The sequence below is a fragment of the Quercus lobata genome, chromosome 8 (genome assembly GCF_001633185.2).
Source record: "Quercus lobata isolate SW786 chromosome 8, ValleyOak3.0 Primary Assembly, whole genome shotgun sequence".
NCBI classification, from domain to species: Eukaryota; Viridiplantae; Streptophyta; class Magnoliopsida; order Fagales; family Fagaceae; genus Quercus; species Quercus lobata.
In genome coordinates this window covers 64,739,614-64,809,774 of record NC_044911.1, presented here as the reverse complement: position 1 = coordinate 64,809,774, position 70,161 = coordinate 64,739,614, and the positions used below count along the sequence as shown (strand labels likewise).

The window sequence follows — 70,161 nt, the reverse complement described above, 5'->3', positions numbered from 1 at the left end:
ACTCCAAAACTCGTGAAAAAAAAGAAGAAGAAGGAAAACACAGCTTGAAAACGCAAACTTGGAATCCAAACACACACTAAATTTACCTGAGCGTCACACCTTAGAACTTCAAGAGCAATGTTTTTTCAATTCATCATAAACCTATTATTATTCAATCGAAATTCTTAATTTCATTCATATTTATAGGTGGCTGACCTATATATCTATTAAAATTTGAACTTCTTGAAACCATAATAACACTTTGGATTTTTACTACTTAACAGTTAAATTCTATTAAAACCCAAAATGAGACCCAATGGGCCATTAGTACAGCCTATGTCCGGCAATCATAAAATTACAAAATTGTCCCTAACACTTAAAAATTAATAAAACCAAATAAATCTGACCAGGATTAATTATTAAATTGCATTAGGTCCACTTGCATTAATTAGTGTCTCATCGTCCTCAAAAGTTGAAAGGTACAAGTCATTACAAGCACATATGTGCGTGGTATTAGACTGCTTTTACCAAACAGTTTTAAGAGCTTCTAAATTGATGTTCATTTTGATTTTTCACATTTTTACAAGTTTTAGGCATAATTTCGAATTTAGAATCATTAGAGCTTCTAATTTCATGTTCATTTTGATTTTTCACCTTATTATATTGCCAAACCAAAATGGAATATGTACTCTATTGTGAATGAAGACGGTTGAACTCGAATTTTGATGTATTGTACTGGTCTGAACCCTTAGGATATATGTTGACACAATTTTACACTATTTGTGTATATGTTGACTGTGAAGTGTGAACTGCTTGACTACCATGAAGATGACTCGTTTCTCATATGCTAAAATGATTGCCAAAGTAACTGTCCTGACTCCTGAGCGTTTATGCCTGAAGCAAATAGCCCCTTGCATTTTTTTTGGCAGTAGTCTCCAATAGCTGCTTAAGTAGAAAGCGTTTTTGTTTAATAAACTTTATTTGAAATGGCACCTCCTCACTTTGTTAGAATAAGGTGGAGAGTTAGATTGTGGTTTTAATACATATCATGTTTTTGTATAACTTAGCAATAATAAAAAAAAAGTTGCAGAAACAATTTTGGGTAAGTGGGCAACAGTCATCAGATGTGCATAAGCAGTAGCCCCTCTCTAGAGTCGAAAGACTCGAAACAGATGGGCATGTAAGCTGTGAATGCTTATATTATATTTTAGGGACTTTAAAATAAATTTCAGACTGCATATTTTCGCTGTGTTGATATTCGGAAGAAATGTAAAAGTTGTCATGGTCACTGTAAACATATAATCTGTTCAAGTAATGATGCTGATTATTATCTGAATACACATGCAAAGTGCTTTCAAGTCACTGAGCTCACAAACCCAAGGCTTATGTTGCCTCTTGATATTATCCCTGTTTGTTGTTTAACATAGACTTTTTAGACTTCTTAGTGCTAAACAGTTCCGGTTGTATTGTGTTACTCTTGTGTAATTACTTACTTGGACCCATGAGTCTTTTGGCACTGCACTTTTACTTTGTTTTTACTAACGTACTTAAAAAAAATTTCTGAAACAGGTATTTGGGATCAGAAAGCGGATGGCTTTTCATTTGCTATTATACTTCTAGGGCTCATCTGTAAACAAGCCTTTGATGAGGAGAAGTGTGAAGATAAGAGTAAGCGAATTCCTCATGTATGGGCATTGCGTGAATACGAGTTGAATTTGAATTCTGGCTTCCAACCAATTGACTGTCCACTTTTTCATGAGAGCCTGAAGGGAGAACCTGGTTTTCATGGTCATGATGGAGTAGCAATGACAAAGTTAGCATTACGCTGTGTGGACAATTGCCAAAGAAAACGTCCTACTATATCGCAAATTCATCAGTATGTGCAGAGTTTACAACTTTTCACTGGGAATTTTGGTGTGGAAGGCTTATTAGATAAATGGGACACTGAATTAGAAAATGCAGGAAAGAAAAAAAGGAGGAGATAAATGGAAAGGATGTCTTATCCCTTGTTTGGTTACCAAGAATTAAAGAGATAGAGAAATGTTCGTGGACCCAAGAGGGATTTACTCTTCATCTTTAACGAACCAAAAACTGAAATGTTTTCTTTCTGTAGGTATCAGCCAAATGGTATGCTACTCTGGGCGATCGAGTATAAACATAACTGATGGTGATAGATATGTTTTCTAATATTCCTTCCATTTTGCCAATGGTCGTTGTGGTAATTTTAAGTTTAACTAGTAGATATTTTAAGTGTAAAGGTTTTATGCTAGCTCTTAATTAGGGAAAGATTTCAACTATGTGTCCTTAATATGATTGAAGATTGTAGGCTAGATTTATTACATTTTGGTTGCCCTTCTGGATGGCTCTTTAAGAGCATCTAGCTATGTAATGATTTGGGCAATTTGAAATCAATATCATTTGGTTCTGCGAGGTAAATCATCTTTAATGTTTTTCTTTCCTTTTTATTTTGGTTTTTCCTGGTATTTGTGTATATACGTGTTGGATTTCTTGTTTTAGCCTTGTGCTTTTCTAACGTTGAGGACTTATGGGTAATTTTTTTTCTTCTTCCTGAATTCTTGCCTTGATTTATTTATTTATTTTGATATAAATGCGATAAATTTTATAGTTTCCCTGAGTAATTGCTATTGTACTGCCGCACCAACCGAATAATCAACAATACAATTACGTGATGGGTAGTAGGTAAACTGAGCGGTGGATATACCCCCGGAAAGTCTCTTTAAATAAATAATCATACAATTAGGTAATACTACTTTTTCTTTCTCAAAAATAAAAAAATAATACTACTTATTTTCTAAAAAAAGAAAAAGAAAAAGAAAGTATACTTTATGTGAATATGAATATGCACTGAACACATAAATTTAGATAGCAAGTCTAATTAATTAGGAGAGTTCTGGTTTGATATGCAGTCACAATCTATTTATTAAAGTAGAAAAAAGAATAGATCAAGAGAACCCCACTTATTTTTGACATTATTATTGAATGTGGGAATTTACTAGTTGACACTTTTTGTATATTACCTTCCAAACCATCAAATTAGGAACCTGTTTGGATAGGCGGTTATAAAATCCTAAATGTGCGTTTTTATCAAAATCGTCAATATGGATGTATTTTATAAACTCCAATGTGTCATTTTTTTTATATTTGAAGGTGATTTCAAAGGTGTTATTGACGCCCCGTCACAGATCCATTACCTCCTTCATGGTTCTTGGCTCCTCTATTTTTAGATACGAAAACTGCCTTGCACTTTCTTTTTTGTTTAGGACTTCATTTTTGTTTAGTAGTAATTTTTTTTTAACTCGTTGGACTACTTTTTTTGTAATTGGGATGAGTTCATCTATAGCTTTTCTCTTCTTTCTTGGGTGCTTGTTCATGAAGTACTTGGGGATGGAATGGGGTCCTCTTTTTTCTTTTTCTTTTTTTAATATTTATCAATATTCATTAAACTACTCACATAAGAATATTTGAAAAAAAAAAATTAAGATGTGATTTTTTTTTTAAAGCTAAATATTTCTTCAACAACAAAAAGTCAAAAAAATAAAATAAAATAACAAGTTTGGGCATGGAAAGTGAGGTGCTAAAAATCAGAACATCAACATATATTTTGAGGTGGTGACAATCAAATTAAAGTTGATAAGAAGCGTGACAAGGACCGGGGGCAGGTATAAAGATTGTGAATTCTATATAACATTCGTAAACAATAAATTTTGTTTTTTTGTTTTTTTTTTTTGAGAGGAATAAATTTTGTTTTTGTTTTATTTGTTTTCAGAAGTGGAATTATAATAAGAAAATAAGATGAATCACAAGCTTATCAACTTGCATTACCTACCAACCACGGTCCTTAATTAGCCAGCAAGACTGGAAGACAAAGACGACTACGTGTGTGTGTGTGTGTTGTGTGTTCAGTTGGCACATGTCAACCAACCAACCAACCCTTCCTTAAATATCAGCTTTAAATTTATCAAAGCTTACACAACTCAATAATCTCTCTCTCGATCGTCTCTCCATTCTTTCTCAGTACTGCATTTTCTTTGAATCCATACTCTTACTCCTACACTCCTACTATCTATCAGTAAGAGCTCTTTCCTCCTTTGTTTTTTTTTTTTTTTTATTTCATTGCTTTCATATGGGATTATTTCTTCTGGAAATTCATTCCAAGCAACCATGTATTTTTAGTCTTTTCTTTCTCAGGGTACATAATTGTAATTCTAATAAGCCAGAAAGTAGTTTTAAATTGCCAAATTTAACATTAGTAATATCCTCTCTATATCCTATTAGGTGAAAGGGTTGGAATAACGATACCAATCCAATACTTTTCACAACATGATTAGGCATAAGTTTTATTTTATTTTATTTTTTTAATAATCATAAGTTGTTATTGATTTTTACATTGACATCACTTTAGTGTTGTTTATTACTGTCAACTTGCTCATCTCAATATTCAAGAAATATGTTGTGCTCTATATATATATATATATATATATTACTTACTTTAGTGAAAAATTCTACTTTATCTTCTTCTGTATCTCACCCAAACTTGGTTGTTTATGGTACACAGTGGGTAATGACGTGGTCATGGTGGATGAAATCCCATTTCCTCAGCAGATCACCACCGCAAAGCCCTTATCTCTGCTGGGTTACGGTACACAATATCCTCCACTTTCTTTTTTTTCTTTCTTTTTATTAAATGAATTGTCCATTTCTTTTTCATCAATTATTTTTTGAAGTAAGATTAGGTCCAATTTTTTTTTTTTACTGCTAATCAGTAATTGTCAACTTTAAGACTGTTAGGTTTAGTTATTTACTATAAGAAGTGGGAGCGGAGGATTGGAATTGGACTATGTCACTTACCCACAAATGCTTGTTTTGTTTTAGAGAAAGTGTATGTCGTCGTTGATATATCATTTCACCTAATTTTAATTTTATGTTCAGTGGCACAACTCTACAGGTTTTGTAAACTAGTCTGATATATTCTAATTAGATCATGTTAGTGTGAGTTGTGTGAAAAATATGAATAATGTTAGGGACACATAAAGTTTCACAACTTTTACCACAGCTCGTCACGTGATGAGTTGTGACTGATAGAGGTGTGGACCCACCATTTGACTTCACTTTTTGTGTTCTTAGCATTTTCCGAAAAATATAGGAGTGAACCAAAGTTATGGTTTAGGCCTTTAGGGGTGAATCTACTTCAAGAGTTGGATATATGCCTAGTTGTATCTTCTGGACAAATTTGAAGTAAACTTCTAGCAACTCATGTGTGGGGACAAATATAATCTAAGGATAGTGATTTCATACTTCTAAACCATTAAAGTTTGTTCATTAATATTTACTTGTTTCTTTCGTTGTTTACTCCTTTTATTCCCAACTGATTTTTGACTCCACAAAATTACCGTTAGTTAAGCACTCACTGTTATTAATATAACTTATTAATATGATGATGTTCTACTTTGTTTAGCTCAACAGTAGCTTAACCTGCCTGAATTCTTGGAAAATCACACCTTTTCCTCTCCTGGTGTAACAGGAATTACGGACATTGAGATACACTTTCTCCAAATTAAGTTCACAGCAATTGGAGTTTACTTGGAACCTGAAATTGTGGGGCATCTGCAGCAGTGGAAGGGCAAACCTGGCAATGTCGTAGCTGAAGATGATGACTTCTTTGAGGCCCTTATTTCAGGTACAATAATTTTTGCTATCCAAAACTATGGTTTGCTGCTACAAATGAAATTAGGACTGTGTCTAGTCCTCCTTGCCCAAAAGGTTAATTTTCCTAGTACTAGTGAGTCGTGGGAATGAACATATCATATTAGTCACTTGGTTATTGCTAAGAACAACTTCTTCAATCTATATATACAGCTCCAGTGGAGAAATTTCTGAGAATTGTGGTGATTAAGGAGATCAAGGGTTCCCAATACGGAGTGCAGCTAGAGAGTTCGGTGAGGGATCGATTGGCTGCTGATGACAAGTATGAAGATGAGGAGGAGGCAGCATTGGAGAAAGTTGTTGAATTCTTCCAGTCTAAATATTTAAAGAAAGATTCTGTCATCACATTTCATTTTCCAGCAACTTCTGGTACCGCTGAGGTAAAATTAATTAGTATCATTAGCTCATTTAGGTATATGTTAATGTTGATGCCCATGGCCTTATCTGTCTTCAATTTTCTTTTTCCTGATATGGGTGCCCAAATCTCTTAGAGCACCAGACTAATCCGCCATTGCATTTGTGTGTATGTGTCAGATTGCTTTTTCGACTGAAGGGAAGGAGGACTCAAAAATCAAAGTGGAGAATGCAAATGTGGTTGAGACAATCAAGAAATGGTACTTGGGAGGGACTAGGGGGGTGTCTCCTTCAACCATAACCTCATTGGCTAACACCCTTTCAGCCGAGTTATCTAAATGAACATCTGTTGTCTTAATATGAACTTTGTGGTGCTTGTTTGCTAGTCTAATTTGAGCTTTGTCAATGAAAAATCATGCTTGCTATGTTTCTCTACCAATAATATTGCATATAATATGAGTCTCCTTTTTAAGTTTTTAAGAATATTATGAACTTAAAAGTTGCTTACTTTTTGTTCTCGATCTGTTCTCCTCTTGCAACAATTTATAAACATCATAGCGAATGAATTTCAATGCTTCTTTGATGCATACCCCATTCTGTTACATCTATCGATATTTGGGATAATTACATTAAAAAAAAAAAAAAAAAAAAATCCCTGAAATTTGACCTTTAGTTTCAAAACAAATCCCAAAATTTCAATGGTATGAATCTCAGCCTTTATTGAGAGGCTGTTGCATTGCCTGCACTAGGATTGGTAACTTGGAATGGCTAAATGAACATTTACCAGTAACTAATTTCTAACAGCTATTTCTAAGTTCTAACTGACCAATGACTCATTACTGCCTCTGCACTTTCTGCAGCTAATGCCTCTATAGTAGCACTTGTGAGCTTGGTGTTCCTCGAAGCTAGCTTAAGATGAGGCACATGACAGATGTGTTTTTCTCTTAGGGCATATTCGGATTTAAAACTTCATGTGAATCACAGATGGTTTTTTGACATTAAAAAAACTTATGAAATGGCTTACAAAACCCCTAATAAACAAGCACAGTTTAGTGAAGTTGCCATCACTGTATGATTCCCCCCCCCCCCCCCCCCCAAAACAAAAATACCCCTTAATGAGTTGATGTTCATATGATAGTTCTTTAAATATCTAGAAATGTTCTAAGTTTAGCATTAAGTATCAAATTAAGAATCTTATGTGCAAAAATACATTGTATGATATGTAGCACTTATGTTGAGTCACTTGGCACAAGCATAAAATATAATACCCTACCTTTAATGGTATATAACATACTATTTATGTAAGGTTTTTTTTTTTTTTTTTTTTTTTTAATCTTGGGTTCATATGGCTCACTGATTGAAAAAATTTAGAATTTTGATTAAAAACTAGTAAAGTCCAAGTTAATTTGGAGGTCTTCTCAAATTACAGGGGAATTATGTAATATTTAAGTTTTTTTTGCTAAAAAAGAGAGAAAAATAAGCAATTTATCTTTTTCAATTAGGTCTTGCACTAGACTAGGCTAAAAGTAGAACCTCATTTCATCTTACAAATTTTTTGTAAGTCTGTTATGTGATCATTACTAAGGTCCAATTGCTCCATGGCATTGGACCCAAGCCTAATCCTCATAGGTAATGGTTGCATAAAGCATACACCCCCCTCATTTGGGGTGGACCCATTACTTAAAATACTAAATCCTTCATCTACTGCTTTCCTTATTCTTAATTATTTAGTGGGAAAAAAAGTTTTTTGTGGTCTGTGGTGGGGCCATTTGCTTCTCTCAGAGACTCAAAAATAAAATTGTATTGGCCCAGCAATAAAGAAAGTTGTTAGACTGGAAACATAGCCCATTAAAACTATAATTGGTATATGGTCCAAGCTCAACCACGTTGGAGGTTATAGGCTGCTTGACAGGCATGTCATATATGTTTAATTATGGTGGCCCAACCCAGCGTAGCCCCACTTCGCATATCTTTGCTACCTCTAATAACACATTAGCCCACCAAAATCCATGACCAAATCAAAACAGAAATTAAAAAAAAAAAATCAAGAAATATTTTCAGCGGAAATCGAATTATACAAAGAAAGAATTCCAATCATATGATTTAGACCACCGATCTAATGATAACCATAGGCGAGTGTCATGTCCTATTCTTTACCCATTGAAATTTAAACAAGGAAATATGTTCCACTGGCTATGGCCACTGGAAATATTCGATTAAAGCTTAGCTCCCATCTGATGTAACTGTTACAACCTACAATTAGAGTACTTAGTCTGTAGCTGTCCAATGTCAATTGGGCGCAAATCCTTGACAAACTTTGTACCAAAGTGGTATGTGTGTGTCCTTGTACGATGTAGTTGCTATGAGTCTCATAAGATAACAGTACCTAGTGGCACAAAAATGTATAGATATAGTGGACAATACATGTAAAGGTTAAAAGGGATTTGAAACATATTGATGTTAGTCATCATCGTCAGGTTGTTCCATAGGAAACCCCAAGATAAAATTCTTAGCCGCAATCTTACGAATCAAGAAAAAATCTGATATTAGTCGATCAGGGTACAAAAGGAGAAGTGGGGGAGAGGGGTCCAATGATGAATGATGCTTTTAATAAAAATATCCTCAATGCACTACAGGAATCCTCATTGCTCGAGACATCGTCTAGAGGTAGTGCATGAATAAATTAAATTTCTTTGATTGTGATGTGGGCCTAGCACGATAGTAGTCCCACAAAGTAATTTTGAAAAAAACAAGAGTTTAGGATTCCATTCCTCAAGCACAAAAATGATGATTCTTCTGTGTGTGTCTTTACGCTTCTACTCAAATGGCTATCAAATCAAACAGGGTTTAAAAGGAAAGTTAGGAAGAATAAGTTTAACTCCTTCCTGGGCTAATTGAGAAGTGCTTCCTTTTCCATCAGCTTTTCCTTTCTTTAATTTCTTCTATAATTAACAAAGTTTGTATGCTATATTGACACAAAGGATAAAGCAAGATATACTAGGGACTTCTAAGTGGAAATTAGAATAATTTCTCTTTCTGACTTCCTTAATTAACTGATCCAAATCCCACCTCGAACTTGCTCTCTCCAAGATTTAGGCATGCAACATTAGACAAAATCCAGTTTTAAGTGCTCGACTCTTTCTGCATCAACATTAACAGAACTGAAACTCTCACTGGAGAAATTTTGTAACATTTGCCATGTGTGATGATGGAGGATGAAAAATAGTTCACTTCAGAATGATGTCAGCGTGACAACTATCAATTGTCATGCACAAGGTGGCTAAGATGCCCACGGATTCTATACAAGAGAATATAGAAATAGAAGTTCAAAGTTTTGAAAAGCAAAAAGAGAGATTATGTGTGCGTGGAGAACTAATGAAAATTATAAATTATTTTACTATTCAGTTTATTTTTGTTACTATTTATGGCTTCATTACACTTTTTAATATTATTCATAGATACTATTTTAACTAACTTTTACTTTTATCTATAGTACTTTCAACAATAAGTATTCAATTTCAGTAAAATAAGCGCCAGTGGTATCCAAACAACCTTATATGCTTTTCTTTATTCCCAATAACTCTACTTTACCTTTTAACTTACAACAAAAGGGGAATCGAAACCTTTGAACCGTCCTCACTCCTCAGTTGGCACTTGGCAATGCAAACTACTTTGAATAATAATTGACCAGAGGGTTGGCACATGGAGAAGTGTGCTTAAAACTATAATTTGCTTTTAGGGCAACAATTACTACCTGCCCAATTGAAATGAAGTCTACAGCTGCTTTGATTTGTATTGTCAAGATATCCAATTTTGCTCAAGGGTCAATGGTCTTCTTAATATTTTCAGTTTAAAAGATGCAACACTTCCAATTTGTGATAGAAACTTGACATGATTTCATATCTTTGTGGAGTCCAAAAGCTGATTCTTTTGTACTAGAAAACCAAATTTTATCTATTTAACAATTTTCTCATTTCCTATATATATATATATATATATATATATATATAAGTTAAAATTGTTGTGTAGTTGTGTGTAATGATTAAATGATGTGTGGAAGACAAAAAAGAGAACAAATGAAAGTTTACGCGGTTTGGCCTAACGGTTTATGTTCACAATATGAATGCCCTTGAATGACTACATATGGATATTAAGCAGTTGTTTACAATGAACCCAATGTAGAGTTTATTTATTAGATAATAATTGACTAACCCTAGACTAATCCAATATTAAGTTGCTTGTTGTAAAGTGGTGGGCTGTGCTAGTGGTGTTGGGCTGCTTCCTGCGACACTAGGCCCAAGTTTTCTGGATAAGGGAGTTGGGACCGGTCCAGCTGCAACTCAAGTTGGTCCGGCTTGTGTGCAAACTAAGCCAGGTTTGCCAGGAACGTGCTTGCGGCAGGCAGAGCTGTTTCAGACAAGTTGTAGCAGACAGACATAATAATAATAATAAAATAAATAAAATATCTGGTCACTCAGTGGGAAATAACCAAACAACCCTCAAACATAATTATAGCAATAATAATCACTTCTATAGAAGGAAAAGAATAGAACAAAAGTGAACAAATATTAATATGTATGGGTTAATCAGAAGATGAAGAAATCAACTAAAATCTGGTCCGCAGGAGCAAAACAGGAGAGGAAAGAACGTTCCTTCTCAACGCAATTATCTCTTAAGAAAAGTCCTGCTGTGGAGATTAACTGCCCTGAGAGAAACGGACTTGAATGGTTTATGCACAAAGACTCCTTGTGGTTTTCACATAGAACAGGATTTCGTGAGAGAGAGAGAGAATCAATCTACCGGTGCATGTTTGCCGTTCTAATTCTCACTTTATTTTCTTTTGGGTTGTTTTCTTTCTTTCCCTCTCACTTGTTTCTTTTCTATTACTGGGTTTCTCTTTTCAAATTCCTATTTCTTAGTTAAGGTTCCCGTTGTTGCTCTGTTTTTCTGTTCACGGCAAGATCCTCTTTTTATAACGCTTGCCGTGACCGGATTTTACTATTTTAGCCCTTAACCTCCTTTGTCTGGTTTGGGTGTACTGGCCGACCATCACTGTTCTGTCTGTGTGCCACCTCCCCATCACCAAACAAAAAAAGATATTTTGTTTGCTTGTCTGCCGTGACACCCTTTCCTGCTACAGTCTAAGTTCTTTCTCTCTCCCTATCCCTCATGGCATGCACCTAGTGGTTCCAACTTAGTTTACTTCTTTTGGGTAGTAAGTCATCCTAGCAGGACACTTCCCCGAAAAAGCTTGAGCCGGAATCTCAAAAATAGATTTTTCCCCTCTCCCTACCACTAAACCATGTCCTCTGAATCTCTAACTCCGACCTCACCATGCTCTGTATTGGCTAGGTATAGGTTGGTGGTGCCTGGGCTTTGCGCGTGCCTTCCTTCCATATGTGTCCAAAATTTGTCTACTACCCATTCGTCTGCCATGGTCTAGAAGCTTGCCTGTATAGCCTACTGTCCGTTTTCTTTGACCTTTTATGCAGGCTGCTTTTCGATTTCCTGCTCCTCTTAGGATCTGGGCCTTATTTGATGATGGACCTTATATTTCTTTGGCCTACTTCTTGATTTCCCTCATTTCCTGCCATATTGTTCTGTTATTCCTATTGTAATGACTCAATCATGCTGGGCCTCTTTAGGCCAACCGTTTACTCTTGGGCATCCTTGGCCCACTTGCTTTCTTTGGGTTTCCTTGACTCTTTTACTAATTCTGCATTCCCATAGACTTTTACTAACTTCATTGGGCTTCCTTGGCCCAATTACCTTATTCTCATCCTTGGGGTTCATGGGCCTACCATAAACCCCTTACTTTCTTTGTTTGCATTACTTTGAACCTGCGGCGACCTTTTCTCACTTTTCTACATCATATATTACCCATGGGTATGCTATTTCTCTCTTTCCGGGCTTCTTTAAGCCCACTTGCCTCTTCAATGCCTATTTGTTTATTTCATGGGCATGTAATCCATTATTCTTACCACTTGGGCCTTAATGGTTTTGCTATCTGCTTGCCAATTCTTTGCTGCCCTTGTTGTTGGGCTTTTCTTCTTTCTACTTGGATTCTCACAAATGACCCTCAACACTTGTTTTACAAGTATATGAACCTACAATTAATTTGAGTTACTTGAACAATAATATTGCTAATATCTACCCTCAAACTAAAGATGAAAGCTCAAGTTTGAAAGGTCTTAAATATATTGCTTGATGTAGCACCTATACTACTCTGACATGGCAATATCAATATGTCTTAACCAAAAAATATTATAATAAATAAACCACTTGTTTACAAAGAATTACTATGAGAAACTATTTTTTATTTTGTTTGGCGTCAGATATCAACTTACGTTCTGTTTGTTTAGTTGGAAAACCTTTTATAAAAATAGTTTTTCACATTTTCCAGTGTTTAGTAGCATAAAAAAAAATTGGTTAAAGGAAAATTATCTTTAGTCAACGGAAAACTCTTATAAAAATAAGGCTTATTTTCTATAGGCTATTTTCTAAAAAAAAATTTTGGAAAACAATCTCTCTCTCACGTAGTGCATAACTTCTATAAATACTATCTTCTTCTCCTAGGAAAAAAAATATTTTCTTTCACTCATTTAGCATTTCTTACAATAATCTCTCTCACTTTTTCTCCTCCCTTTGTTTTTTTTTTTTTTTTTTTTTTTTTTTTCTCTCTCTCACACCCTCACTATCATCCCCTTTGGCCTCTTCTCTTCTAACAGATTTCTCTCTCTATCTGGCTCTCTTCTCTTTTTTCTTCCTGTTTCTTCTCCCCTCTATAACACCGTTCTTTAATAAAATTTTTTTTTCCTCGCAGATTTGTCAACGGTTCTATAACAATTTTTGGCATATTTATCAAACTATTTGTACTAGATTAGTTTGCCAGTAAAACAATTTGGCCTATGTGGCATTTTGAACTATTTAAAATGGAACTTAAAGTTATAATGGTTATTTTGAATTATGATAAGTATGGCTTATATATATATATATATATATATGATGGTGAACTGAAAATTGAACCAACTCTAATTCGTCCATGAAAGTCGTCCAAATCAAGAAGACAAGGATGGTCATCCCTAGTAGGACGGTCGTCCATGGGCATGAGGGTCGTCCATTAGGAAAGCGCCTGGACGACCTTCGGCACTTGGGGAAGTTCTAGAAAGATTTATCTACAAAAGTTAGTGACTCAAATCACATGTTACTATTTTGAAACATGAGCAAGATCTTAGTTCATAACTATAACTTCCTACTAAGTACTTAATTTCCAACGACAGTTGTAGAAGATAAGATTGAACATTCTAACTCTTATAGTGGTTGTGGAAGTTAACCCTGAACCTTCCGACTTCCTCAAATATTGGAGAAGTTACGAGACAAGTAACTGCTTCAACAGCACACTATATAAGCACTCATCCACATCAAATGGAGGTAGGTTTTTCACAACTCCAAAAAAAGTTGGAACTCTAAAATTTAAGAAAGAAACTAACTTTAAGTATCAGAGAGTCCTTGGCTGGTCCACCCCTATCACCTTTGATCATGTGTTTTTCTTTTCAGGCCTTCTAAGCAATTACTAGTTCATTAAAGCCCGAAGCATTCAGCTTACTGATTTTCTTTGCATAATCAATAAATATATATATATATTATGTACGTTACTGTTTATATATATGAGCAAGATGAGTATTTGAGATCATGAAAATTGGATAGCTAATTTTGATTGTATTCGTTGTCAAAATTTTAGTTTGAAAATCAAATTCATTCTTAGTTATTTATTTATTTAAATTGATTACATTAGGTGAGTTTACAAAATACACATATTATACATGTTTTAAATTATATAAGAAATGTTATAAAAATTGTGGATACCAAACACCAGAAAACATTCTCAAACCCATTTTTAATGTTATTACCAAACACTAGAAAATGAGATAGTTTTTCAGGAAAATATTCTCTGAAAAATAAATTATTTTTCAGAAAACGTTAATGCCAAAACAAATAAAGCGTTAACTTACATACATTACTTTTGAACACATTTTTGTAGTGGACATACATTCTTAAAATGGATTTTTTTTTGGGGAAAATATCATTCATCAAATGATTAACATTTTGACTGCCTAACAAATATAGAAATGGCCCATGACTTTTAGGTCAAATAGTATTTCAACAGAAACACTCGGGTTTTGAATCTCTCTCTCTTATGATTAAATTGTATAAAAAATCATTATGCTGATATTTCTCGCACACACAAACGCTGAGAGAACACAATAGTAATTAATTTCTTCATCCTACTTAGCATGAACATCAACACACACAGGCAGTATTGCCTCATAAACCTTCATATATATAGGTATTCAAATCGTAACAACACATATCTCTATGCATAATTACATGACTAAAACTAAGCTAACAATATGAAAAGAAAATACTCTATTATACTATTTCAAAATAAAGGAAGAAAAAGTACTCCCCACTATTTCTTTAATTTTACAGTTTTACAGTTTATTTAGGAGTTGTGAAAATGAGAAATCTTTGGAATTCAAGATTTAGCTAGCTAGCCTACCTCATCTACAGCTATTGCCACATCCCCTTGTCCTTCTGATGCAATCGAAGGATGTCTAATTTCAACATCAGCAGCATCTTCATCCCCAGCATCATGAGAACTGGTTGGTTGTTCTAGCAAAGACTGGCGACAAGTTGGACATGATGAGTGTGACCCCAACCATGTGTCTATGCACTTTACATGGAACCCATGATTACATCTTGGTAACACTCTCACTTTCTCACCATCCGCAAATTCCCCAAGGCAAATTGGACATTCTGTAGCTGGAATATTAAGCACTGAAGATCCATATACAGCAACTGGGATTTGCCGCAATGCACTCTTTTTAAGCCCTGTGCCAGCTAAACGCGCAGCAGTCTCATCTGGGGTTTCGAAAGCAAATCTACGGCTACACCTTAGAGCACAACGTACAATTGAATTTAGTCCAAGTGCACATATTAACGCACAAAGCAAGGCTGCTAGGATAATCACCATGTTGGTGTCAAAGTTTGCCTCGCTACCATACGCTCTACTTGGCGCCTTATTACCTTCATTTGGTGGTGGCACAATACTTGTTTCTGCATCGAGGAGTAAACGGTGTGGACCATGTGGAAGATGATTTATCACCATTTTTCAAATGATCTAATATGGAATTTCAAGAAAAGAAAAAGTTCTTAACTTGTGGCTTCTAGCTTAAAAAAGGTCGTACGCAGTATACAAAACTTCCCACTTCTGTAAGATTTGAGAAAGGTGATTGGTAGGTAGTCTACGAAACTAATTATTTAAGAAAAGAGGCTTGACATCTCGTTCCTCCACGGTTTTTTAGCGGCAAATCGAACCACAAAGGAGACTGAAAGAAGGGATTTCATGTCACTCATGTATAGAACAAGGCCTTGCCTAATTAGTTTCAGCTTCTTTAGATGCAGGAGGACTAGTACTCTAGAAGCTGGACTCGATGTGTGATGAAGCTTGTGAATAATAAATAATAGATATAAAGCAGGAAAGGAAAAGATTTGAGTAGGGGTATGTGGTTTATTTCCTTTGGTTCTTGTCTAACCTTTGATCTGCTTTCAACTAAAGGGAGATAGATGGGCTTTTTGAGTTAAAACACTGCCTGTTAGGATTCCAACTAGATAAAAAAAAAATTAAGACTTTTCCAAAAAGCATCTTGTTGGTCACTGGGATAAGGAAACGGTGGGTGAAATACTAATAGTCTTTGAGACCTTTAAAGGATAAGAATCAATCATCTTAATTGGCAAGCATGAATGGCAAAAGTTATGGCTTCTTAAATCACAAACAGGCCAACTCTAACCCATTAAAGAAGAAATGATAACCACTAGGAAGATGAGAGAGAGAGAGAGAGAGAGACAATTATTTAGCCTTACCGTGGCGTTGAAGTTCCTAAACTTATCCCACACGGGGGGATGGAAATTTTCTAGTAATTTCAGTGAAGCAAATGGAGAAAGAGAGAGATAGAGAGGGATGGTTTGGTTGGTTCTTTGGTAGACTATGAGGGGGTTGTGTTTTAAAGTGCTTTGTAGTCATAGGATGTAAGATAAGGTTTTGGCTGTCTTTTCACTTCATTATTATGGTAGAGAGAAATGACACATAGAGGGGTGAGCTTCAAAACAAGTTGCATAAAAAGGATTGTTAGATTTTTATTTTCTTATTGATAAAGTTGAAGAAAAAGGTCACCTGGACTGGAATTTTGATTATGGTACCTGATCCCACCAAATCTCAATTAGCTTATTAAATAAAAATGCTTATTCTGGGCACCAAATCCTTCACCCACTCTACTACACTTCCTTTAATTTAAAGGTTAAGTAAAATGTTCGTTGGTTTTTGGCCAATGATCATCGTTGGATCCCTATATGAGATAATGCGAATGTCGCCATGTGTTTGAACAATTTTGCATGATACATTCCATTATTTCTGTAGCAATAATAATAGTAAAACTGTAAAAGTACTCCTCAGAAAAAAAGAAAAAAAAAAAAAAAAAGAAGGTAAAAGTAATAGTGATCAACCACTCTTACTCTTTATTGACTTAATGATCCGATGAGGACAACGAAAAGGAAAGAAGGTAAGCTTAGGCCGCCTTGTCAATTTAGGTACACAAAGAGCTAAATCTATCGCAGCGGTTATGGAGTTCCTGTCAATGAATTGACAGTATCCTATTGAGATATGTCTGTGAGTGTGAGTCGGTTTAGTTTAGCCCTGTGTGGCGTGTGAAGAAAAGATTGGGACATGGAAATCAATCATGTGGCATAGGCAGACACTCCCTCCATGGCCAACCAAGAGGGTGTTGATACTTGATAGGTCCACATTTTGTCTAGTCCTAATTCACTCTGCTAAAACAATGGACCCCTCAAATTCACTGAAATTTCCACCTGCCCATCTAGATTGACTATCTCCATACCAGTTCCATCAGACCCATCACCCACGTTTAATGTTTTCACCTACTATGCTACCTTCACAATAAATCTAATACCTTTGTTAGGTGAAGGATATAACTTAATATGAGGGGAACACTTTAGAAACAAATACAAGAAACAAAACACACCCAAAACACAGACACAGCCGACTCTCAACTCAATAAAGATGGTTCTGAGTTGCGTGCAGCCACTGCCCACATGGTAGAGGTAATTGCGTACAGCGTAGTTGGGCATCAAATATATCAATACCACACTCGTTGTTGTTGGGTTTAATTGTTCAAGCATGTTTTATAACTGTGAAGCCCACGAAGCCCGATTATAACACGGCCTGCAGGTCCCCAGTAGCATAAACATAATTAGGTTAAATTGCAAAACATACTCATGAAGTTTATAGATATTTAAATTTTATATTTTCAAATTTCAAATTTTTGATTTTACCTTTGAAATTATATTCCGTTTACATTAACAACATTTTCGTACAACATAGACTCCACTATTGGATTTAACCGTTCAAGAATGTAAATAAAAAATGTTTTAATGAAAGAAAAATAAAAATATATTTTGAATAAAAATATATTTTTTCAAAATATATAAGAACAAAACTTATACTATCCATTGAGTGTTGTACTTTTAAGTTCTTCAATTGGATTCAATCACATGCTCGTATTGAATAATACAACTAATTAAATTTGACAATATGGTTCATTCGGTCAATGGAATCACATGAATGAATTTAATTGAGCATTGGATAATTTCAAACACACATTATAAACATGGTCCACCTAATAAGTGCATTCTCAAAAAAAATTCTTAATTATTTTATTTCATATAACATCTTACTAGTTTCTCAAAAAAAAAAAAAAAAATAGCGTCATACCAACCGTGGGAGGTATGAACTATGCATGAGGGTATAAGTGGAAGCACACCAAGGGTAGGATCGGCCACAATATAGTACACCTAGCCTCACAACGACACTGTGCATTAAGATCAACCAAGAAAGTCACGGCCAATCTATACTATCTCATTAGGAGGCGTCCCATCATCCAGGGGTAGCCTAATAGGGCAATAATGCCTCCCTTCTATGAAGAATTATACTCTGTATCAAGTATATATATTATCTCTCTCACAGTAGGTAGGCACAACTTGTTGTAAGGGAAATGCTGCATATATCCAATACAGGGTATACTTTCTCCCTTACTACCCCTCACATTATACACATGGTCCACCTAATAAGTGCATTCTCAAAAAAATTCTTAATTATTTTATTTCATATAGCATCTTACCAACTGTGGGAGGTATGAACTATGCATAAGGGTATAAGTGGAAGCATGCCAAAGATAGGGCCGACCACAATATAGTACACCTGGCCACACAACAACATTGTGCATTAAGATCAACCAAGAAAGTCATGGCCAATCTATATTGTCTCATTAGGGGGCGTCCCATCATCCAGGGGTAGCCTCATAGGGCAATGATGCCTCCCTTCTATGAAAAATTATACCCCGTATCAAATATATGTTATCTCTCTCATAGCATGTGGGCACCACCTATTATAAGGGAAAATGCTGCATATACCCGATACAATGTATACTTTCTCCCTTACTAGGCCTCGCGTGTAGGTAAGGGTATAAATACCCCCTCCATTAGTTTGACGAAGGTATGCAAGAACCCTTATCTCTCTCTCTCTCTCTCTCTCTCTAAGATGGCAACTGACTTAAGTTTTGGAGTGGTTATTGTCGCCCAATGTGGCAAAGCTCTCCCTATGTGTGAGACCCATGTGGCGCTAGGTTTCAGTAGAGCTCCATCTCCCACCAATTCTCATTTCATTGACCTCATATGCATTGTCTTCATCCATAAGGGAAGGGAATCTCTAGCAAGCTCTAGTATCGAACAAGCTCCAATACTAGACTCGGCTCGTGCATAGTCAGATTCCCTAGCGTACCAATCATGAATTTCATGATACTATTACCAAATCATCCTTCCTGAAGTCCTAGCACTTAAACCAACTTTCTTGTCTTATGAGATAGGGCAATTATATATATGGATCATGTTAATCAGCGTCCTTAGAGAATTTGTTAATGCACAAGTTTAGAAAAAAATTTGATACTACTTTTATAGAAAATATAAAAAATTTTCATTAAAATCAGTTACTTTTTTTTATTCAATAAAAATTTCTAAAAATATTTCCTGAGGAAATGCTTTAATGCTTTGGCATTTGTTAACTAGTTCCTATATAATATAGCAGGAATTAAGTACATGGATTGGGGCCATTGGGCCATGTACCAATGAGTTAGGCTCAGTCCAGTATTCTTCTGTGTTAATAAGAACTTAAATTGAAGCCCAAGTTATATAATTACACAATTTAAACAGTCAGCAGGTCTTATTACAATGAACCCAAAAACATGGAGACCCAAAATTAGTGGTGTCCCAATCCCAAAACACAAATTTTCCCAATCCTCTGCCAAATGCCAGTTCGGCTGTGACATAATAATAGGCGGATTAGGCGGTTGATAGACAAAAAAGGAAAACGACATCGCTTTATCTGGGGTCCACACTTTTGTAATAAAAACCATGACCGTGTCCAAAAGCATGAAAATGCGACGATGATGAGTGTAGAAGACGAATAAACACTCTAAAATCACCCAACCCCAAAATGGATCATCCCACTCCGAAAAACCCGCCAATCTCTCAGACCCAACAACAACAACCCGATTCCGATATGGGTTTATCAAACCCGTTGCGTGCCGGGCACCACCGCCGGGCCCACTCCGAGGTCCATTTCCGGATCCCAGACGACCTCGATCTGGGCTTCGATGGTGGGCCTTCCTCCGCCGCGGGTTTCGACGAGGATGACCTGTTTTGTACCTACATGGATATTGAGAAGCTTGGATCCAGACCCGACGGACACGGCTCCGTAACCAAACCCGACAATGCGGGTGAAGAAGGAGAAGCAGAGCAAAGCTCGAGGACGAGGCATAGACATAGCAATTCGGTGGATGGGGGTGCCCTCAATTTGATGGATAGCATAGAGGCCAAGAAAGCAATGGCTCCTGATAAGCTCGCTGAATTGTGGACCGTTGATCCCAAACGAGCCAAGAGGTTTCTCTCTCTCTCTCTCTCTCTCTCTCTCACACTTTTTATCCACCTCTTTTAACAACATTGGCTTTCTGGGTCACACTGAATTGCTGTTTTCACTTCTCAAAATTTTGACTTTTTTCATTTCAGAATTGGGTTCTCATTGTTGGGTTGGGATCTTTTCTATTTTGCTGCAATGATAAAGTCTAGGCCTTTAGGCTAAAGGGTTCCTTATGAAAACTAAAAGTTGGGTTTCTTTCTCTTTTTATTTCAATGATACATTCCAGCTAATATTGAAGTCACAAGTTTAATAGGGGTAATCCAAGTTGATCTCAACGTGGAATTTGTAGGTTTTTGTTTGTTATCTCAAAGTCAATGTGGTAATATCTACTTTGGAGATTTGGCCTATTTTGAGTTGCTGACTCGCTTGCATTTATGGTTTACTAATTACTACTTTACTTGCATTTACTGGAATTTGAAACATGTAGCTGTACATGCAATTAAGATGAGCCAATGGGATCGGGTTGACACTTGGAACATAATCATGTGGTTTCTTCATATATTTTGAATGCCGCAGTCTATGACATATGAGTTGGAACTTCTGAAAATGTTCCATGTTTGTAGCCAATAGCATAAGTCTTTCTAAAACTTGAGCAAAATAATGAAGAGCATTGATTACATATACCTTGAAAGTGAAATTTGGTATTTCTGAAAGTCTGTACTGTCCTTCAATAAGTCATTCAAAAGACTGACTGATGTTATTCTGGTCACTGCTTCTGTTGTTCCTTTGTTTGAAGCCCCCATTCTGCCATAAGAGAAAGGGAACAAAAAAAAAAAAAAAAACTAATTTTTATGACCAGGTTTAATGTTGTGCACCAGTTGTTGAACTTTGTTTTGTCCATTCAATATTTGAACAATTGATGAAAGTTATATTCCACAAAAGCTTGCAGAACTATATTTTTAGGCAGAGCTTTAAGGGAAGAAATCCTAACATTTGGTTCTCTAGGAAGATTCAAATACTGTTTTATAAAGTTAATTCACTTGTACACTAAATGAAATTCTCTTTTATAATCTTAGAATTTTTGAGCTGGTGCTTGATGAGAATAAATTAAAATATCTTGTTCTTTAGTAAGGTTAAACATCTCTTTCATAGTGTTGATTGTGATTTTTGTTTGAAACACCAACATCTGTTTTATTTGGGTCTACACTTAAAGCATACAATTTAACAACATTTTTTGTACAGGATATTGGCAAATCGACAGTCTGCTGCTCGCTCAAAAGAGAGGAAAGCTCGTTACATATTAGAACTTGAGAGAAAAGTTCAAACCCTTCAAACGGAAGCAACGACTCTTTCTGCACAACTAACTCTGTTTCAGGTTCTTATTGAAATACTCTGACCTGCTCAATGACAATTTTTTTCCTGTTCACATGGATGCATAGACTCCCTTCGCTATGATGCACGAACCAATTTGTAGTAGTTTTGTACTTTTGCCCTTTTTTTTTCTTCCAGTTGTATGCATATTGTATGCTTTAAATTCATGCATAAAGTAATCGATCAAGGTGCTTTATGTTCATCATCATGAACATAAAGTAATCCTTTTCATTTGCAATAAAATTCTATTACTTTTCAAAAAAGGTTAATGCATAAAGGCTGATCAAGGGGGCTTTAGCTCAAGTGTTAAGTTGGTAACTGCTAAGAGATGGGGTGCGGTTTTTCTGGTCTTAGGTTTATGTCTTACCAAGCAAAAAAAGGAAGAAATAAAAATGGTCATTATTGGTATTATGGCTTGGGTTCCCTCTACTCTAGTTTCATTGCCTAATTTATATATCAACTGATGGGAATCTAAAAGGAAATGTGTTGACAACGTAGTTATAAACCACAAAACGATACTAATGTTCAAGCTGTGTCCTATAAATGTCCCGGAGTATTTCAGAAATATTTGGTACATTGCTAAAAGTTAAAAGCAATATGCTTATCTAGTTTTGGTCCTATTGGATATGCAAATGGAAGTATCTGAAGAAGTATCACATCAACCATGGATATGGAGACAACTTGTTTTTGACTTTGTGCCATACCAGTATGTGTGATTGGCTTTGTTGCTTGGTCCTAGATGCAAGTGCAACTGTGTGACAAACAACAGAGAAAATCAGGGGGTGGGGGGAGGATTTGACCACAACAGAGGCTTTTTCTTTATTAACACATCTAACTTTTAGGGTGGGGGGATTACTACAAAGTCCCTCTCATGAAGGTTATATGCCCCAGTGAGTTATTTATCCTTCTGTAGTATCTTTACATGATCCTACAACAACAACAAAGCCTTATTCCCAACAAACTAGTCAGTTTTGGCCACATGTATTCCTTACATGATTCTAATGATCCAAAAACTTTTGTTTTAGGTTTTGTTGTCTATGTATTTTGTCAAGAGTTCTTTTTCATGGACATTTAACTGTTGGCTTTGTGTCTTTTTTCTTTGTGTTATCTTTTAGAGAGATACAACAGGCCTGAGTACTGAAAATACAGAGCTTAAGCTTCGGTTACAAGCTATGGAACAACAAGCTCAGTTACGTGATGGTACGTATCATTCATGGTAGTTTTGAAAAATAAATGTCTTCCTTTTCTGATAAAAATTATATCCATGCTAGAGGTCAATCTATGTTCTCTTTTTTGTGCACCTTTTCTTGAATATTTAGTATTTCCACTGATCACCTGTATTACAAGCGAGCGGTGCTGCCAGTGCATTATTATCTTTGTTTGATGGTTGATGTTACAGAAGTGCTGAAACTGGCTCTATGTTATTTTCTCTTTTGATGCCTGCTAAAGATGAAGTACCTTCGGTGCTGATCCATGTTATATACCAATGCAATAATTTACTTTCTATGGATATTTAATTGGCCCCTCTTTTTCCTACTATTACCTCACATTGCTAATCTAATAGGTGCAAAGGATCTTACCAATCTACTTCTGACTTCTAGCCATCTATTATTGTCAATGTGTGTTACCTGTTCTATGTAAAATGGCAAGAAAATTTGCTAAGTGGCAATGCACTTTGTATGACTGTTCCCAAACAGCTTTAAATGAAGCATTGAAGAAGGAAGTTGAGAGGCTCAAGATTGCAACCGGAGAAATAATGACACACAATGATACTACTTACAATTTGGGAATGCATCATGTTTCATATCCTTCATCTTCCTTCTTTTCACATCAGCCACAACCTCAGCCAGGTGACTCCCAGAACGTTCAAATGCCATCACCATTTCATCAATTCCAGTCTAATACATCAACAGCCCATCAGCCCCTGCTTGCTGTAGCCCACTCACACGCCTTCACAGATATGTTGCAGCAGGATCCTCTTGGCCGGTTGCAGGGGCTTGATATCAGTGGAAGAGGGTCCCATATGGTTAAACCTGAAGGCACTTCCATTTCTGTAAGTGAAAGCAGCAACTCATTTTGATGCAAATTTTGCCAACCTCCACGTGGCCGTATTTGTTGGATTGTTCATAGACTGACATATTGACAGCCGAAGGTATTATTTATTTGAATTTAATTCTTTTAAATCAACTGGCTTTTAAATTTTAGTAGCTTTTTCAGGTCTTATACACTCATGAGTTCTCTCCCATTCCATTCCAAATCTTGAGTTTTTGGGGCTTTTTCTTTTGGAAATAGAGGGCTTTCCAATGATTAGAAAGATGCAGCATTTCATGCCAGGCACTTCTCAATATTCTGTTCTTTATGTTGTTGTTTAAAATCATATTTCTAAGGGAAAAAAAAAATCCGTTTGTTATGCAACCTGTGATCTCTCTCTCTCTCTCTCTCTCTCACACACACACACACACACACACAATTGCCATCATCATGGCAGAGAAACATTTTGTTTTAGGTTAGAGTTATAACAGTTATATGATGTTGGCCCTGAAAGTAACTGACTCAGTTGTGAACTTCTATGGCTATCTATTGTGGTCATGTTATAATGTTGTGAATTGTGGTGGTTTTCTCACCCTAAAACAAAAGGGAAATATGGTGGACGTGATCCCCCCTCTCCCCACCCCAAAAAAGCAGAGTTAAAACTTAAGAACCAAAGCAAATAGAGATGGATTGAATAGCAAATGCGAGAGGCAATTCTGATGTATCTGAATGCGTAATCAGTGCCAATAACAACTTGAAGAGCAAGGTAGCATGACTGTTATTAAATCCTGATGTATTTATAATCAATTGACTTCGAGCTGAAGCACAATATGGTGTCAGACTTTGAATATAAGCTGTACTTTTTGTTTTCAATTTTTTAATCCTAAATTAATTTGAAGATAGGTAGGAGAGGATGAAAACATGAATTCCGTTAAACATAATCCAAACCCAGTTTCGGAGGGAAAGGTTGTACTCTTATTTTGTCTCTTGTTTGGCAGTGTCAATGACAAAAGTACGGTATTGAATGAAAATTTTGGAACTTTGAATTATGAATATATTATATGTGTGTTAATATATGTTACATATTTGAATAAAAATTATGGATAGAAATATGTATGTAATCACTGCATAATACGCGCCATCAAAAAAATAAAAATAAAAATAACTCACGTAAAATATAGATCGACTAACGACTAAAAGGAATGTTAACCTACCATGTGTGCGATTCCTTTGAAAATCACATCCTTTTTGTTGGCCATGATATACAAATTCAAACCTGATGGTCCACAACTTTACAAACTTTCCAAAACAGTAAATGTTAACTTTCCACAACTTTACAAAATTTCCCAGTCTTCACGTTGGAAAATCAGCATTCCTGAGAGAAATAAAGCAGCTCCCATAGAAAAACAAGGCAGCTGCTTTTCTAGCTATTAAGACTAGTGGAGATCAAACCCAGATCAGGTTTTCAAAGAAAATGACCTTCACAGTTCACATTCATATTCAACAGAAGGAAGAGCTTCAACTGGTGAAAGAAGTCAAAAAGCATACTGTTTATCTTCATAGGAAAGAAGGGTATCCATCAATAGTCCCATAAAGATAAAACTTTTTACTTTATGCAATATATCCTTTCAGCAGGTGCATGTACCTACAATTGTGGGACACCCAAAAAAAAAAAAAAAAATCCACTGCTTAATATGGACTACTACTAGACACTACACACTAGTCACTTTATGATGTAAGTCACTCCGAGTAATTGGTAGTTTGAATTAGGAATGGCAATGTGTCAGTTTCATATGAGAGATGTGATAAATATTAATTTAGAACTTTAACATTTGTGTCATTTCAAAATTGTTGATGATATGTGCACGTCACATCTCACATGATTAATCCATTAATTTTTTACTGGACATACTAACAAAATGTTTGATTTATCAGAAATTAATTGAACATATCATCAACAATTTTGAAATGACATTATTGTCACGTGTACATGTGATCAAGTTTGTTTGGCTTATTTTTTCAAAAAAAAGAAAAAAGTTTGTTTGGCTTTAAGGAAAATGCTAATAAACCTTATAAAAGGTTTGAATCATTGCAAATTTGATCTTCAGTGGTTAATTGTTCAAATCAAAAGTCCACTTATTAAATTAACACTCAAGTCAATTTCTAAACCCTACCCCTCCCTTCTCCCTCTTGGGAAAATTATTTCTAAACCTTAACCCTCTAAATATTTTACATACTAATTATTACCAAACCATAATAAATTCTAGGACTCTATCCCAAACAATACTATTTATATTTGGGAAAAAAAAATAAAAAATCTAAACTTGTCTCAAACCTACACATTAATCTAATCATAAGTGAAATTTAATAAGTGGAATTATATTTGATCTATTCAATAGTAATTAACCCTGGAGCTGTAATATTTGCACTACAAGTAGGGTTATGATTAGTTGCTCTACATGTACATGGATACATAGGCTTACAATGAGTTTGGGCCTCTTGGATGATAATGTCACATACATCCCCTTAAACTCAATGTGGAAGTTTGAATTTGGAATCTAAGATTGTGAACCTAGAATGTTACTAGGTTAGAACACATTAGATAAATGTTGGTGGTATCAAATGACAATAGTCGGTGATGATAGTTGACACCAATTGTTGGAAAATAAGTTAGCAAGTTAAAATGTCATAGGTGGATGAAAAATGCATCGATGCACCAATATCTCGAATGGCAATGCTAACGTTAGTGGTTGTTTAACATGAAAAAGCCAAAATTAACATGGTTCAGCTTGATGACTTACATCCACAGTGGAAAGTCCTTGAGCGGCTACATAAGAATGCATGGGTCTCTTGGGTCATATTATCTCTAACACCAATAATTAATTAATATTAAATAACAAAAGAGAATCAAATACTTAAGATCTTTCTGAACTTCTTGTTGACAATGAAATAAGAAGAGCAATCAAGAGGAGCTTGATTTTCCTCTTCTATTGCTCTTTTTCCTTGGAATTGTTAGAAGGAAAGACCTGCACATTTTATTCAATAAAAGTGCTTCAAAGGTGAAAGAAATCAATGCAGTTTGTTTCTCCCTTCACTTTCGAAAAGGTTATCCATCAATTCTTTCAGAAAAGTAATTTTTTTACCTTGTGCAACAAATTCTTTCATCAGTTGCATAAAAGTAGAGCTAAATGCATGCATCACATATGATACCTAACCAAGATGTCGCCTTACAAGGGTCATGAATGGCCTACACTCTGAGCAGACCATTTAAATGCACATGGAAGGGGTTGGACCCTGCAGTTAGAATTTGCATCATGTTGGAAACTCATGTGGGAACTGTGTGTGGCTATTGTACGTGACCAATATCATTAATTGCCATTTGAAAGTGACCATACGAAGCCCCTCTTGTCGATGGTCCTTCCTATGTCTAGGGGTTCTTAAGTCTCTCACTACTGGGACTACTAGACAATCCCTTGTGAAGGGCACTTTCATTTGTGCCTAACAGACAACATTTTGGATAAAATATCCACATGCCTTTTGTGGATCTCATTTCAAGTTTGATCAACCTTGTCCCCATACAAGTTCTTTTGGAACTATTGGACACAAATTTTGATCCTTTTTATTAGTGTGTGTATATATCATAACAATAAATCTGCTTCATGCGGCTCAAATTGCTGGTTCTTATAAAGCTACCCAACAACAAAACACATAAATGAAAAAAAAAAAAAAATTGTAATATATATAGAACGAGTTTGGCCCAAGCAAAGTAGATAGGAGATTTGTTTCTCAAAAAAAAAAAAAAAAAAAGCAAAAAAAGAAAAGAAAAGAAAAAAAAGATAGGAGATTTAAATAAATAAATAGAACTTTAATCTTTTATAATTCAGTTGTTATAACAAGTAGAGAATCCATAAAGAAAGACCAAATTACCATTAATTGTCATTAAACAACTGCTGTCGGCAAAACTTCATTTCATGAGATGTTATCCTTAATCAATTGCGTGTATTATTTCTTGGATTGAACTCTTTTTCGTCTCAAATCTCTAAAAGGTTAGAGCATTACAGCAGGCTTTATATTCTTTAAAATACCTTAAAATTTAAACCTTATTAACGTAAGGTGTAGCTTATTCTTTCTTCTTTCACACATAATTAATATTTCTCCCATCATCCATCAAAGTAAGAAAAGGTGTGTCATTTTGATTTTATTTGAGACTTTGACATATAATAGTAAAGCCATAGATTTTGACTTGACACCGAAATTTGGTGGAATCAAATCACGTTGGATCTTCTTCATTTTATTGCATATTTAATATTCAAAATAGAGAAAGAAAAAAAAAAATAATAAAAGCCTTGCTCATATTATCTTCTAAAAAAAAAGGGAAAATATGATACTTCATAAATCATACAAATCGTTGATTCTACCCAAAAAAAAATCCCACCTCTATAATATTCCCATACATAAGAGACAAGTTGGAAGATTTGGAGAGGGAGTAAAATGTAATTAAGGGTGAAAGAGAAATGCTTCATTTTTTCTCCACGTCCCATTTTCTTCTGATAATGTGGAGTAAGTCTAGTGTCACAAACTTTTTCACAATTTTGCTATGTTGTAACTCATGATAAAATAGTGGGTCTGTGTAGATCTATGATTTCACCACTCACGAGTTGTCACGTAACAAAATTGTGGCAAAACTGAGGAAAAGTTCGTACCACTAGGCTTACTCGATAACATGATATTAACACAAATTAAGGAGAAAAAATTGTAACCGCAGCCGCCTGATTGTTCATTTTGATTTTATTATCTGCAAGTCATAATCTACTATATATATGTTTTGTTTGTTTATTCCAACTTTTATTTTTTTAAATATTGGGTTAGAAAACGAAAGCATCCCAAAGTTTATTTGAAAATGATGTGCATGGATACAGGGGACCGCGAAGATCGGGACTTGCATGTGCTACTAACATGGTAGGCCCTATAGATATTCAAACCCTCCTTACTTTGTCAAATAAGAACAAAGTATTGATTAGATGAGATATAAAAAAGAATGTTAAATTATTGTGGAAAAATAATTATGACTAAAAAAAAGGTCATATGATATGACATATGCTACTCCCATAATTAATCTCTAAAAATTCTATAATGAATCATTAGAATAACTAACTAACAGTCACTTCTTAATTTATATCAGAAGTAACCATGTGTCCAAGTGACAACCCCATGACACTAGTCAATAGACGTGGCAAAACAGGAGGATCGGGTCGGGTCAATTGGGTTTGTGGGTCAATCGGGTCGTTGGTCAAAACATGTCATTTTTAAACAAGTCAATTGGGTTGCAAGTCAATCGGGTCGCGGGTCGAGTCGAGTCGCGGAACGGGTCGAATTAACTCATAATTTTCAAACAAGTTTTTTTTTTTTTTGAAATAGATGCAATCTGTCAATTGTTTCTGAGTTCCTTAACTGTGATTAGATTCTTACTGGTGATACTGTTAGTATTTGCCAATTACCACTAAACGCTTGATATCCAAATTTGGCGCAACTCTTGTTCCAGCTTCTACAAGCTAATTTTGGTATAATTTTCGATTTGTTTAAAGTAGGAAGAGAAAATGAAGGTGGCAAGTAAAGAATGACAAACTATAATAGAGTACATAACATATAAAGTAAAGAAGAATAAGTAAATATTTTATAAGAATTACACCTCAATCTCAATCTAATCAACGTTGGTAGACATGGCAAAATGGGCGGGTTGGGTCGAATTCGGGTCAGGTCAATCGGGTCGCGAGTCAAAACAGGTCACAGGTCAAAACACGTCATTTTTATATGGGTTAATTGGGTTGCAGGTCAAATGGGTCGAGTCAGAAAATTCTAACCCGTTTTGCCATATCTACTAGTAATCAATATGGTTTTGCATTGACAATTCATTGTCTTGATGCTATTCATGACATATATAATAATAATAATAATAATAATAATAATAATTTACTTACACGATAGTTCATTAGTTTAAGTAACCGACAATCGAATCTAGAAACCCTGATGATGATGAGCTATATGTAACTACTAGATAGATTAATATGGTTGGTAAGTAAGTGAGATTATTATTACATTATTATTTAGGTATGACATAAGATATATGGTTCTTTTTGGAGTTATTCATGGCACATCAACTCTTATCAGATTCCGTATCTCCTTAATTAACACAATCAGATCAATTATCAAACTCGTGGAACTGAAAAATTCGACCTCTTGGTTTAAGATAGCTCGTGTGGTACCTTTTTACCGAATGTTACTTTAATTTGTTGTTTGGTTTTCACTTTTCAGCAATGAGAAAGTAAAACATTTACAAAATGGCTTTAAACACCAGCAATATTTCCAATTTAGTAAACATCTAATGAGCTACTTGTTAATCTGTTAATTGTCATTCTCAAACGGAGTAATTGGTGCAAAACATGTGTAAAATAGCATGCACTATTCCTTTATGTATAAATGACCCTTATTCTTCTGTTCCGTTTGGTATATCAGTAGCCCACCAAGTTGGACTTCTGTGACCTCAAGAGCCCCTCAATCAAAGGCCTTGAATAGCTGAATTGTTGGCTAACTGATTGCATAATCTCAGGCATTGAAGAAGTAAATACCACAAAAACCACACGTAACAAGCATAAAAATATTATAATTATAAGAAGGAAAATATTAAAGGATAAAGAAAACGGTTGAGAAATGCATGTGCATGTGGGGTCATATGGCTAAACAGTTGGTAGTCTAACCAGAACATTTGCATGTGCACTTTGATCCTTGTATTATGTATATGACCAGAAAATATGAATACGCTTTTGTGGTTCTTGGCTCTTTTGTCAAATGTGAGAATGAATAACTTGTCTTGTTCTACAACACGACCCCACTTCTCTAACGCCTCAAAGGTCCAAACTTTACGCCCCCCCACCCCCCCTATATAAGTAAATCCCCATTCCCCTTGGTCTAAACACTAAGCACTTTCCATTCAAACTTCAAACCCTCTCTCTAGTCTCTTCCTCTCAACACAAGCATAGACACAATGGCCATCACAGCATTCTCCACCATTTCTCTTCTAGTCTTTGCCCTATGCCTCCAAAGCACTTATGGAGATGATGGAGGGTGGGTAACTGGTCATGCCACATTCTATGGTGGGGGAGACGCTTCTGGCACAATGGGTAAGTTTCAGTGTTTATTTGACAACAACTTTTACTTTTAACTTTTTAACTTATTTGTTTATGTACAACTTTTTAGAACTTCATCCTTTTTTCAGATACAAAGATACATTAATCAACTTTCAACAAATATACAAATAAGTTACACTTTTTAGAATTTCTCTTCTTAGAAGAAAAAAGTTGGGAGCAAGTAAAAGTTAGTTAAATTATGTTGCTTTAGGGCATTGGTATACAAGTCAACATACTACTTAGTCATAAAGTAACCATCAGCGTAAGTTTCATTTAGAATAGGTTGCTTTGGGGCGTTGGTATACAAGTCAAAACATATTACTTGGTCATAAAGTAACCATAAGCATAAGTTTCATTTAAAATGAGTGTTCTATGGAGAGTGGTTTCTCATGGGGCTATATATCTTGGTATTACTTGCAGGGGGTGCTTGTGGGTATGGCAATCTTTATAGCCAAGGATATGGGACTAACACTGCAGCACTCAGCACTGCTCTATTCAACAATGGCTTGAGCTGTGGAGCTTGTTATGAGATGCGATGCAATGATGATCCCAGATGGTGTCTCCCTGGTACTCTCACCGTCACTGCCACTAACTTCTGCCCTCCTAACTCTGCCTTGTCTAACGACAACGGTGGGTGGTGCAATCCTCCTCTTCAACACTTTGACTTGGCTGAGCCTGCTTTCTTGCAAATTGCTCAATACAAAGCTGGAATTGTTCCCATAGCATTTAGAAGGTAATGAACACAACAAGAATGAATCATTAACCTCTACTTCTATCACAACAATCCATGTCAACAATAGTGAAAAATGTTGTCTAGCATTACTCGTCATGAAAATGCTTGGTATGCTAATCTCAATTACTTGCTTGTGTTGGTAAAAACAGGGTCCCCTGTGTGAAGAAAGGAGGAATAAGGTTTACCATCAATGGTCACTCTTACTTCAACTTGGTGTTGATCACCAACGTTGGAGGCGCAGGAGATGTTCAATCAGTGTCCATCAAGGGGTCTAACACAGGGTGGCAAACTATGTCAAGGAACTGGGGCCAGAACTGGCAGAGCAATAACTACCTCAATGGACAAAGTCTCTCATTCCAAGTCACCACCAGTGATGGAAGGACTGTCACTAGCTCCGCCGTGGTTCCAGGAAATTGGCAATTTGGACAGACATTTGAGGGTGGTCAATTCTAGATTTTTTTTTACCTTTTTTTTTACTGATATATGTATATGTTCAATTGGTATTTATGCCATTGTTTGTGACAGTGAGGGTGTGATACACAGGGTAGCGTAGAGGGGTCTTGGCCTACATGGCCGTTTATAGCTGAGGTGGCCTTACTGGCACCCGCTAGGCCTATTATATATTTAGTGAGAATTTGTGACTTTGTGAGCTATCACTCATAAAGAAAACATTGTTATTCTATCAAATTGCCTTTTATTTAAATCAAGGCCATCAATTTCTCTGTAAGTTTCTATTTTCAAGTTGGTACCAAACTCTGTTGGGGTTGGTTATTGTCACTTTTTGACTATCCTACGTAGATTCCTGTGGAGGAAGTCTTCTCCAGTGTTTCAAAGATCAAAATTACCTGCTTCACTTTTATGTTTTTTGAGCGAGTACTACCTAAAACCAAGCAGATAAGCCAAGGAACAAGGATTAGCGATTTGTGCAGTTTTGTAAGAGCATAACTACTCCCAGGCTCTTATGTCAACTTCTACCCATATATTTACATGCTAGTCTAGTTTACTCCGATTCATAGTGCATAACTTCTCCAAGGCTCGTATGTGAATTGCTAGCTAATAAATTTGCGTACCTCTCAGTCTACCCTACTTGTATCCAAATTAAATAACAGTACTAAAGCCTGTAGGCGGCTGTAGCTTACATTATTAAAAGGGGGAACCAACCACATAAACTCAACAAATATTTGCATAAGGTCAGCATCAAATAATAACTTGTCGAACTATATACAGAGAATATTTATTTTGCCAGCAAGAGCCGTGAACATTTTACATTTATTTTGCCAGCAAGAGACGTGAACATTTTACATTTAGTGGACAAAAACCATAACTCCAAAAGGAACTTAAGAAACCACACAGGAACATAAGCAACAGCATACAATACATTGACTTTTCATCAGAAAATATAACTGTGGGCCACCATTTATGTCTAATAACAAGCTCAGATTTATGGAAGACATCATTAAATAGCATAATGCATAAATGAAATCTGCAATAGTAGCGTTGGGCAGACCAAACACCAAAGGCCAGTACCACTGAATCTGTGGCATCTATAGACACCATAATATTTCACACGGACCCATAATTTTCTTTTCACAAAAGAAATTGTGATCAACAAATTTGGTTGGCTCACGAAAGCCAGCTCAATTCTTTCTAATTAATCATTCTAAATGTCTTTCTTGGTATCTCATGCGCCTAGCACATGAGACTTACCTCTTACAAGTAGGTGGATCCTACACTAGCGCATGAGAGCCTCTTACAAGCAGGTAGGTCCCATACATGTGGGGCCCACCTGCCTGTGAGAGGTAGGTCTCATGCATGGTGTCAAAATTTTTCTAAAATGGATTGTAAACCAATGACCTTAGGACACTCGTTAGTGTGACCTTATAAATATTTTATAAAAATATAATATATAATTTGTAAGTTAAATAGTGCATGTGTTATTTAAAAATATATTCTATCTTTATAAGTTTTAAGTAATGAAATATATATAAACGTAATTTAGGAATAATATTTAAATTACATAATTATCATATTATTTTATAGTGGCTCTGTAAGAACGTAACAACAATAAATATTATAATATCACTAAAAAGTATTTTAATTATATTTTTGATGTGAAACTAACCAATCATGTCACTTTGTAAATTTTTTAATTGGTGAGTGATATTGTTTAAATGTTCTTTTTACCATTTGAATTTTAAATGAAAATATACATAAGATGCATTATTTTAAAAAATCTTATAATTTGATTAATATTAATTAAAAAAAAAAAAGCTTAAATGATTTCTTATACCAATAGATTTGGAAAAAATAGTTAAATTAACTCAATTAGTTATTTACTAATAAATTTTACAATTGAAATGGACCGAGTGAATGAATTAAAGTAGACCGAAATGGTACACTGATGTGGCTTAACAAGTGTGTGCTATATAGATGCTTGGTTAACAGTAACAAGTAATTATAGCATGAATATCCTCTGAAAGAGCAATCTAGAGAGTTGTCGGTAGCCAAGAAGATCCTGCAGTTTTAAAGCAATGTTGATATTGATTAAATAGCAGCATGCTACTACTAAATGGGAAGTTACATTTTCATACATAAACTTTCGACAAACTTAACCTGATCCACAGATCAGAGCTACAATTTACACCAGTTCAAACCATTATCAATAAGTAAGTCATGTGCATTATTTGAGCCTCTCTGTGCGTAGTCTCTCCAGTTCCTTTACCATCTGCCAGTGTTCCAATGACAGGCAGTTTTCACCAAAACTAACAGACATCAGCCGGCCCATTGTCAGCCATCTGTTACACGAGAAAGAATATTACCAATGTGCAACAAATTTGCAAATTTGAAATGAAACAATTTACTAACATCACAGAAGAAGTCAGCCTCTAACCTGTTAAAATCTTGGCTCCCTATGCTCCGATCAGATTGCCTTGCTTCAACCAAGTCATTTTCTACCACCTATAAAGTATCATCCAACAACATTAAGTTTCTAAAGGTATATTTCAGCCATATACAGAAACAAAGACAGAAATGAAACTTCAAATTCCAAAATGCATCTAATACATCACTTTGTGGAAACAGGGAAGCGCAAACAGTGCTGTAACACACTAGCATAGTTAGGCCACATAAAATGACCGAAGAATAATTTAATGGAAGGTGCCTCCAGAAGATATTGTTTAAATCAGATTTGTTACATCAGCATGAATGCTCCAAGATGTTCTAGGACCATAAAATGGAAAGGTCTTTGAATTTTTTTAAAGACTGAATTCTTGAGCCAGAGCCCCTATCAATAAGTTACATTACATTTCCAGTTCTAGAAGAAACTTGTTTATCAAAAATGACATTAAGCAAACTCATACCTTCTGCATTTCTGATTCAATAGAATGTGGCAATGATTTAACAGTAGCCAAATACCATCTCCAAGCTTCTAGTGCTTCTGCAGCCACTACTTCAGAGGAATCCACTGAAGTAGGCTGGAATGGTATAACTATATCAGCTGGCAAGATGTTTGATTTCCCCTCAGAAATAATTAGCAACTGGACATCAGCTGCCATCTCCATTTTATAGTACTTAAAATCATATTCCACCTGAAAATAAATAGAGTTTTAGGGGTCTGTTTGGTATTGTTGTAGTAAGTAGAACTCCATTTAAAGAGCATTAGCTGCAGAATTTTTGTAATAAAGATTTTTGACCTTTAAAGCATTTGGCAAACAACAGTGATAAAGAACTTTTGAGTTGTTACTCCCTTTGGTAAGCGAATTGATAAAATAAAAAGAAGAAGAAGAAGAGCTTTTAGATGTGAGAAATGACAGGAGAATACATAATAAAAGTGTTTTATATTTTCATACTTTAGTCTAACTAATGGTCGATATTAATTTAATTAATAACAATGTCAATAATATTAATATTAGTAGAAGTATCACTCTCTCTCTCTCTCTTAAAATGAGTGGGAATTAATGTTAATTCATGAGTTCTATCAAAAGTTGGAACAGTGCACTAAAGAGGTTTCACAATAAAGCTCGGATTTCAACTTTAGCTTAAAGCTATTTCTCAACTTTTATATGGTTCTTAAAGCTCTTTAGCAAAATTGCCAAGCACATGGTAAATTTTGCTAGAGAGCTTAAAGTTCTTTAAGCCCCTCCTCAATGCAAAGCTAGACAGACAGGTGCTTAAATATATCAAGTTCATATATTGCAAATCATGTCTATGAGCAAAACCCATCCAGTAGCCCCATGAAGCAAAGGCACAGGTAATATTTCTTGCAACAAAATCTGACTTTAGCAGAAAAGGTAATGCAGATTTTTCCTACTATTGTGCACTAAGCAGTCCAGCACATCTCTCTCAAGTCTCAATTCATATAGGCCAATATACAAGGAGTAGGAGATATATATGTAAACATGCATACATATACAAACGATGAAGTACCTTCTGCAGCTCCATCAGATTTTTTAACAACCTTGTATTATCCACTCCAACAGAGTTGAGGGTCCCTGCTTTCAATTGGGTCTCATCAATGATTAAGTGTGAACCCTCAGCTAGCTGCAGAACTCCAGTAATCAGCCTGGAGCATCAAATATGTGAAGTCGAGAAAACTCAATGAGAAAGAATTGATTGTAAATTCAAGTCATTAATCAAAATCAAAATCAATTCCTAGTGACAAAATGAAAAATCCCATTACCTGTTTGTCTCATAATCCTTTATTGGGGCAAGTGAGGCAGAGTTAAGATACTCCACTGAAAGGGGTATGCAATGTGTGACAGGTAGGAGGTCTTTAACAGCAAGGCTAAGTCGATGGCCAAACAGAGACACACTTTCTTTGCTAAAACCAGTGAGATTTAGTGAAAGCTTTCCCACAGCAATATTTTCTACTCTAGTATGCACCTGCTCAAGAAAAACTCATTAATGTCAACTCATAGGTACAAGAGATTTGGAGAAGCGACTTAATTAAGACTACAGAGATGAGATATGGACAACTGAAAAATCATCATTATCATGAAAGAAAACCACTTACCCTGGACAGAAGATGCAACAACATGAAATGAGCAGCAACACTATCATCACCCAGGACAGCTGTAAGATGCCTCAACAGAGCATCCCTTATTTCCTTAACCACATGGGGCTTTAGCTGTGGGAACAAATAATTAATGGCAATTAAACAATGTAAAGGAATTAAAATAGAAGAAGAAGGAGACCTTAAAGATCAGAAATTACTGCAAAGGTCACAAAAATTAATTCATAGGGATAAGATGAAACTAAGGTGTATAAAGTCACCTCCATAATAGGGGAACTATGAAGAAAGTCAGGAACTGTGAGCTTCCTGTGAATAAGACAATGGAGGCGTGGCACCTTCACCAAAAAACACAAAATAAAAAGAAATAATAAGGTGAGGATTTAAGAAAACAATGAATCACAAAACCAATTAGTAACTTGACTAATACATGACAAGTTGTTGACATTCACATTACTAATAATGAATCTAATGAGAACTTAAAGAAGCACAACTCAGCTATTACTTAGAGTATAGTTAGCTGCCATCAACAAATACAATGAAGAACCAAAAATAAATTGGAGCAGCTAGGAGTCAATACCTTGTTAGGGGGTAAATGGACCAAGACATCTTCACTAAAACCATTAGATAACTCATCCTGGTCATCCTTGTCCATTGAAACCTCTGAATCAAATGTGAGGACTCCAATGAACTCAAAAACATCATTCAGTTTCAAGTCAGACTCTGGAGAATCATATATCTGTATCAAAAAAAAAATCATCAACAAAAAATTGTTAATCAAGAAACCAAAATAAGTTCAACACCATTAATATTGGTAAATAGTCTTAAATTAAATTAAGAAAATGACCAACCACTTACCTTAACAAGACAAGGAAGAGAATCACTGTCAATGCTGGGTACCATACTCATATGAGAGCAAATGCCTTCATTTATAGGCTCCGTAGTCTGAGAAGACATGGAAGGGTGTCCATCCTCTTTCTAGCATAGAAAAAGAAATTCTAATAATTAAAAGTATACATATCAATGGCAAACAATTGGTTTGTTATATCAGATGCGCAAAAGTTGAAAGGAATCAAATGACAGAAACTACAGAATTTGTCACATCCCTATATCTGTCCAGGATGAAATGCAATTAACGAAGTGAGCCCATTATGGCCCCTAAGATCAAGGCAGTCCATGACACCTTTCCTTTTAACCAAACAACCCAGAATTTTCATGGTTCCCAACATATTTGAATTAAGGTTAGGCACTGGTGTTAATAACATTAATTAACTATAGGACTCAAAATATCAGCAGATTCTTATCCAACCAATGGAAAGAAAGAAAACCAAAAAAGAAAACAATTGATCATCATCTCTACTTACCATCTTTTTGGTACTAGGGGAACCTTGAAATCCCTCATCTGAGACCTGACATTGAACATGTTATGTCAGTTAGATAAATCAAGGACATACAAAATCACATTTTTAAAGCAAAAGGAAGTCGAGTACTTTAAAACCCAAGAAATCATCCAATATCCAAAGAAAAGCCCAAATAAAAAGTGAGTGTGATTAGTGTATAATTCTATCACATTAACCCCATAGAACATTGCAAACTAAAACATTGATGTAGAACTACTTTGGAGCCAACCTAAACTAGGAAGGTAATACGCCCTCAAAGTAATGAAAGGGGAAGCACATTGCAGTTAGTAGTTACCCTTTCATACTTAAATCAAGTCCTTTTTTCCACAACCGCTGACATTACCTATTGTGATTAGTACATACTAGATTAGTGGTTTCAGTGTCTGTGAAAGTAACCGTGCTCCAATCACAACATGTTGCCTTAGAAAGTTGTGAAAAATTCTGTCTTTAGCATTTGTTCTTGATATTCATTAGCTAATCATTCTTGAGCAGCTACTCAAATGAAAAAAAAAATGCAGGGATGGAACTCACAAGCATATCCATGTGATCAACGGGTTCATCATCCATTCTCCGACGCTTCTCTCTCTGTTGGGATGAGCAATCCACACATCGATTTACCACCAATTCAGACGATGGTTCAGTCCAAGAATTCCGCCCCGGAACCTTAAGACAATAAAAAAAAAAAAACACATCAAACCAAAAGAAAACTTAGTTAAAAACAAAAGAAGCTAGGTGGGCATGTTTTATATATATATATAAGAAGAGAACTCACAGGAACGCAATAAAGTAAACGGCGTTCCCAAACTCGCATATGAGGGGAAGAAGTAGCAGCCATAGGCATAGGGAAGTGAGAAACATCCATAAACTTGTTGGTTCTCCAAACATCACCATCCTTAAAAGCACCAACGTAAAATTCATTACCCAACATGTCTTGTATCATTCCTCGGAAACGAACCAACGTATTGGGCTGAACCCATTTGATAGTTTCACCATTCAGAATCGGAACCTAATCAAATTCATTTACCACACACATTAAAAAAAAAATTAAAAATTAAAAAGACGTTTTGTTTTTGTTAACCTTAAAACCTTAACAACAGAAATGTAAAAATGTACCTGAGAGAGGTGGGTTTGGTCGGAGAGGAATTGGCGGAAAAGATCGAGTGCGCCCCAGTCCTTGCCGTCCAGTGAGGCTGGATCGAAATCCAATCCTGATGAGGCTACTGCTTTCTCGAATGTTGATCGGACGGCTCCCTGAGGATTTGCTAGCAGATCGTACGCTAATCCCACCATTTTTCTGATTCTGATTCTGATTCTGATTCTGACTCTCTCTTTCTTTCACTCTGTCTGTGTCGATTCCGATCGTTCGCGCTAAACCTAAAAGCGGTGGTTAAATAGAGTTAGGGTTTTCCCGCCAAAACTTGGGGATTAGGTGGTGTGTGTTCCCGCCATATCATATACCGTAGTCATGGTCCGGAGTCCTAGCTGGACTCTCAAATCAAATGGGCTTCTTAAGCTACCAGCCCAATTGGATCATAAATCTAATCTCTTACATGCTTTTTTTTTTTTTTTTCTTCATCAACAGTCTTTTGTCAATACAATAGTGTTTTGAATTTTATTTTTTCTTTTTTGTCTATGATTTTATATTGGCTTATATCGAATCAATACAATAGAAAAATTTTATATTCTTATTCTAAAGTGATTACGGATCAATAAGATTGTTTAATGTTAGTCTCCCAAATAAAAATTCTTAATTTCGCCCGTAGTAGTAAAAAATCTCTACCTTACATTGACTTGGTTTGTCTCGTTTCTGTCCCACATGAGTTTACTTTGACCTAAAATGAGTATTGGTCCCAAATGGGACACCCATAATTTGCGCAACTCAATTGCCATCCTTAGCAATTCATTCATGGAATTAAGATTTGAAAATACTTAATCATTTAAGCAACTTGCTAATTATTTTTTAATTGAAATTTAAATCCTAAAGAACATCATTGGAGTAATTATAGTGCCCTTAATCCTTTTAAACAATGTCCACTAGGGGTATTCGACTTGATACTCCATCAACAACTTCGGTTTTTTTATAAGGGGAGAAAAATATTTGTGGCAAAGTGTTGTTGGTAGAATATTGAGTGAACCTCCCATTTTGAGATATGAGATTTTTATTCAAAACCGTTTAATAAAAAAATAAAGCAGAGACCTCCTAATTTAGCTAACTTTGTATTTGAAAATGATAATTAAGTTCTCTTATCATAGTTATGGTGGCAGTAGTACACTCGTTTTCAATGAGATTACCTTACAACAAAACAAGTGTGAAATCCAAACGCATTCTTACATGAAATTAATGGGGTAAGCAGTAAGCTAGTGACTTGTTGCGATAAAACAACCCCCAGTGTCTCTCCACTGCAGCACCACCCTTTAAGTCCTCGTTAAACATATTAAATATGCATGTGTCAATTGGATTTCCAGGCCGTTTTGGAGTTCCACCATTTGACAGCACGTGCTTTATTAGGTTTGTATTGTACACTTGTGCATTATGAATGCTTGCCACTCCTGCATCGCCGTCTGAGGGCCACCCTGACTCCGACACCACCACGGGGACTTGGGGCGCTCCAGCTTTCTCTAGTGAAGCATGCAATGCATCAACTATGGCATCAAACAGGTTAATATAACGTAAATTTCCATCCCTTACAACCACACTTGTGGAAGTGCACAATGCATAAGCTAGTGAAATGTTTATAGGATCTCCAATGTAGCTAAAATAAGGGTACACATTTGCTAAGAGTGGTGCACCAATGCTGCTCAAGTAGCGTGCAATAGGTACCATAAAATTCATGGTGTTCATAGCAAAAATCCCTGCTGAAGGTGGATAAGATACATCCATCACCGATGTTTCAACTGATGTAGAAACCTTGATGTGGTGCCAAAGGCCTCCAATGCTTAATGCGTTGTGCAAGTTCTGTATTGCTGCTGGGAGGACATATTGTGCATAATCTTCTGGGATAACTTCATTTCCAACATCTATATATCGAAAGTGGACATCAGGCCAATAAGACCTGGTGTTCTTTTGGACCCAATCTTGTGCTGCACTATAGGAATTTGCAAGCCTTTGAATATCCTGATCTGCCACTCCAACCAGGACGCGAATGCCAGACCCTCGAAGTTCTTGTAATACTATATGATTTGTACATATGGCAACTACCTCGTTTAGTGTCATTCGTCCAATATTATATGATTTGTACATGGCAACTACGTACTTCCCTTAGTGATGGTAAGTTGTCACCAATCAATCCATTGCATACTCCAATAGAAGAACCACCTATGGACAAAATTTAAAAATCAATTTAGCACTTATTACTTAACACTTAAGGTATCCCATTTAGCTTCGGGTTCAATCTCCTGTTCATTTCATTGGGAAAGTGTGTGGACTCTTCACCCAGTCAATAGAATAATTCTTTTTGAAAAATATTAAAATTATTATCAATTTTACAACATAAAAATTTGTAAATTGAAGTGTGTAAAGTGGTGGGTTGTGCTAGTGGTGTTGGGCTGCTTCCTGCGCCACTAGGCCCAAGTTTTCTGGATAAGGGAGTTAGAACCAGTCCAATTGCAACTCAAGTTGGTCTGGCTTGTGCGCAAACTAGGCCAGGTTTGCCAGGAATGTGCTTGCGACAAGCAGACCTGTTTCAGATAAGTTGTGGCAGACAGACATAATAATAATAAAATAAATAAAATATCTGGTCATTCAGTGGGAAATGACCAAACAACCCTCAAACACAATTACAGTAATAATAATCACTTTTACGGAAGGAAAAGAACAAAACAAAAGTGAACAAGTATTAATATGTATGGATTAATTAGAATGTTAAGAAATCAACTAAAATCTTGTCCGTAGGAGTAAAGCCAGAGACGAAAGAACGTTCCTTCTCAACGCAATTAATCTCTCAGGAAAAGTCTTGTTGTGGAGATTAACTGCCCTAAGAGAAACGGATCTGAATGGTTTATGCATGGAGGCTCCTTGTGGTTTTGACAGAGAGCAGGATTTCGTGAGGGAGAGAGAGAATCAATCTACCGGTGCATTCCTGCCATTCTAATTCTCACTTTACTTTCTTTCTGGTTGTTTTCTTTCTCTATTTCTGGGTTTCTCTTTTCAAATTCCTATTTCTTAGTTAAGGTTCCTGTTGCCCTGTTTTTCTGTTTCCGGCAAGATCCTCTTTTTCTAGCGTCTGCCGTAATCGGATTTTACTGTTTTAGCCTTTAACCTCCTTTGTTTGGTCTGGGTGTACTGGCCGACCATCACTGTTTCGTCTGTGTGCTACCCCCCATCACTAGACAAAGAAGGGTATTTTGTTTGCTTGTCTGCCGTGGCATCCTTTCTTGCCATGATTTGGATTCCTTCTCTCTCCCTATCCCTCATGGCATGCACCTAGTGGTTCCACCTTAAATTATTTCTTTTGGGTAATAAGCCATCCCAGCAGGACACTTCCCCGAAAGAGCCTAAGTCGGAACCTCAAAACAGATTTTTCCCTTCTCCCCACCACCAAACCATGCTCTCTGAATCTCTGACCCCCAACCTCACCATACTCTGTATTAGCTGGGTACAGGTTGGTGGTGATTGGGCCTTGCGCGTGCCTTCCTTCCATATGTGTCCAAAATCTGCCTGCTATCCATTCGTCTACCGTGGTCTGGAGGCTTGCCTGCATAGCCTGCCATCCGTTTTCTTTGACTTTTTATGTGGGCTGCTTTTCGATTTCCCACTCCTCTTAAGAGCTAGGTCTTATTTGATGATGGAACTTATATTCCTTTGGCCCACTTCTTCATTTCCCTCATTTCCTGCCAAATTGTTCTGTTATTTCTGCTGTAATGACTCAATCCTGTTGGGCCTCTTTAAGCTAGCCGTTTACTCTTTCCCCCAGTGGCTTGGTATGACCACTGGTTTTCCTATTTATAAGCTCCTGTGTCCCTTTTGTCTTTCTCTTGGGCATCCTTGGTCCACTTGCTTTCTTTGGGTTTCTTTGACCTTTATACTAACTTTGTATTCCAATGGGCTTTTATTAACTTCATTGGGCTTCCTTGACTCAATTACCTTATTCTCATCCTTGGGGTTCATGGGCCTGCCATAAACCCCTTACTTTCTTTATTTGCATTACTTTGGGCCTACGACGGCCTTTTCTCACTTTTCTACATCATATACTGCCCATAGGTATGCTATTTCTCTCTTTCTGGGTTTCTTTAAGCCCACTTGCCTCTTCAAGGCCCATTTGTTTATTTCATGGGCCTGTGATTCATTATTCCTGCTGCTTGGGTCTAATGGTTTTGCCATCTGCTTGCCAATTCTTTGCTACCCTTGTTGTTGGGCTTTTCTTCTTTCTACTTGGATTCTCACAAATGACCCTCAACAAAGTAATAATGAACCTGACTGGTCCTATATCAATATTATAATAAATAAATTTTCTACCTTCTCGTATTTGAATTATAAAATTAATGTAGTAAAATTTATAATATCCCTAATATTGCTTGTTACATTTATGTCTTTATTGCTTGTTCACTGTCATTTGTCTTTCCAAAAGTGATTTTTGTATTCTTTGGCAATTTTGTCATGGTTTGCCTTTTCTATTGTATCACGCCTGTATAATCCTAACTTTAGTATAAGCTTTCAACATTGAAACTCTCAGATACTAATATAAAAAATGAGCTCTGACAAATCAATACATGAATGAAGCAAAAGAGAATGAGCATTGGTCAAACACAATTTCACATTGGTCACATTTTAGATTATAAATATACTAGTATTTAGAAGGTAGTGAGTATACAGTACAACTAAAATACATACATTGAATAAGAGTTTATAAGAACTCACTGGCTAAGTTTGGTCCGACTGGTAAAAGAATGAAGAAGCCAAGACGTAGCAGTCGAAAGTTGATGGCCATTATTGGAAGGATTGTCATATGACTTTGAAGCATTATACTATTTTTTTTTTTTTTTTTGGTTGAGAAAGTTTAAGCATTATACTTAATCTGCAACAATAGCTTAATTAAACCTAATATATATATATATATATATGGACAAGGATATATAACCGGGCAGGTTAATTTAAAGCTTGTGCAGCTGAAATTATTCACTTCTTGGGAGTAGTTGGCAATGCAATTTGTGTGCTCTTCATCTGGTTCCATCCTTTTCTAAACACCAGTGGTTGACCCGTGCTTTACACGAATTTTTTTATTTGTAAATGTGTGAATATTAGTCTTTAGACAATTATAGTGTTTTTTTTCTTTACATAAATTTTATAAGAAATATTATATTATTATATGGTTGAATTTGTTTGCTTAATAGAAGTTTACATTTGAAAATTAAAATTACATTTGAATTTGTTTGTTCTTTTTTCATTGTTATTTACCCAAATAGCTAGTGGACATTTTTAAAAACATAAATAAATGTATGTTTATGCAATTTATATGTAAACTATCAAACATATTTCATAGAAAAGAGGAAAGAGAATAAAAATTAACAACTCAATTACAAATTTGAATTAAATCTAAAATATGTAGGTGGTAGTAAACTATAGTTTCCATCACAATTAATTAACAACACATATTCTTGTGTAAATGAAATGCAATTGCTTTTATGAGCGTGCTCGATCAATGTTCTCTAGAGTTCAAACATTTGGTTATTGATGAAATTAAGCATCAGATGGAAGGGCCACAACACAAGAACTAAAGAACCAAGGGTGCTCATAAGATGAAAAAAATTCTGATTTGAAATGTCTATATATATAGAGTTTCTAGGGTATACAATGGAAAGGCAATTCCAATTCTCTCCCACCATGCATGTTAAATGAAGTACAATCACTAGAAAAGAAAATTTTTAACCCAACCATCATCTTTATCTTGAGAAAAGTCTGGTAAAGAAGTTTCCTGATTTTGACCTCTCCAAACATGCTACATGAACATATCTTCCAAGCTTGTCCACTTGCCTTGCCTCACCCTTAGTATCTTTCTTGCAAACCTTGCACGTTTTGTCAATCCAACCATCTTCAACATATTGCCCATCCACTAGAATCAAATAGAAAGAATAAAGATTATTGAAGATTATGAAAATTACCTCTGTGTGAAAGATTTATCAGGGTACTAACATATAAGGTAGACCTTAATTAGTTACTGCCAGTAATTTAACTTTAGGTTGGTACTAGAATACTAGTAAGAAACCAATATATGGGCTTATTTTCGGTAATCACAGGACTAAACTCATAAAAACCTCTAAAAGAGAGTCAAACTCAAACTCAAATATAAAGTGGTAAATACTAAATAAATTTTGATTTAAGAATTATGCAAAGTAATAAGAATAGACTTCATTGGAGGCAGATACTAAGCAAAGAATTAGTCACACAAATTGATGAGTCCAAAATTAGTACATTGCTAAAGCAAAATTGTAAAGTTGTGGTTCATACCCTCAACATAGGACTTGAAAAAATCCTTGTATGTCCCCCCAATTTTCCTTCGTAGAGCCCCATACTGCATGAATTGAAAGACCCAGTTAGATCATATTGGTTGCATGCACACATAGCCCTATAAGTAACATGCAAATTAAATCAAAATACACAAGTGCTAATCACACACACACACACACACAATGGCACACAAAATATATCACAAATGACGAGTTTTAATAAGCCAAAATCACCTGTTCCCTATTCATTCTCCCTCCAGACTTGGTGAACTCTCTGGCCTCGTCCAGAAGCTGAGCATCCTCAGCAGATCTAACTTGAGAAAAATCGAGAGCTTCGGTTATATTACCAAACAAAGATTGGTTGCTCTCCTTGGCTTCTTCCTTCTGATCATCCTTCTCTGATTTAGCTGAAACTGTGAACTTAAAGCTCTTGTTGAACTTGACCCTGTGGTTAGACAAGCTTTGTGCGACTCCAAAATTTGAAGGGAGATTGCCATGTGGTGTCAAGGGAAGAGTTCTCAGCCCCATGTTTATGTTTACTTCCCTTAGCAGAAGCTGTTGTACTATGTTCTCTACGCAGCTATGCTACCTGTTCCTTAAATGTTGGTGTAGGGATAATTACGTTTTTGCTTGTTTGGACCATTAAATTACAGCCACGTAGGTTCAATATAGCATGGTCGCCACTCAGCAAATCTGGTGGCTAGTACAAGACTACGTGGTGCTCTACCAGACTATTATAGTTTGAGAGGAGCATTTGGTTTGCCCTTGGGCCAGTCATTGATTGATGACAGAAATATCCTGGACTAAAAGTCATGTGGCGCCTATAATGACCAATACAGAATAAAAAAATAAAAAAATAAAACCCAAATCAGTTTATGAACTTTGGGTTTTATTAGTACAACCAAGTGATTGAATCAAAGTAACTGTGACTCAATTTTGTCCTAAATTTATACTGTATTATTGTATTCCTTTCATTTCTTTTAGTTTGTTATTAAAAAGAATTAAAATGAAGGGGAGAGGACAAAATTCGTTCCTATTCAATTCAGTTTATGAACTTTTTGGTGTTTAGTACGATTAATTGTTGGTTAATCGGGTTGATCACAAAAATAAAGACACTTTTAGCAGAAAATGTTTTACACTTTCATTTGCGGTCCTTTTATTTTTCTTCTGACTATGATTTATGAACAAGGTCATTTTGGAAAGTTTCATTTATTTCCAAAAAACCAAATCCCAAATGGCTTTTTTGCATTTTACCCAATAAAAAAGGTGAAATTCAGTCCCTAAAACAAGTTTATAAATAATAGAAGAGCCAAAGTATCTTTATTTGCAGTGATGAGTGTCTATGAGTATACATCCAAGCAAAACCATTTAAAAAAACGAAACAAAAAAATTCTAGAAACAAACATTCCCTTCTAGGACCTTAGACACCATATTTTCACTAGATCTCTCAAACTCCTAACTCAAAATGCTTCTCAAATTTCTGATCTCATTGAAATCCTTTCCATTACTTGATGTAATCATAAGAAAAGCTTTTTGATGGTCTTTAATGTGTAGCTTACAGTTTTGACAACAATGAATGTTGTTTTGTTGGGCCAGCATTCCACTTTTAATTCGAACAAGACTAACATAAAATTCGGTCCAGTTCTCTAGAAGCTTCAAAGTGTCTAGGGAGTATTTACTTGAGTTTTAAGTTAGTTTATGAGTGGTTACAATGGACTCCACCGCGCTCTCAAGGGAAGAACAAGAAGAGCCGGTACGTAGCAAGAAGAAAGTGAAGGACGTGAGCCATGAGGGCTATCGAGGAAGACAAGAGTCTGTCTTGAAGCCTCCATACCGTGAGCAGGGAGGGTGGAGTGAGGCAAGCTCTTTCAAGGAAAAGCTTATTGGAGATATACCGGGGGCTTACACCCAAGCTTTCAACTTTAGCGACATCATGGAGGATGATGAGGAATCGGATGAGGAGGTTGAAAACCTCCGAGAAGGGTTAGTGGCCGTCAAACTAACCAAGGACTTCAAGAAGAAGATCCGTACGCCATGGACAAGGGCCCTCATTGTCAAGGTCTATGGCAGGGGGGTGGGATTAAGCTTCCTTCATAGCAGATTGTTATCCATGTGGAAGCTCGCTGGAAGATTAGACTGTGTGGACTTGGAGCAGGGATTTTTTCTGACTAGATTTTACTTGAAAGAGGATTATGAAGCTACTCTCCAGAGGGGACCTTGGTTCATTGGAGAGCATTTCCTCTCCATTAGACCATGGGAACCAAACTTTCGACCGGAATCGGCAAATGTCACCTCGGTGGCCGTCTGGATTAGACTTAACGGATTGCCAATCGAGTACTACAACTCGGAAGCTCTTCTACATATTGGAAAGGCCATTGGCAACGTATTAAGGGTCGACACTCACACTGTGAACGAAGCTAGAGGCAGGTTTGCTAGACTCTGTGTACAGATCGATGTGGATAAACCGTTGGTGACAGCAGTGTTAATAGGGAGGTTTGAACAATCGGTCTGCTATGAAGGCATTCAGAAATTATGTTTCTCCTGCGGTAGATTGGGACACAGGAAGGAAACCTGTCCGTACACGGTCCGACCAGCTTCGCCGGCGAAAGAAGGGACGACAGTAAATGACGATGAAGGACGGACATGCGATATGCATGTACCACACGGTCCTGCAGAGGGAATGGAGAATAGCAGGGTTGTGCATGGGAATGTGGCAGAGGCGGTTCAGGAAAGTACGTACGGGCCTTGGACTGTAGTTGCGCGAAGAAGGAACGTGCCAAAAAATCAAAGGAGTGGAGGGGTCCAGGCTGTGATGGATAACGGTCGGTTAAAACAAGAACAGAGGAAGGCAGAGGATGAAGCAAAGTTTAATCTCTCAGTGGGAAGGAAAAATTTGAACGATGGGCTTAGGAGAGATTTTAAAAGGAAGTTGGACTCTCCAAAAGTTTTGGCTCAAGCCCAAACAACAAGCCCGTCAAACGGCCTAAGGCAAAGAGGCTCCAACTTGAGCCAACAATTCGTACCTCACAAATCTGCTGGGTTGAGTGATATGGGACCGGGGATTGCTAAGATGGGCCTAAAAGCCAGTCGTGGTGATGAGTTAGAAGGGGAGGGTTTTAAATCAAAAGCCCAATGCAGTCCTTCAGTAAAGGGCAAGAAAGTCATTGCAAGGAACATAGCCAGGAATAAAAATCTCAACGAAGGCACTGGAAGCAGCAAGAACATTTTCAACTTAAATTATCTAACTCCTAAAATCCTCAGTAGAGATGGAGCTGATAACGATCCAAGCACTCTTTTCTCTTTTTCTACTACCACTAATGCCGGGATGGACAAGCTTCAACGCCATAAGAATTGTGGAATCATTACTAGAGGCGAGTGTGGTAATGAGAGAGAGGACGACGCTGGTGAGGGGGTGGTCCGATCGCCGGTTGCAGGAAGCCGGGATGATGGTGGAGATGCCGGGAATTTGGAGGGGCTGACTACTAGCTTCGGACCCGACGGGGGGATTGAAGTTGCAGTTCTTTCAACCCAGTTGCACCACGGTGAAGGGGCAGTGGCAGTCTCTGATGGTGGTGAGCACAGAGAAGGAAAAATGGAGGTCGAAGAGGAAGGCGGAGCTAATGCTATCCTGTGATGTGTGCCTTTCTTCTCATCTTTCCTTTTTAATGAGTATTATAGTTTGGAATAGCAGGGGCGTCCTGAAGCCTAATTTCCAGGAGCATGTTAGGGAGTTGGTTAGGAGTCACAATCCGGCCATTTTAGTAATAATGGAGACTAGATTGGGTGGAGATAGAGCCAAGGGAATCACGGATAGGCTACCTTTTGACGGCGCCATTCACACTGAAACAATCAGGTATGCTGGAGGATTATGGCTTCTTTGGAACTCAGACCTCGTAGAGGTGGTGTAGCTGGCTGATACGGAGCAGGAAATTCATGTGGAAGTGAAGGTAATTGCTTCTAACCTTTCTTGGATTTTGTCTGCTGTGTATGCTAGTCCTAGGAGTGCAGAAAGGTTTATTTTGTGGGAAAATTTAATTAAGGTTGCTGGGTTACATAATAAGCCGTGGGTGATAGCCGGTGATTTTAATGAACCCCTGTTGGGTGAGGATAAATTTGGAGGAAGACCTGTTAATATTTCAAGATCTCTTCATTTTAAAGACTGTCTGGATAAATGCAATATGGTTGATTTGGGATTTTCCGGTCCCAGGTATACGTGGACAAATAGGAGAGACCTGAGTAGCCTAATTCAAGAGAGAATTGATCGGTTTTTCACAAACCCGAGTTGGTGTCTTATGTACCCAGAGGCTAGGGTAACTCATTTAACTCGTTGCCATTCTGACCATTGTCCGGTTCTCATGGAGACAGCCCCTAGGAGAGTGACTCACCTTAGTAGACCTTTCAAGTTTCAGAGTTTCTGGTTATCTGACCCCTCTTTCCCTGGGGTTGTGATGAGAGCTTGGAATCAGTCTAGAAATCTCTCAGACTCTATAGAGAAGTTTACTAGTGAAGCGACTCAGTGGAACAAACATCAGTTTGGCAACATTTTTGTGAAGAAAAGGAGGTTAATGGCTCGGCTGAATGGAATACAGAGAGCCATATCATATAACCCAACCTCCCCTCTCATCGACTTGGAGAACCAGCAGCACAAGGATCTCGAGATTGTCCTGGATCAAGAAGCGGAGTTGTGGGCCTTAAAATCTAGAGTTAACTGGATGGTGTTGGGAGACCGAAACACCTCTTTTTTCCATGTATCCACTCTTGCTAGAAGAAAGAGAAACATGATCAATGCAGTAAAGAATGAGGTTGGGGACTGGATCACAGAGGAAACGGAGGTTATGAACCATTTCAGAGAGGGGTTTATGAAGCTTTACGCTACTTCCCAAGTGATGACTAATTGGAACACTGTTAAGTGGACCAGCTGGCAGGTTAGGCTCACAGAGGAAGAGAAAAATAGTCTTAATATACCAGTGTCTGATGAAGAGATTACCACTGCTTTATGGTCTTTAAAGGCGTTCAAAGCCCCAGACCCCGATGGGTTACACGCCGATTTCTTCCAGAGATTCTGGCTTACGGTGGGGAATTCTGTTAAGGAGGAGGTTAAACAAATTTTCCTGCAAAGGAGAATTCCGAATTACCTAAACAGCACAAGTATTGTTCTCATTCCAAAAATCCAAAGTCCGGAATCTATTGGTAATTACCGGCCTATAAGTCTTTGCAACTCAGTCTACAAAGTCATCACCAAAATTATAGTTGGTAGGCTGCGGCCTTATCTAGATAAGCTTATAGCTCCTTGTCAAGCGGCTTTTGTTCCTAGTAGAAGAGGAGTAGACAATGCTATAATTGTCCAAGAGATTATCCATTCTATGGAGAAGACCAAAGGGAGAGGAGGCTACATGGCTTTGAAGATTGACCTGGAAAAAGCTTATGATAAGCTTGAGTGGAGCTTCATTAGAGACACCTTGATTAGATTCAATTTGCCGAAGAACTTAGTTGAGCTAATCATGAGTTGTGTCTCCTCTGTTTTGACTTCTATTCTTTTCAATGGAGGGACTTTAGAATCGTTCAAGCCCACTAGAGGTATTAGACAAGGAGACCCTATATCTCCTTATATTTTCATTATGTGCATTGATTATTTAGGGCAATTAATTCAAGAAAAGTGTGCTGAAAACTCCTGGAATCCTGTTAAGGCCTCTAGAAGTGGGCCGGCTTTTTCGCACCTGTTCTTTGCAGACGACCTGGTTATGTTTGCAAGAGCTAATCCTGAAAATTGTGCTTCGATTAGAGGAGTTCTGGATGATTTTTGCAGCCAATCAGGGCAAACCATCAGTGAGGCCAAATCTAGGGTCTTTTTCTCCCCCAATTTGGATAAAAATCAAAGGGATGCCTTAGGTGACATTCTCGGGTTTCAGTCTACCCCCAATTTGGGTAGATACCTTGGGTTTCCTTTGAAGCATCGTGGGGCTTCCAGCCAAGATTTTAATTTTGTGCTTGATAAGGTAAAGAAGAAGCTGGCTGGTTGGAAAGCAAACCTCCTATCTATGCCTGGTCGAGCTGTATTAATTCAAGCCTCTACCTCGGCTATTCCAGCGTATGTGATGCAAAATAACTTACTGCCTGGGAAGATTTTGGATGGCATCGATCGGGTGAATAGAAATTTCCTTTGGAATTCCTCTAGTACTAAGCAGAGTATGCATTGGGTAGGGTGGAGAAAGGTCACTACCCCTAAGGAGGTAGGAGGATTGGGCTTGCAAACCGCAAAGGGAAGAAACACGGCGCTTCTTGCTAAGCTCAATTGGAGGTTCCATACGGAGGGTGAGTCTCAATGGGCCAAGGTTCTTCGGTTTAAATACTACACACACCAGAGGTTAAATTCCAGAAATGAAGCCAAACTTCCTGGTTCTCGTACTTGGAAGAGCATGAAGAAAGAAGAAGAAATTTTCAGAAAAGGCATCAAATGGAATCCTGGGTATGAAAGTAACCTTAGCTTTTGGAATGCTAGTTGGTCTAACATGGGCATTCTTAGAAACATCATCCAAGGCCCTCTCACTATTGAATCCTCTAAGCTTAGAGTTAAGGATGTTGCTGATATGGGAGGATGGAAATGGGACCGGCTTCATATAGTTCTTCCTGAGGAAGTTCTAAGAGATATTCAAGCTACCGCTATTCCGTTTGTGAGGAGGAATGAAGATAGATTGGCATGGAAGCACTCTCCGAGAGGATCCTTCGAGCTAAATAGTGCCTACTTACTTGCCATTGATCCTTTGCCTGACCCAGCTTTCCAAGGTAAGTGGATATGGAAGCTAGACACCTTACCTAGGATTCAAATGTTTTTATGGAAGTGTATGCATCAGAGCATAGGGGTAAAGGAGTGTTTGCAAACTAGGGGGATGTTAATAGACACGGCTTGTCCTCACTGTCTCAGCAATTCTGAATCCATTTTGCATGCCTTGCGGGACTGCCATGTGGTTAAAAAAATATGGCATCAATTGGGTGTGCAACTTTTGGACAACATCTTTTTCTCTTCCAACCTTCAGGAGTGGTTAGTGAGTAATTGCTCCTCAAAGAGTATCCGTGTGGCAGGTCAAGCGCCTTGGAACCAGGTTTTCATGTTTGCTGTTTGGCTGATTTGGCAAGGTAGAAATAAACTAGTTTTTGAAAACAAAAGGTTGAATCCGAAAATTGATGGTGATATTGTCTATAGGGCAGTAGATTACATCCACTATGCTGGTAAGCCGTTGATGTCAAAGCACAAGATCATGAAGCAAATAAAGTGGGAAAAACCTGTTAATGGTTGGAGAAAACTTAATGTAGATGGAGCTTCTTTGGTGAACACAGGCAAGGCTGGAGGTGGTTGTTTGTTAAGAGATGAGGAAGGTAATTGGCTTGGGGGTTTTGCTAGAAGAATAGGCAGTACTAATAGTTTTACCGCTGAATTATGGGCTCTCCGTGATGGCCTTATATTGTGTAATCAGCTGAAGGTGCAGGCGGTCAACATAGAGCTGGATGCAAAAGCTATAGTTGATGCCATTAACCTCCAAGGTAAGTCGAATTCTGCGCTGTCCTCTATTTTAGAGGATTGTAGACACTTGATTGCTATGATTCCCCAAACAACAGTAAGACATGTTTTCAGGGAAGCCAATCGGAGTGCTGATAGGTTAGCAAAATTAGGCATTAATTTAGATGTTGATTTCACTTTGTATTCTAGTCCTCCTGTGGACTTATTTTCTTGCCTGGAAGCTGATAGCCAAGGCGTGTACAGCAGCAGGCTCTGTTTTGATCCTGGGCTCTCTTTTTAGTTGTGAATGAAGTCTCCTTTTTTTACCCCAAAAAAAAAAAAAAGTTAGTCTATGAGTTTTATTATTTTATGTCCAAATTAGGACTCCAAAGGGTCCAAAACTTAGAAGAATGATTAAAATTTAAAAGTATAAAATCTATATAATATGATCCATCACATTCAAAGGAAAGATTTTGACTAGTGGAAAATCGAGTGTTTTGGTGTATCTAAGTCATAAATGCCTAGAGTTCTTCTAAATACGTAATTATTCTATAACTTTTAAATAATGCAAACGTCTGCACATGACAAGAACATGATAGAGCACTAGGTTCTTAAGCAAAAGGGACAACACGTAATAATCCTATAACTCTCACATGATGCTTCCCCCAGGAAATTCATGGTTTCCCCACCAGTCCAATATGAGTTTCATCACCTTGTAAATAAAAAGCAACAAAACTAGTGTAACTCTCTTATCTATATATATATATATATATATATATATATATATATAACCGAAGCCTTTGCTGGCACCACAATTTTCCACGTCAGCACAATATTTAAAAAATAAAAAATAAAAATAAAAACATTATAACTCCTCAAAACCCTAGCAACCTTACCCCTCTCTCAAGTTAAGAAATATAAAGCCACGGTTTCTACAAACTCTCAAAATAAAAACATTATAACTCCTTAAAACCCTAACAACCTTACCCCTCTCTCAAGTTAAGAAATATAATGACTGCATTCTATTTTCTCTCATGCTCTCTAACGATCTTGACATTTCTTGATATCAATAAACTTTTGTTGATTCTTATGTAGAAAGTATAGTTTTACCCGACAAAGCCAACAGTGCTGGTACTAAGGAACAAGCAAGTGATGAGCAGGTAAGATGCATTTGGCTCTTTTTTATTTTTTTTTTAATATATATATATAATTCGTTCTTCTTATGTATTTGGCATTCATTATAAGTTGGATATGAGTATGAATATTTATCATTCTTTATAATCTTATTATTGACTGATTTACTGTAATGGAGTGGTTTTATATTATAGCATTCAAGATCTACAACGCACGGTATAGATTTTAGCTTATAAAGTTCAGCTTTTGTAAGGTTAGTTTTGTTTATATATTAATTAATACATAGTACTTTGTTCATCATTGAATACTCATATAATCAATTTTCAATTCAGTGTTCAAGAATTAAACCAAAATTCTAACTGCGCTATCATAAAATATTATTATTAGTATGAATTTTATGGAGTTGCGGTGTTCAGAAATTAAACCAAAATTCTTTTAAATTGTCTATAATATTTGTCCTCCGAAAATTTTCTCTCTTTGATTTTAGTATATTATGTTTCTTAAGCTATAAAGAGATTTTCTTTGGTTTCTACAAACTCTCTCTCTCCAGATATAGGAAGCCCTAAATGCATGGTATAGCATTCAAGATCTACAACTCACGATATAGATTTTAGCTTATAAAGTTCAGCTTTTGTAAGGTTAGTTTGTTTATATATTTTGATAGAGAAACATGTTCAATATGGTACGGCTTAATAATCGCATTAATAGCCAATAGTTAATACCATTTGCAAATTCAATTCATGGAGTTGCAATTTTCATTAAATCGTTCTATGGCTTGAAGCACTTGCATTTTAACAAATTGGACATGTCTTTAAAGTCCTTTTATTTCTTTGGGGGGGAAAAAAAAGGAGAGGATATGTTAAAACTTGGCATCATCAACTTATAAGAGAGGATATGTTCTTAAATGGTAGGAATAGTAAGTCAATGTGTCTCTTATATTTGGTTATTAGTTAGAATTGTTTTCAAATGATTGTACCAATAAAGGTGAATGTGTATAAATTTTATTTAACTATCCCGTGCATCGCACGGGTTAACGACTAGTATACAAGAAAAAATAAAATCAAACTTTCCAAAATGCTTCACCACTTTGTCAACTTTTCCACCCCCACCCCTCACTGTTAGCCACCCCTCCATCGCTTCCACTAACGTCTCCAATCTCCAGTCACCAACCATTGCTGCCGTCACCACCATTTGCCACTCACAATTTTTTTTAATATAAATTTAAAAAAAGAAAATTATATATGAAAAAATTTAGGAAAGTAGTAAAAAATATGTTTTCATAGCATTTTTAGAAACACTATTAAATACTTGAATTTTTTTTTCCTGACGATCAAAATATTTTCTGTCAAACCGCTAGATTCTACATCAGCTACCTTTAAGCTCATTTGGAATAGCCTAAATTCATTGGTTTATTTCACTTAGAATATATATTGGATAAAACTACCACTATAACTAGGACAAAAAAAAAAGGTAAAAATTTAAGAAATTTTTACATAAATTGGCTTTAAAAAGGATGCCATCTACATTCCATAGCCAAAAGCAGTTTGGAGTTGGAAATCTTATTTACAAGAATTGCTAGTCGGCCTTCAACTTTCATCATCAAGAATTTATCCAAGAATTTCTAGACAGCTTTTAATAGAATTTTTAAAATTTTATAGTAGCAATTTCATTTTTCCATAGAGTTCAATGAATGTGATGGCAATTGAATCATCTATGAAACCAGAAAGCTAGCTATGAAAGTAGAGTTAATATTTCTAAAATCCTCATTAATCCGCACAATCACTGTATTACCTTACATTCACACCTCTTCCAGGTTTATCTGTATGTGACATTGGCAAACAAAAGAAAGCTAGCTACATATGAGGCCTACACTACATAAACCATGCCAACCTCAAGAAGAGACACTGTTGGCACCTTGAGTGCCACATCTGGCCCTCTACAATTCCTCCTCAAGAAATTATATCCAAAGTCAATGGCCAGTCTCTTGAAGAGAGAAGAACCTTGCTTTGCTCGGACATGGGAATGCCCCAATATGAATGCAGTGCCTGCTTGTTGAGCTGCATAGAGATATGCAAGCTCTTCTTGCAATTGTGCTTCCACTTCAGTTTGCACATCAGTTTCAGACTCGTCGTCAATGGCAAACCTCACTCTTTTACCTACTGGTTCCATCTCAATAACATCTCTAACACTTTCTACAGTTGGGAACTCAATGGATACACTTTCTGGCTGCACATTCTCCTCAATCTCATAAGCTGGTGGCCCAGAGAATGCCACTGTTCCAATCACAGCTAATTTACTCTCACTGGATGATTCATTTGATCTTGATGCATCATCCCCATTGCAAGAATTAGACCAATTTGTTTGATGCCAATCATAGCGAATGAAATCCGCTAGTCTTTCAACTAGCTCAGTTTCAAAGGAATGGACATCCTGATGAACATCACGATATCCATACCGGACAATACACCTATAGGACCTATGAGCCGTAGGACCAACACGGCCAACAAGATACCGCTCAGCAGGGGGCACATGTGGGACAGGAACTGATTTTACACACACAAAGATGAGTATACGGTGGAAGGCAGGGAGGTTAGTCACAAAGCGTGAGAAGTTAGCTGGAATACCAGAGGTGAGATCACTGAATACTAGACCAATTCCCGGAACCCGAGCAATTCCTAAGCTTGGTCCTAAGGCTAAAAGCCACTCTAATGAAACCTTGTTGTGAAGGTCGTATTCATATTTCTTGATGGTTGCATAGTGCCAAACAAACATGACAGTCATGAGGATCAGGGCTAGAAGGATGGGAAGCCAGGCACCCTCTTTGAACTTGGTGAGCGAAGCTGAGAAGTAGAGTAATTCAATAGAGCCAAAGAAGAGCAGGAAGGTGATAGCTATAATAGGGGGCTTTTGCCAACAAATGATGATAACCAAGGATGTGAGGCATGTAGTCACTAACATCACAGTCATCACTGCTAACCCTGCAACAAACAAGAAAAAAAAAATTGTTACTCTTATAATTGGAAGTAATTTAAATTAACCCATCCCTTCCTTTTAACCCAAATACACTACAAACATCTTCTCAACAACTATATATCATCCGAGTAAATGAAAAGTTAATTGAACTTTTGCACAAGGTTGAAGACTAAAGTGATGAATTTGAAAGTCATAAATGTGATGCAATGCTTTCCCCAGAAGATCTCAGTAGAAGTTGTCAATGATCCTTACAAAGAAGATGACCTTCCAACAATTCTCTCTGATGGTTCTGAGGGTTTTCATGATTTAGTTCAGGCTTAAGCTTAGGTAGAAATTTATAGAATTTAATGATAAGTTTTCTGTTATGATCCTGGCAAAAAAGATATAAAAGCATAACTTACCAGATGCATTCCCCATGTGTTTTGTGTCTCTGAATCCTATGGTCACAGCAATGCAGAGGATCATGAGCATCCAGTTGATCTCAGGGATATAAATCTGGCCATGTATCTTGTCAGAGGTGTGAATGACCTTGACTCTTGGGAAGCAACCAAGTGATTGGCTTTGGTTTATGATAGAGAATGTTCCACTTATGATTGCCTGGCTTCCAACAACAGAAGCAAGAATGGCAACTACAAGCACCGGCCACCTCACGGGTGCTGCACCCAAAAACTTTAAACCATTAAGCCTTCCATAATAAGTAAAAATCCTAGACAAGTACATGATTTTGGGTTGTTTCGTAAATAATATAAAATGGACTTGTATGCAGATTTTTAATTGCCTATCCCATTCCACGTGTTAAAATATAGGCCCAACGGGCTTTAGGCCTATTGTGCTTTACTAACTTGTATTGCACTCCTATTGCTTGTACAGTACTCATAGCTTTACCTATATAAAGGCAGTCCCTTGTACAATATTTTACACAATTCAATGCAATAGACTTTCAATTTTTAACACTATGCATAATAAAATGCATGAATGATTGAGGTATACCAGGAACTGAGACATAAAAACTGATGACGTGGCTGGAGTGGTGATGCTGTGACAAGTAAGCAGCTTGACCCATATAAGCCAATATAAGTGCTGGATAAACCAGAAAGGTAAAAGCAATCTGCAATAAGAAGAGTAGTTAAACTCCACTCATTCATAGGCAAGTCAGACATTTCCATGGGTGGACACTGGACAACATTACTAGAACCAAAGCTTGAAAGGATAAGTTTTTCACCAAAAGAAGAAGTCAGAGCTACCTGAATTGCAGTGTATGAGAAATGGCCAAGATCAGCAAACATTGCCTCTGAACCTGCATAATGTCATGTATACTTTTAGCTTAGCTAGACATGGTAAATTAGATTGCACCTCAAGTTGGAACCAGTTCTTATAAATAACAAACAGATTAGTTACACCTGAGAATTTCTACCTTAACCATCACTGAGGTTTCAGTCAGAAATATATCTACATGTAAAATTGCTTATATTTTGCCAGGGAAGAGAAGGGAAGTTTTTAGTGTTACTTGGCATGTTTCCCTGTTGAGTGTTGACATGTCAATTTCAGATTTTTAGGCTTTTAGAGGCTGATAGTTGGAGGCCTTAACACAGTTCATACCATAGCCATCATCTAGAACTCATAAAATATGCAGGGGGGAATGGGGGGAAGCACTAGAAGACATGTGAATTTACCATGTGTTTGTGTTTTCAAATTTACCTGTGATGCACAACAATGTTCCACCCAAAGACATCCATCCACTTATCCTTGTCTTCTTCAAGAATATGAACATGTAATATGGGGAAAGAGCTTTGTAGATATGCGGATTCCAGTGAATTATATTGTATAAGCCAAGGGCACTGATGCATAGTAGCCATGTCAACACAATTGGTGCAAAGAAAAACCCAACACGATGTGTGCCGTAGTGTTGAAGCGCAAATAGACACAATAGTATGAAGCAAGTAATTGGAACCACCGCATCTGCAAATGGCAGCATAGTATAAATGTACAAGATAAAATAGATCATGTAAAACACACAATTTACTTACTGTTAGAATTTAACATAGTAAAATCTAATGCCATATATACCAAAACAGAATTTCAGTCACCACAATCATATTATACTTTGAGACATCCAAGCAATTTGGACGGTTCCCCCACCTCAGGCCACATAGCTATTGTTCACTAGGTCAGAATGACGAAGTGGATCCCTATATCCAATTATCACTTTCAAAGATCAAAAACAGAAGGCTGCTGAATGATTAAATAGTATTATCTCAACCAAAAAAATTGCAGACACGAGTACAATCAAATACAAAGTAATAATGCTCTATAACTATAAAAGCAGATTCTCATATAACACCCAGAAGGATTAAATATGATTGAAACAAGCAGAATTAGATATGCAAGAGGGTACAGGCTCATAAGCTTACACTGGTGGTGTTCCTTGGACATGGATAGCTCAAGGCCAGAAACCGCAGAGAAAACTACATCAAATAGAAACTAGATAGTCAGCAAACCAAAATAAAAAATAAAAAACTATAATTAAATATTATCAGCACATTTATAACCAGAAAGTCTACCTGAAATGGCTGGAGTGAGCACTCCATCTCCAATTACCATACAAGTCCCAACAAGAACCAAGATTAGCAAAGCAGTGTGCAACCATTTGTACTTCTCAAGCACAAATTTCACCCTTGAACTGTTTTTCTTCTCTGGAGGCTGTTCCAGTTTATATGTAGAGAGTGCTTCATCTGCAACCTGTCTATTGGGTAGAAGGCTCACTCTGGCGTGCCTACATATCAATGAATAAAGGGCAAAAGTACCACCTGCAAAATTATTGTTCATGCATCAGTTACAAGTGACAACCTAAAGACTGGATGATATAGATATGGCTCATTTCTTCTTGTACTTACCCTCTCCATTGTCATCAGCTCGAAGTACTATAAAGACATACTTGAATAGAGGGATTAGAGTGAGAGTCCAAAAGACAAAAGAAAGAACGCCAAAAATCTCTTCATTGGAATCTGAATGTTGAATATCTTCTGCAAATGTGCTTTTGTAGACATATAATGGGGAAATGCTCAGGTCCCCATATACCACACCAAGGCTTTGGTAGGATAAGAGGAGGGCTGTCTTCCAAGACTCCTTCTGAAATGCATTAAGCCACCAACATTGCATGAATTCAGTCAATTAAAGTAGTATATTATATAGCTACTGACTGTTTTTATGAACAAAAATTTCTACCAATAATTTTTGCCAAACTCTATTTGCCCCAGAAGAAGAAGAGAGGGACAAAGCCAGAGCAAAAAGAAGACACAAATTACACCAATACAAGCAACAAAGTGCACAAACCTTTGGAGTTTTCCAACACTTGCTATAATCAAGATCCATTTTTTTTCAGCCCTCAAGTTTTGATGTTGAGCAAAGTCACCTGCAGATCTGCACTTAAAAAATAGAAGCTGAAATGGCACTCTCAAATAGAATCAACTTTTTTTCTAGAAAACAAAATTGAGGAATTTCAAGATGACACTTCCAATGACACTCATAAAGCTCTCCACTTTAAATGCGCAAAAAGGAGATAGAATGACACATTCACCCACTTTTCAATGAACCCACATGACATCCATTCTTCTTATCACACGCGGGTCTTTATCATAGAAAATGGAGCACAATATTCACCATTCACTAGAACCCAGGAAAAGCAGCAAGATAACTCAAGGAGTTACCCCTACAACTAGTGGTGAAATTGTAAATTTTCAAATGATTGAAGCTCAACTACACTGAATTATTTAGACAGAGCAAAATAAATGTAGAAGGGCCCTCATTAATTTGCCCGGCAGTTTTGTTTTTTATTTTACCTTTTTTTTGGTTGATGAAAAGGGAAAATAACAAAGTACCTAATACCTCACCTTCATCGAGACGACTAGTCCAGCACGAAAGTTTGTAACATGTCCAAAGTTTTAACTCATATAAAGGACAAATACGCTAAAAAAACAGGAAAACTCTAATGAACAGTTTTATATGCATATATACAGAAGAGTTTCAGTTCTCACACGGAAAATAAACCGAACGGTTCTATGTTAATTGATGACAATGAAAAGGCACATTCACGTGATTCAACGACAGTTACATGAGCAAAACAATCACACCAACCACAACTCAACTAGTGCCCTCGAAAATAAAGCTGGTTCCAATGACCGTTTATCTTTTATCATACCCACCTCTCTCTCTCTCTCTCTCTCTCTCTCTCTCACACACACACATGAACAAGTTTACAACTTTTCCTAATTTAATAGTTTTATTAGGCAGCATTCTGTGAATGAAAGATGATACATCACTTTCCACGTGCCCACCAATCTTCATTCTCTTTCCTCTAAAGCTTCTTCGGTGGATAAGAAATAGAAAAAAAAAAAAAAAAAAAGAGATTTAAGTAACTTAAAAGGAGTGGTTAAAGGTGGGAAAAAAAACAGCTTCATGAAACGTGCTAAAGTCTAAAAGAGAGCATAATCATATATTTCTTTGAAAACTTACCAAAGCTTATTTTGTCTGAAATGGCGTGATTAATGAAGAATAAGATTAGGTCCATAAACGTTTCAAAAAAATAAAAAAAAAGATTAGGTCCATAAAAAAATAAAAGATTGGGTCCATAAAAAATAAAAAAGAGTAGGACTATCTTACAGACAAAACCATGTGAATCACAAAAGGCCATGAGAGCTGAACATGTTTCCATACCAAAATGTACTGAGCACCAGCTTTTCCTAAGACCTTTATCACAACATGCATAAAAATCTCTCTATGCTTATTAAGCCCTGCCCCTTCCACTGCCTCTGCCAGTGGCCTACCCTTTCTAACCCACTTTGTCCTTTTTAGCTTTTCGGCTCCACTCCATTATCATCTTTTTTTCATCATTTCGATCAGAGCTGGAAGATAGATATTTAGATATATAGTGACTAGTGAGGAGTGACGTTCAATTTTTCACATTTATCTGGAAGAATCCCAAGCACATTATTATAGCAAACTCTGTACTACTATACCTTCCATTTCCACCTTACATTTTGAAGCACCAACCAAGTCAATCCAAATCAAGAAGAAAAAAGAACTCCATCATAAAAAAATTAACAGGCCAAGTTGGTACCCAAGAAAATCTTTTCCTCAAATAACAATCTAATACCAAAGTAACGTAATTATGGTTATATTCCCTTTTTATGTGGGGTTGCTTACCTCTGTACTTTTTTTAAAAAAAAAAAAATTATTTTATTTTAATGAAAAATTGCCACATCATCTACTAATTAAATAAAATGTGAAGATTAAAACTCATTATCACTCATTATCACTTGTTATTATATATTTAAAATAAAAAGATATATCCAATTAAAAAAGTACTAGGGATAAACTAAACAATTTTATATGTATATTAGTAAGCAAATCTCTAAAAAAAAAAAAAATTCAAATTTTTTTTATAATATAAAATTTGATAATTATGACTGTAGGGTCCGATTTTCCTGGTCCGGCCCAGGATGCGTGGGACCTTAGACCAGCGAGCCCGGTACAATGAATTTGTAGAGAGTGGGCCAAAGAGCTAGGTTTTAGTGTATGAACAGAAGTCATCATGGTGTTTTACTCGATCGGGATGAGTTGGACTGAGTTCATCTGGGAGAATTGGTCCTCGGCATAGTTCCGGGAGCCCTTTCTGGTCCCTCTTCCGTGTTAGGGGATCTCCCCCCATTCTTGGAGGGTCTCTCTCATTATATACTTCTTTTCAGTCGATCTTGACCCTCCATCTGTTGAGTGTGCAGATCATTACTCGAGTGCTCATCCTATCAGCCGTCTTCCCAAACTTTATGTGAGTTGCGGCAACCAAGGCCACACTGCTCAAGGGTCTTTCCTCATTAATGCGGCCAGGATGTTAGTTGGGCGCATTAAATGTGGAGGTGACAGCTTTTCCTAGAACTACTCCTACACCATACCCCCGTATGTGTCCTACTGTACTCGTCCTTTCTTGGAGGAACACCCTAGGAGGCTGCCTTTGACAGCGTGCCATTCTTCCCTTCTGGATTCTAGAATACCGAGGACAGAATCGTCCTTGGCAACATCTCTAGGCCGTTTGGATTTTCATCATATGTCCTCGGACATTTTTCTCTCATTGGCGCGGGCCTTGAGCCCAGCACAAAGTGGGCCGAGGTCGCCAAGTTCTCTGGCCCCACAATGACAATTATTAATGAACATTTATTTTGATTGTATTTTTATATGAAATATGAAATATTAAATATGAAATATGATAATTATGATAGTTATTAATTGGTATTTATTATTATTATTATTATTATTATTATTATTATGTTTTTGTAGGAGCTTAAGAATTCTTGCCTTTGGCTTTGGTATTTTTGGCTTTGGCTAACCTTGCCTTTGGCTTGAATTCCCTTGTCCCACATTGGAAGGAAAGCTTTCCTCTTCATGCCTTATAAGGCATGAACCAATGGATGAAGAGTACCACTCCTTTTATTGTAGGAGTTTAAGAATTCTTGCCTTTGGCTTTGGTATTTTTGGCTTTGCCTAACCTTGCCTTTGGCTTGAATTCCCTTGTCCCACATTGGAAGGAAAGCTTTCCTCTTCATGCCTTATAAGGCATGAACCAATGGATGAAGAGTACCACTCCTTTTATTGTAGGAGCTTAAGAATTCTTGCCTTTGGCTTTGGTACCACTCTTTTTTATCGTATATATAAAAACAAAAACAAAACAAAACAAAAAAAAGTTAGGATACACAACACAATGATTCTTGAAAATTTAAGACGCAATGAGAATATAACAATTAATTAATATCTTTAAATATATATTTTTTATAAATATTTTTTTTGTATATTATAAGTTTTCAAAATAAATAATAATTGTCAAAATTTTAAAATACATTCATAAAATCATTTTTTTTTTTTTTATGTTTTATAAATGAATATATTGTTTCCTCCTTATACACACATGCTGGATATTTTGGTGTGTTCAACATGGACACACCAGTAATTTTGAAGTGTCCATACTTCTTAGATGGTATGACACTCTTATGGTATTACTACACAAGTATAAGTTAATTTTATTTATACAAGTTACCAATATTAGTACTTCCTTGCTTGGACTTTTGATTAATGAATGTTTTCAGATCAACATGAATATGTGAACATGAGGAAGTTCAACCTCAACATTTATTTAGTGATCAATCCTCTGACCCCTTGATAAGCTTTAAGATATAATTCATATACGTAAGCTTGAAGATCTGAGGATGAGCATGAGCCTGCTTAATTTTTTAACCTTTTTGTTTTTGTTTTTTGTTTTTTTAGATATACTATAGTTTAAGAGTTAAAAGACAGTGGGGAGAATGATAATTTTGGCTGTATTTTGTAGCAGATTAAATGAACGGTTCAGAGAATGACTTATAGTCCTCCACCTAACCGACAGCACTGGATGTCCTAAGCAAAAATCATTACATTGTTTTACTAAAAATTGAACAACAAAGGAGGGAGCAAGAGGATAAGTCAAGGATTTTGATTCCTTGTGTAAAATGCTAGCAATATAATTCACATTCACATGAGAGGGAATATTGCACTTTAAAATATTTAATGTCTTTTCTAAACTTTTTTTTTTTTTTTCCTTCTGATTGATTTTTTTTTTTATATAACAATAACAATAACAACTTTTTATCTTTAATCTTTAATATTTGTTTGTTATACTTATTTTCATTGATATAGTAGACTTCAAAAATAACTTAAGCAAAAAGTACAATTTTTTTTTTTTTAAACTTTTATGCTTTCCTAATTAATGATGGTACATTGATAATGAATCTGAAAAATATGTTTTATTATTATTATTTTTTATTTTTTGCTGAATATGTTTTATTACTATTTATTAAAAAAAAAAAAAAAAAAAAACTTGGACCATATATCCTTTGTGTCATTGCTATTCATTCACTCTATGTGCCATGCCTAAAAACCAACCACATAAATAGGAGTATAGTTTGCGTAAATAATCAATTATGTGTTCTAGACTAGACTGCCCACGACAATCTGTCGTCATTTGTGGATCAAAATCCTCTATTTTTATTTATTTTATTTTCAACAGAAAATCCTGTATCCTTTGAAGGGAATAATTAATGAGAGAAAAAAAGAAAAAAGAAGAAGAGACACGTGGTTGGTTTGTAGGCTTTAGAACATAAAGGAAGTGGAAGGTAATGTGACACAGGATTTCACTCATAAATTATCTTACCTAACCTTAAGTACTGTACAAAAATAGAATAATCCCAGCGTAAGCACTAAGCCTATCATATGGGCAAGTTTCCACTAATGAACTAGTTCAGTCATTAGTGGGACTTCTATTTGAAGGAAGAGAAAATATAATATCATATCATATAGTGTGTTTTTTTTTTTTTTTTGAGGAACATCATTTCATATAGTTTAGTATGAGTAAGTCGCAGAATTTTGTTACCCCATAATTGGGACTAAGATTCACCCACTAACTATATAATAATTATATATTGGAAAGAACAAGAAGTTCAATCTTATTACTATGCAAAACCAAAACCACCAATATTTTATAATTATTAAGTGTGTTTGGCAAAAATTAAATAAAACCAGCTTATTTTACTATTTAATTTATTTTTGTTATTATTTATGGGTTCTTCTGCACTTTTTGGTACTATTTATGAGTCTCATTGTATTATTTTAACTAACTTTTACTTTTATCTATAGTATTTTTAACAAAAAAAAAATTAGTTTAAGTAAAATAAACGGATTCCAAACAAACCTTAAGCATCAAATTTAGGCATCACCCCATCTTATGGCCTGTTTGGATGGAGGGGGAGTGGAGGGAAGTATAGTAGAGTTGACTAAAAATAAACTAATTTTGTGTTAAATCTATTTTATTCTACTCTACTCCTCTCTCTCTTCCTCAATCTAAACAAACCATTAATCTTATAAATTATCCAAACGGACCATAGGGGACTATTAATCTTATAGTAGAGGCGGCAGGCCCCGGGGCGTTGGGCCGCTACCTAATGTGGTTGTCTTATTAGACTAAGTTAGGTTAGGTTAGGTTCCACAAAATTTAAAAAGAAAAAGAACAAAAGAAAAAGGCAATTCAGCCCATTTCAATTTTCAATGATCCGTAATTCTCTCAAAGCAAAGAAACAAAAATCCCTATTTACAAAGACAAATAATAAATATTTTAGTGTTATTGGGAAGTGAACTTGTTTGACTTCTCCATTTCGGATTACTGTTTATTTTTTTCAAATGAATGTTGCCGTGTTTGGTTGACTAATAAGTGAGCGTTTGCGTAGGGGCAGAGTGGCGTTTTGTCCGTGTTTGCGTTTCACTTGGCTGAATGTTTATGTGAGCGTTTGGGTAGAGCTGAAACGCATGCCTTCTTTTTTTTTTTTTCTCTGCACGTGAACAGTAAAAATACTCTACAGGGACAAAAAATACTATTTACGCACTGTTCACGTACTGTTTATGCACTGTTCATAGGTCCCACGACATTATTTACACATTTAAAAATTATTTTGCTACAGTGTTTTCAGTTTTCAGTTTTCAGTTTCAGCAACAATAAACTCAATCCAAACGGACCCATATAGACCAACCAAGTAATGAAAAATGCGTGAATAATATTTTTAGTAATAAAAAAATATTTTATTACGGTATTTTTAATAATAAATTTTTAATTTTCAGTAAAATAAATAGTATCCAATAGACTATAAAAGATTGGTTAGCTTCGAACTTTTGTATTCTATGATTGGGTAAATTTATTTTTATTTTTATTTTAACTAATTTTTTAGTGGGAAAAAAAAAACACTTGACATATAATAAGATAATAAATATGACTTTTATTTTATTTTTAAATAATGAGAAAATAAGCTTAAATATTTGACTTTTCCAACAATAAATATTTTTAAAACTAAACTTCACTCCTAAAATAAAATAAAAACTAGACTTCATGACAAAATGGAAACTTATTACAAAATTTAGACCAAAAACAATCATAGATAATTTCGTTTTGAAAATGGCGTCGAAATATTTTTAAATATATTATTGTGTTAAAAATATTAACAGCAACATTTACTTTAGTATTTTTATTTGTTTTATATTTTATTAATACTTAATTCTTAAAAGAGAATAATTTGAATCTTAGTATATATTTAAACAATTTTGATCTTTACTTTAGATTCCAAGAACGGAATGTTTATTCATTTCATTTCTACTCAACCAGATTATTCCATATATATTATTCGATATGTGTGGAAGGGAGAACTGCAATCACTTCAGAAATTAGTCAATCTCTAAAGAGTAACATCATCCGATATATCAAAATCAACAAAACATTACAATAGGGGAAGAGGAGACGAGAACAAAACAAAACCCTTCAACCGAGACTCTTCCTCATACCAGACCAACCAAGGCATTAACAGTACTAAACACATCTATTAACTTTCTTCTAAGCATGTTTGAGTAGTTCCGTATGAGCAATCTCCTGCAACAAAAACCTGTAATCATCCACAAGTAGGCTTAATTAGTCCAGGATATAATGCACTTTAATTAAGTAAGAAACCATCACTAAAACATCATGCAAGTTTAACCATCAAATTAGTAAACCCCAGTGTTGAAATAATGATAGATAAACCATCTCTTAATTAATCTCAAAGTTCAGCCACCATCCTAATGGTCATGAATAATACAACCCCACCACTATAGAGGGTATCTAATCTTTGTTTTAAATTGACATCTAGAAAGTCCTGAGTTAGGACCATTTGGGAACTTTCTTTCTTTTACTTTTCTGGTTAGATTTGGCACCTGGACTACCGTATCCTATTGCATTTTATGCCAAGATGAACTAGGTATGGCTCATAGCATTAATCATATTCAACTTAACTCAAAATTGGTCCCATAACGTTTGCAAAAAAGTCAGATTAGCCAGTAGTTCAATAGTTGTGTAGATTGGTTTTAGAAATGTAAGAACATTTATATCAGCTTGTGCAAAAATTCATGTCCATTTTAGTATAAGAACCTATTTTTACTATTTTCCACAACCATATTTCAAAAGCATTAACATCAAATTATCTCTTTTACACTACATTTCATTAAAATATTATTTTTTACCAATTCTCTCTCTCTCTCTCTGTATAAGTAAAGAAGTACTAAAAATTGGCCTTGCAAGTGAATAGTAACTATATATATTTATACAAAAAATCGATTAATGTCTTGATCTGATAATAAAAAACTATTATTAAGAACGAATATCATAGGTTAAAACTTTGTAAAAAAAAAAAAAAATGTAAATTCCCATACTTTTAAACTGCCTTATGTAGGTAAATTTTGAGCTCAAAATGTGTAAAATTAACATCTTACGCTAATTTATAGACACTAGTGTGAGTGCGGCTTAATAAGTCCTTCCAATTTAAGATACTAGTGGATTTAATACTGGGTCTATGATTAAATAGAGCAACCTTCAAAGGCCCATTAGTGGATTTACATCAGACTCATATAATTAGGCCTCTCTAGACTATGCTAACAAGTGAGAACTTACCGGAGGGCAACAACTAAGTGGGCTCAACTGGGACAAACAAGTTTTGGTCCAATTGTTTTTGACTTTGAAGCCAGTGATTAGGGGTGTCAATTCGGGTTGGGGTGTCGGGTTTGTGTCGTGTCAAGGTAGGGGTATTAGACTAAATGGCTCAACCCTAACCCGACCCATTTAATAATCGTGTCAGGATCCTTCAACCCTAACCCGACCTGTTAATAAGGCGGGTTGACCTAACCCAACCCATTTGACACGTTTAATAAGCGAGTTGTGTTGGGTTGACACGAATGTAACACAACCCATTTCAACCTGTATAATATTAAATATAACATCCATCTATAAATTATTATTATTTTACATCCCAAAAACCAGTGCATACACTTTAAGTCTTCGACCCACATTCAAAATAATATAGTTCAATAAAAATATAACATTCATCTAAAAATAAGTTCTTTACACTCCAAAAGAAGTGCAACACTTCAACCCAAATTCAAAATAACATAGTTTAATAAAAATAAAATAACATAGTTCAACAAAAATATAATATCCTTGGAACTCGCCAAATGTTAAGTATCAATATTGAAAGAATTTGAGCAAACAGTAGACTAATCTTGACTATGACCACGATTATCATCCATAGATTCTTTGTTGATGTCCAAGTTCATAACATCTTCCACAAGCTCATCCAATTTTAGAGGTTTAGGGTTTGTAGGGTTTAGAGATTTAGGGTTTGTGAAGTTTTAATTTTCAATTACATCCCTTGTAAATCTTTGTAATTACTTACTTTTCTTTTTAAATTTAAAATATATGTTGGATATAAAAGGTATTTGACAAATATAAAATAAAATAATTATTTATTTGTTATACGAGTTAAACGGGTTGTGTTAAGTGGGTCATTTCGGGTTTAACACAAATAAATTGGCGTGTCAAACGTGTCTATTGCGGGTTACGCGAGTTGACCTGCTTATGACACGTTTCTTATCGTGTCGTTTTCGGGTCGACCCGTTTATGACCCAAACCCATTAAGGCCCAACCCTAACCCGGAAAAAACTGTGTTGGGTTTGTGTCGTGTTCGCGAGTTGGGTCGAACATTGACACCCCTACCAGTGATCATGTTCCTTTACTTATTACTAGTATTATTATTAAAGTAGTGCTGCGTTGTGTAATCTATATACCAATTTCCTGCTTGAGCATTAGAATAGAATGAGCCAGCTACTAAACTATTAGTATTTTGATGTGGCCAATCTCAAATTAGGAGGATAATAGAAAATGAGTGATTAAAGCTGAAATAAACTGAATTTTGTAAAATGAACGCCTGTGATGCCATGAAGATGGATTCCACATCTTTTCAGCAGTCTCATTTGCGCGAGAGTTGGGATGCCCAAAATAGGTTGTCTGTGAAGCGTGTCAGTGGCTTGAAGTATGATCATTATAATGGTAGAAACTTTCAGTAAACTGATGTTATAGAGAAATCACAATATAGTTTATAATGGTACAATTTTCATGGCTTTGGAAACACTTGTACCATGTTAAAAAAAATGAAAAGACGAAGAAGAAAAACACTCACTTCAGTGACCAACTCCAGGGCTAGGGACACTTTCATACTTTCCATAAACATCATAATCATCACCCACAGCATCATCTCCAGGACCAGCCTCCATGGTTAGAGGCTTCCTTGTTGCCCATACTTCCAAATGGCACTCTGGACTACTACAAACTTTGCTGTATCTCGCTGTTGCTGTAGTTTTT

The 70,161-nt window shown here is 36.0% G+C and overlaps 8 protein-coding genes across 10 annotated transcripts; 3 read left to right on the top strand and 5 right to left on the bottom strand.

Annotated features, from left to right (window-relative positions):
• Positions 1-3,925: 3,925 nt before the first annotated feature.
• Positions 3,926-6,573, top strand: LOC115958234 (probable chalcone--flavonone isomerase 3). The gene is made up of 5 exons (XM_031076630.1): positions 3,926-4,069; positions 4,556-4,639; positions 5,522-5,677; positions 5,857-6,083; positions 6,238-6,573. Coding segments are annotated over exons 1-5 (630 nt in total). The 5' UTR covers positions 3,926-4,068; the 3' UTR covers positions 6,400-6,573.
• A 7,804-nt stretch (positions 6,574-14,377) lies between these two features.
• On the bottom strand, positions 14,378-16,333 carry LOC115957922 (RING-H2 finger protein ATL72-like). The gene has a single exon (XM_031076262.1). It carries the CDS (start codon positions 15,224-15,226, stop codon positions 14,609-14,611), a length of 618 nt encoding a protein of 205 aa, XP_030932122.1. The 5' UTR covers positions 15,227-16,333; the 3' UTR covers positions 14,378-14,608.
• A 3,111-nt stretch (positions 16,334-19,444) lies between these two features.
• On the top strand, positions 19,445-24,530 carry LOC115955318 (bZIP transcription factor 18). 2 transcript variants are annotated; one of them, XR_004084095.1, is made up of 5 exons: positions 19,452-20,127; positions 21,347-21,479; positions 22,591-22,675; positions 23,173-23,627; positions 23,693-24,530. XR_004084095.1 is itself a non-coding variant. In XM_031073407.1 (4 exons), the coding sequence occupies exons 1-4, from the start codon at positions 19,682-19,684 to the stop codon at positions 23,553-23,555; spliced, it is 1,047 nt and encodes a 348-aa protein (XP_030929267.1). In that variant the 5' UTR covers positions 19,445-19,681; the 3' UTR covers positions 23,556-23,649. The 2 variants fall into 2 exon arrangements, 1 of the variants encoding a protein (XP_030929267.1); XM_031073407.1 differs by lacking the exon at positions 23,693-24,530 and having other exon boundaries at positions 19,445-20,127; positions 23,173-23,649.
• A 5,935-nt stretch (positions 24,531-30,465) lies between these two features.
• LOC115955319 (expansin-A8) lies at positions 30,466-32,200 on the top strand. Its single transcript, XM_031073408.1, has 3 exons — positions 30,466-30,684; positions 31,111-31,423; positions 31,573-32,200. Exons 1-3 carry the CDS (start codon positions 30,549-30,551, stop codon positions 31,874-31,876), a joined length of 753 nt encoding a protein of 250 aa, XP_030929268.1. The 5' UTR covers positions 30,466-30,548; the 3' UTR covers positions 31,877-32,200.
• A 1,739-nt stretch (positions 32,201-33,939) lies between these two features.
• Positions 33,940-39,311, bottom strand: LOC115958530 (mini-chromosome maintenance complex-binding protein). Its single transcript, XM_031076941.1, has 13 exons — positions 38,945-39,311; positions 38,604-38,837; positions 38,363-38,494; positions 37,796-37,840; positions 37,290-37,409; positions 37,012-37,170; positions 36,695-36,769; positions 36,435-36,548; positions 36,102-36,304; positions 35,849-35,984; positions 34,783-35,010; positions 34,314-34,381; positions 33,940-34,218 (listed from the first exon to the last, which is right to left on the bottom strand). The coding sequence occupies exons 1-13, from the start codon at positions 39,119-39,121 to the stop codon at positions 34,104-34,106; spliced, it is 1,806 nt and encodes a 601-aa protein (XP_030932801.1). The 5' UTR covers positions 39,122-39,311; the 3' UTR covers positions 33,940-34,103.
• A 740-nt stretch (positions 39,312-40,051) lies between these two features.
• On the bottom strand, positions 40,052-43,831 carry LOC115958565 (glucan endo-1,3-beta-glucosidase-like). The gene is made up of 2 exons (XM_031076992.1): positions 43,689-43,831; positions 40,052-41,147 (listed from the first exon to the last, which is right to left on the bottom strand). The coding sequence occupies exon 2, from the start codon at positions 41,070-41,072 to the stop codon at positions 40,170-40,172; it is 903 nt and encodes a 300-aa protein (XP_030932852.1). The 5' UTR covers positions 41,073-41,147; positions 43,689-43,831; the 3' UTR covers positions 40,052-40,169.
• Positions 43,832-44,537: 706 nt separating this feature from the next.
• On the bottom strand, positions 44,538-45,877 carry LOC115954507. The gene is made up of 3 exons (XM_031072374.1): positions 45,509-45,877; positions 45,276-45,339; positions 44,538-44,880 (listed from the first exon to the last, which is right to left on the bottom strand). The coding sequence occupies exons 1-3, from the start codon at positions 45,800-45,802 to the stop codon at positions 44,711-44,713; spliced, it is 528 nt and encodes a 175-aa protein (XP_030928234.1). The 5' UTR covers positions 45,803-45,877; the 3' UTR covers positions 44,538-44,710.
• A 9,754-nt stretch (positions 45,878-55,631) lies between these two features.
• Positions 55,632-60,886, bottom strand: LOC115954506 (potassium transporter 2). 2 transcript variants are annotated; one of them, XM_031072372.1, is made up of 10 exons: positions 60,767-60,886; positions 60,210-60,296; positions 59,771-60,005; positions 59,438-59,683; positions 59,288-59,341; positions 58,575-58,835; positions 58,121-58,173; positions 57,867-57,984; positions 57,278-57,532; positions 55,632-56,881 (listed from the first exon to the last, which is right to left on the bottom strand). In XM_031072372.1, exons 2-10 carry the CDS (start codon positions 60,246-60,248, stop codon positions 55,770-55,772), a joined length of 2,373 nt encoding a protein of 790 aa, XP_030928232.1. In that variant the 5' UTR covers positions 60,249-60,296; positions 60,767-60,886; the 3' UTR covers positions 55,632-55,769. The 2 variants fall into 2 exon arrangements, with proteins under 2 accessions (XP_030928232.1, XP_030928233.1); XM_031072373.1 differs by lacking the exon at positions 60,767-60,886 and adding an exon at positions 60,458-60,717.
• Between the last annotated feature and the right edge of the window lie 9,275 nt (positions 60,887-70,161).

Excerpts from the sequence above, each read along its gene's own strand:
- LOC115954507 (XM_031072374.1), bottom strand. The coding sequence starts at position 45,802 with ATGGGGCTGAGAACTCTTCCCTTGACACCACATGGCAATCTCCCTTCA. Across the intron at positions 45,340-45,508 it reads GGAGAATGAATAGGGAACAG|TATGGGGCTCTACGAAGGAA; the intron begins GTGATTTTGGCT and ends CAATTCATGCAG. Across the intron at positions 44,881-45,275 it reads TTTCAAGTCCTATGTTGAGG|TGGATGGGCAATATGTTGAA; the intron begins GTATGAACCACA and ends ATTTGATTCTAG.
- LOC115958234 (XM_031076630.1), top strand. Across the intron at positions 5,678-5,856 it reads CTTTGAGGCCCTTATTTCAG|CTCCAGTGGAGAAATTTCTG; the intron begins GTACAATAATTT and ends CTATATATACAG. Across the intron at positions 6,084-6,237 it reads CAACTTCTGGTACCGCTGAG|ATTGCTTTTTCGACTGAAGG; the intron begins GTAAAATTAATT and ends TGTATGTGTCAG.
- LOC115955319 (XM_031073408.1), top strand. The coding sequence starts at position 30,549 with ATGGCCATCACAGCATTCTCCACCATTTCTCTTCTAGTCTTTGCCCTA. Across the intron at positions 30,685-31,110 it reads AGACGCTTCTGGCACAATGG|GGGGTGCTTGTGGGTATGGC; the intron begins GTAAGTTTCAGT and ends TATTACTTGCAG. Across the intron at positions 31,424-31,572 it reads GTTCCCATAGCATTTAGAAG|GGTCCCCTGTGTGAAGAAAG; the intron begins GTAATGAACACA and ends TGGTAAAAACAG.
- LOC115954506 (XM_031072372.1), bottom strand. The coding sequence starts at position 60,248 with ATGGATCTTGATTATAGCAAGTGTTGGAAAACTCCAAAG. Across the intron at positions 57,985-58,120 it reads TCTCATACACTGCAATTCAG|ATTGCTTTTACCTTTCTGGT; the intron begins GTAGCTCTGACT and ends TTCTTATTGCAG. Across the intron at positions 56,882-57,277 it reads ACACATGGGGAATGCATCTG|GGTTAGCAGTGATGACTGTG; the intron begins GTAAGTTATGCT and ends TGTTTGTTGCAG.
- LOC115958565 (XM_031076992.1), bottom strand. The coding sequence starts at position 41,072 with ATGTACAAATCATATAATATTGGACGAATGACACTAAACGAGGTAGTT.
- LOC115957922 (XM_031076262.1), bottom strand. The coding sequence starts at position 15,226 with ATGGTGATAAATCATCTTCCACATGGTCCACACCGTTTACTCCTCGAT.
- LOC115958530 (XM_031076941.1), bottom strand. The coding sequence starts at position 39,121 with ATGGTGGGATTAGCGTACGATCTGCTAGCAAATCCTCAGGGAGCCGTC. Across the intron at positions 35,985-36,101 it reads AAGGATTATGAGACAAACAG|GCTGATTACTGGAGTTCTGC; the intron begins GTAATGGGATTT and ends TTGATGCTCCAG. Across the intron at positions 34,219-34,313 it reads GGGAGCCAAGATTTTAACAG|ATGGCTGACAATGGGCCGGC; the intron begins GTTAGAGGCTGA and ends CTCGTGTAACAG.
- LOC115955318 (XM_031073407.1), top strand. The coding sequence starts at position 19,682 with ATGGATCATCCCACTCCGAAAAACCCGCCAATCTCTCAGACCCAACAA. Across the intron at positions 20,128-21,346 it reads GATCCCAAACGAGCCAAGAG|GATATTGGCAAATCGACAGT; the intron begins GTTTCTCTCTCT and ends TTTTTTGTACAG. Across the intron at positions 22,676-23,172 it reads ACAAGCTCAGTTACGTGATG|CTTTAAATGAAGCATTGAAG; the intron begins GTACGTATCATT and ends GTTCCCAAACAG.